General features: G+C 42.8%; 1 protein-coding gene across 1 annotated transcript; it reads left to right on the top strand.

Annotated features, from left to right (window-relative positions):
* The first annotated feature begins 27351 nt into the window (after nt 1–27351).
* LRRC38 (leucine rich repeat containing 38) lies at nt 27352–62589 on the top strand. The gene is made up of 2 exons (XM_067472859.1): nt 27352–29039; nt 62278–62589. The coding sequence occupies exons 1-2, from the start codon at nt 28406–28408 to the stop codon at nt 62526–62528; spliced, it is 885 nt and encodes a 294-aa protein (XP_067328960.1). The 5' UTR covers nt 27352–28405; the 3' UTR covers nt 62529–62589.
* Nucleotides 62590–67515: the final 4926 nt, after the last annotated feature.

The raw sequence follows: 67515 nt of genomic DNA, 5'->3' as shown, positions 1-67515 counted from the left end.
CATGGGGGTTCAGTCACCCCCAAACCCTGCCAGTATGTTCTACAACTACAACTCCCATCATGCTGGGTTAGTGCCCACAAACCTTCTCAGTATGTTCTGTATGCCATGGGGGTTCTGTGTGTCAAGTTTGGTCCAGATCCGTCATCAGTGGGATTCACAGTACACTAAGAAGGTGTGAACTACAAATCCCATCATGGGAGTACAGTCAACCCCAAACCCTGCCATTATGTTCTGTAGGCCATGGGGATTCTCTGTGCCAAGTTTGGTCCGGATCCGCCATCAGTGGGATTCACAGTACACTATGAAGTGGTGAACTACAAATCCCATCATGCTGGGTTAGTGCCCTCAAAACACCGTCAGTATGTTCTGTATGTCAAGTTTGGACCAGATCCATCATCAGTGGGATTCACAGTACACTATGAAGTGGTAAACTACAAATTCCATCATGGGGGTTCAGTCACCCCCAAACCCTCTCAGTATGTCCTACAACTACAACTCCCATCATGCTGGGTTAGTGCCCTCAAAACCCTCTCAGTATGTTCTGTGTGCCATGGTGGTTGTGTGTGTCAAGTTTAGTCCGGATCCGTCATCTGTGGGATTCATGGTACACTATGAAGTGGTGAACTACAAATCCCATCATGGGGGTTCAGTCAACCCAAAACCCTGCCAGTATGTTCTGTATGCTGTGGGGGTTCTGTGTGTCAAGTCTGGTCCAGATCCATCATCAGTGGGATTCACAGTACACTATGAAGTGGTGAACTACAAATCCCATCATGGGGGTTCAGTCACCCCCAACCCCTCTCAGTATGTTCTACAACTACAACTCCCATCATGCTGTGTTAGTGCCCTCAAAACCCTCTTAGTATGTTCTGTATGCCATGGGGGTTCTGTGTGTCAAGTTTGGTCCGGATCCGCCATCTGTGGGATTCATGGTATACTATGAAGGGGAGAACTACAATTCCCATCATGCTGGGTTAGTGCCCTCAAAACCATAAGAGTGTACTGTGAATCCCACTGATGGTCGATCTGGACCAAACTTGACACACAGAACCCCCATGGTATACAGAACATACATAGGGGAGAACTACAACTCCCATCATGCTGGGTCAATCCCCAAACGGTCCCATCTCCTGCTGAAAGCCATAGCGACGAATGTCACGCAACTGGAATAAGTAAACAAGGGCAAGCGTGCCGTTGCCGAGCTCCTCCATCGAGAAGACAAAAGCCCTACTCTTACGGTCATGAGGTTACTCAATGGTTACTCATGGCTGGTCCCAAGATGTCATGGGTAGCACGGATGATGGGAGTGTCCACAAAGTATGACCAATGGACCTGATACGGCCCTCCGTTTACTCATTTTCCCTGCCCTCATTAACCCTCGAGGTGTCATGGAGAGCATGGGTGAGATGTTCCTCAAACTACGGCCCGTGGGCCAAATACGGACCTCTGTTTACCCATACCCCGCCCTCATGTACACTCATTGATGGGTATGAGATGTTCCTCAAACTGTGGTCCGTGGGCCAAATATAGCCCTCTGTTTACCCATGCCCATCCTCATTTACCCTCATTGATAGGTATGAGATGTTCCTCAAACTACGGTCCGTGGGCTGAATACGGCCCTCTGTTTACCCATACCCCGCCCTCATTTACCCTCATTGATGGGTATGAGAAGTTCCTCAAACTACGGCCTGTGGGCCAAATACGGCCCTCTGTTTACCCATACCCCGCCCTCATTTACCCTCGTTGATGCGTATCAGATGTTCCTCAAACTACTGACCGCGGGCCAAATACGGCCCTCTGTTTACCCATACCCAGCCCTCATTTACCCTCATTGATGCGTATCAGATGTTCCTCAAACTACGGTCCGCAGGCCGAATACGGCCCTCTGTTTACCCATACCCCGCCCTAATTTACCCTCATTGATGGGTATGAGATGTTCCTCAAACTACGGCCTGCGGGCCGAATACGGCCCTCTGTTTACCCATACCCCGCCCTCATTTACCCTCGTTGATGCGTATCAGATGTTCCTCAAACTACGGACCGCGGGCCAAATACGGCCCTCTGTTTACCCATACCCAGCCCTCATTTACCCTCGATGCGTATCAGATGTTCCTCAAACTATGGCCCGCGGGCCAAATACGGCCCTCTGTTTACACATACCCAGCCCTCATTTGCCCTCGTTGATGCGTATGAGATGTTCCTCAAACTACATCCCGCGGGCTGAATACGGCCCTTTGTTTACCCATACCCCGCCCTCATTTACCCACATTGATGGGTATGAGATGTTCGTCAAACTACGGCCCACGGGCCAAATACGGCCCTCTGTTTACCCATACCCCGCCCTCATGTACACTCGTTGATGCGTATCAGATGTTCCTCAAACTACAGTCCGCGGGTCGAATACGGCCCTCTGTTTACCCATACCCCGCCCTCATTTACCCTCATTGATGGGTATGAGATGTTCCTCAAACTACGGTCCGCGGACCGAATACGGCCCTCTGTTTACCCATACCCCGTCCTCATTTGCCCTCATTGATGGCTATGGGATGTTCCTCAAACTACGGCTCGCGGGCCGAATACGGCCCTCTGTTTACCCCTACCCTGCCCTCATTTACCCTCGTTGATGCGTATCAGATGTTCCTCAAACTATGGCCCACGGGGCAAATACGGCCCTCTGTTTACCCATACCCAGCCCTCATTTACCCTCGTTGATGCGTATCAGATGTTCCTCAAACTATGGCCCGCGGGGCAAATACGGCCCTCTGTTTACCCATACCCAGCCCTCATTTACCCTCGTTGATGCGTATCAGATGTTCCTCAAACTATGGCCCGCGGGGCAAATACGGCCCTCTGTTTACCCATACCCAGCCCTCATTTACCCCCATTGATGGGTATGAGATGTTCCTCCAACTACGGCCCGCGGGCCGAATACGTCCCTCTGTTCACCCATACCCCGCCCTCATTTACCCCCATTGATGGGTATGAGATGTTCCTCAAACTACGGCCCGCAGGCCGAATACGTCCCTCTGTTTACCCATACCCTGCCCTCATTTACCCCCATTGATGGGTATGAGATGTTCCTCCAACTACGGCCCGCAGGCCGAATACGTCCCTCTGTTCACCCATACCCCGCCCTCATTTACCCCCATTGATGGGTATGAGATGTTCCTCAAACTACGGCCCGCAGGCCGAATACGTCCCTCTGTTTACCCATACCCTGCCCTCATTTACCCCCATTGATGGGTATGAGATGTTCCTCCAACTACGGCCCGCAGGCCGAATACGTCCCTCTGTTCACCCATACCCCGCCCTCATTTACCCCCATTGATGGGTATGAGATGTTCCTCAAACTACGGCCCGCAGGCCGAATACGTCCCTCTGTTTACCCATACCCTGCCCTCATTTACCCCCATTGATAGGCATGAGATGTCATGGATAGCATGGGGGAGGGGTTCCTCGAACTATGGCCGGTGGGCCAAATACGGCCCCCTGTTTACCCGACTCCTGCCCTCATTTACCCCCATTGATGGGCATGAGATGTCAAGGATAGCATGGGTGAGGGGTTCCTCGAACTATGGCCCGTGGGCCAAATACGGCCCCCTGTTTACCCATACCCTGCCCTCATTCACCCTCATCTGTGGGCATGAGATGTCACGGACATCATGGATGAGGGGTTCCTTAGACTATGACCCGTGGGCCAGATACGGCCCTCTGTTTACCCATACTCTGCCCTCATTTACCCCCATTGATAGGCATGAGATGTCATGGATAGCATGGGTGAGGGGTCCTTAGACTATGACCCGTGGGCCAGATACGGCCCTCTGTTTACCCATCCCTTGCCCTCATTTACCCTCAACGTGCCAAGCACACACTATGCGCCACGATCCTTTGGAAAATTAGGTGCCCCACACTTTGCTTGTCCTTTGCATTCCTGAGCTTCATGTGTATAATCTTTGGTAAACATTGCTTGCATTCCCGTCGTAAGAATTTTCATGACTATTTTTTGGGAATATGTTTTCAATATTATTTTTGGGAATAATTTTCCTGATTATTATTGGGAATATTTCCATGATTATTTTTGGGAATATTTTTTCATGATTATTTTAGAAATATTTTTCATGATTATTTTATGGAATATTTTATGGTTATTTTTGGGATTTTTTTTCATGATTAGTTTTGGGAATATGTTTTCATGATTATTTTTGGGAATTTTTTTAATGATGATTATTGGGAATATTTTCATGATTATTTTGGGGGATTTTTTTCATTATTAGTTTTGGGAATATTTCTTCATGATTATTTTTGGGAATACCTTTTCATTATTATTTTTGTGAATTTTTTTCATGATTGTTTTTGTGAATATTTTCATAATTATTTTTGGGACTATTTTTTTAATGATTATTATTGGGAATATTTTTTCATGATTATTTTTGGGAATAATTTTCCTGATTATTGTTGGGAATTTTTTTCATTATTAGTTTTAGGAATATTTTTTCATGATAATTTTTGGTAACATTTTCATGATTATTTTTGGGAATTTTTTCATGATGATTATTGGGAATATTTTCATGATTATTTTTGGGATTTTTTCATGATTAGTTTTGGGCATATTTTTTTCATGATTGGGAATATTTCCATGATTATTTTTGGGAATACGTTTAATGATTATTTTAGGAATATGTTTCATGATTATTTTTGGGAATATTTTTCATGATTATTTTTTGGAATACGTTTAATGATTATTTTAGGAATATGTTTCATGATTATTTTTGGGAATATTTTTCATGATTATTTTTTGGAATATGTTTAATGATTATTTTAGGAATATGTTTCATGATTATTTTTGGAAATATTCCCATGATTTTGGGGAAATATTTTCATGATTGATTTTGGGTATTTTTTTATGATTATTTTTGGGATTTTTTCATGATTATTATTGGGAATATTTTATGGTTATTTTTTGGAATGTTTTGTGATTATTTTGGGAATATTTTGTCCTGATTATTTTAGGAATATTTTCATGATTATTTTGGAGATTTTTTTTCAATTTTAGTTTTGGGAATATTTCTTCATGATAATTTTTGGGAATAATTTTCCTGATTATTTTTGGGAATATTTCCATGATTATTTTTGGGAATGTATTGTCGAAGGCTTTCATGGCTGGAATCAATAGGTTCTTGTAGGTTTTTTCGGGCTATAGGGCCATGTTCTAGAGGCATTTTCTCCTGACGTTTTGCCTGCATCTATGGCATGCATCCTCAGAGGTAGTGAGGTCTGTTGGAAAATGGGTTTATATGGGAATATATTAATGACTATCTTGGGAATATTTTATCCTGATTATTTTAGGAATATTTTATCCTGATTATTTTAGGAATATTTTTTCATGATTATGTTTGGGAATATTTCTTCATGATAATTTTTGGGAAAGTTTTCATCATTATTTTTGGGAATATTTTTTCATGATTATTTTTGTGAGTATTTTTTAATGATTTTAGTGAACATTACTTTTGGGAATATTTTATCCTGATTATTTTAGGAATATCTTTTCATGATTATTTTTGGGAATATTTTCATGATTATTTTAGGAATATTTTTTCATGATTATTTTTGGGACTATTTTTTCATGATTATTTTTGAGAATATTTTTCAGGATTATTTTTGTGAGTATTTTTAATGATTTTTGTGAATATTATTTTTGGGAATATTTCCATGATTATTTTTAGGAATATTTCTTCATGATAATTTTTGGGAAAGTTTTCATCATTATTTTTGGGAATCTTTTTTTCATGATTATTTTTGTATTTTTAATGAATTTAGTGAATATTATTTTTTGGAATATTTCGTCGTGATAATTGATTATTATTGGGATTATTTCCATGATTATTTTTGTATTTGCATGATTATTTTTGGGAATATTTTCATCGTTATTTTTGAGAATATTTCCATGATTATTTTGGGGGAAAAATTTTCACAATTATTTTTGGGAAAATTTTCATCATTATTTTTGGGAATATTTCATCGATTACTTTTGGGAATATGTTATCCTGACTATTTCAGGAATATTTTTCATGATTATTTTTGGGATTATTTTTTCATGATTATTTTAGGAATATTTTTCATGATTATTTTTGGGAATATTTCCCTGATTATTTTTGGGACTATTTTTTCATGATTATTTTTGTGAATATTTTTCCATGGTTACTGTTGGGAATTTTTATCCTGATTATTTTTGGTGAATATTATTTTGGGGATTTTTTTCATGATTATTTTTTGTGAATATTTCCATGGTTATTTTTGGGAAAACCTTTGGAACGAGTGGCATCCGATCGGCGACCCCGTTGGGACTCCAACAAAGCAGGTCAGCTATAATAATCCTTTTAGTCCTTTTAAGAACCTTTCATGTTTTCATGCGCTGTGGCGCATCACGGAAGCTCGCTGAAGCGCAGCGGCAGGCTTTGAAAGGAAGCGAAGGGCACTCGTGGTGCATCTTTCCTGTGCAAATCCGCCTATGGCTGGCTGTGCGCTTGAAGAGGACGCCAGAGGGAGCCAGCTTCTCATGCTTCATTCATGAGGCCCAAGCCGAGCTTGGCAATCACCCAAGTGGAGACGGGCGAGGATGGAAAAGAAGAAAGAGGGAAGAAGACGAGGAGGAGGAGGAGAGGAGGGAAAGGAGGAAGAGAAGATTACCAATTAGAAGAAGAAGGCAAGGAAGAAGGGAAGGAGAAGGAAGAGGAGAAGGAGGAGAAGAAAGAAAAGTTAGAGGAGGAGGAGGAAGAAAAGTGATAGAATTAAGATCAGAAGAAGAGGATGGAGGAAATGAAAAGGAGGAGGACAGAGAGATAGTATGGATGAACAGGTGTCCTCAACAGGCCAGATACGGCCCTCTGTTTACCCACCCCCATCCTCATTAACCCTCCTTGGTGGGAACGGGATGTCATAGAGAGCGTGGCTGAGTGTTGTGTCCTCAACTATGGCCTACGGGCAGGATACGGCCCTCCATTTACCTATCTGCATCCTCATCTTTGGTGGTCATGAGATGTCATAGAGAGCAGGAACGAGGGGGTGTCCTCAAACTATGGCCTACAGGCCAGATACGGCCCTCCATTTACCTATCTGCATCCTCATTAACCCTCTTTGGTGGTCATGAGATGTCATAGAGAGCATGGACGAGGGGGTGTCCTCAAACTATGGCCTACAGGCCAGATACGGCCCTCTGTTTACCTATCCGCATCCTCATTAACCCTCTTTGGTGGTCATGAGATGTCATACAGAGCATGAACGAGGGGGTGTCCTCAAACTATGGCCCACAGGCCAGATATGGCCCTCTTTCTACCCATCAACACCCTCATTTACCTTCATTGTTTACCCCTTCCTGCCCTCATTGGTGGGCATGAATTATCATAGAGAGCATGGTTGAGGTGGGTGTCCTCAAACTATGGCCCAGAGGCCGGATATGGCCCTCTGTCTACCCATCCATACCCTCATTTACCCTCATTGTTTACCCCTTCATGCCCTCATTGGTGGGCACAAGGTGTTCTAGATAGCACGGATAAATGGGTGTCCTCACACTATGGCCCGCGGGCCAGACACAGCCCTCAATTACCTATCCCTGTCCTCATTAACTCACATTGGTGGGCACAAGATGTCATAGAAAGCATGGACGAGGGGGTTGTCCTCAAACTATGGCCTGTCGGCTGGATATGGCCTTCCATCTACCCATCCCCACCCTGATTTAATCTCATTGGTGGGCACAAGATCACATAGAGACAATGGATGAGAGAAAGAGGAGGAGGAGGATGTGGCTGAGGTAGTTGCTCTTCTGAGGTGGGCTGTCGTTCCACAGCCAACATCTCATCCATGCTATCCATGACAACTCATGCCCACCAGTGAGGGTTAATGAGGGTGGGTACAGGCAAATTGAGGGCCATTTATGGCCCACGGACCATAGTTTGAGGACACCTGTTCATCCATGCCATCTAGAACATCTTGTGCCCACCAATGAGGGCAGGAAGGGGTAAACAATGATGGTAAATGAGGGTATGGATGGGTAGACAGGGGGCCATATCCGGCCTGTAGGCCATAGTTTGAGGACACCCCCTCGTCCATGCTCTCTGTGACATCTCATGACCACCAGAGATGAGGATGCAGATAGGTAAATGGAGGGCCGTATCTGGCCCATGGGCCATAGTTTGAGGACACCCCTCGTCCATGCTCTCTATGACATCTCATGACCACCAAAGAGGGTTAATGAGGATGCAGATAGGTAAATGGAGGGCCGTATCTGGCCCATGGGCCATAGTTTGAGGACACCCCTCGTCCATGCTCTCTATGACATCTCATGACCACCAAAGAGGGTTAATGAGGATGCAGATAGGTAAATGGAGGGCCATATCCAGCCCGTAGGCCATAGTTTGAGGACACCCCTTCGTCCATGCTCTCTATGACATCTCATGACCACCAAAGTGGGTTAATGAGGAAGCAGATAGATAAATGGAGGGCCGTATCCAGCCTGTAGGCCATAGTTTGAGGACAACCCCTCGTCCATGCTCTCTATGACATCTCATGACCACCAAAGATGAGGATGCGGATAGGTAAGTGGAGGGCCGTATCTGGCCCATGGGCCATAGTTTGAGGACACCCCCTCGTCTATGCTCTCTATGACATCTCATGACCACCAAAGAGGGTTAATGAGGATGCAGATAGGTAAATGGAGGGCCGTATCTGGCCCATGGGCCATAGTTTGAGGACACCCCCTCGTCTATGCTCTCAATGACATCTCATGACCACCAAAGAGGGTAAATGGAGGGCCGTATCCAGCCCGTAGGCCATAGTTTGAAGACACCCTCTCGTCCATGCTCTCTATGACATCTCATGACCACAAAGGAGGGTTACTGAGGATGCAGATAGGTAAATGGAGGGCCGTATCTGGCCCATGGGCCATAGTTTGAGGACACCCCCTCGTCTATGCTCTCTATGACATCTCATGACCACCAAAGAGGGTTAATGAGGATGCAGATAGGTAAATGGAGGGCCATATCCAGCCCGTAGGCCATAGTTTGAGGACACCCCTTCGTCCATGCTCTCTATGACATCTCATGACCACCAAAGTGGGTTAATGAGGAAGCAGATAGATAAATGGAGGGCCGTATCCAGCCTGTAGGCCATAGTTTGAGGACAACCCCTCGTCCATGCTCTCTATGACATCTCATGACCACCAAAGACGAGGATGCGGATAGGTAAGTGGAGGGCCGTATCTGGCCCATGGGCCATAGTTTGAGGACACCCCTCGTCCATGCTCTCTATGACATCTCATGACCACCAAAGAGGGTTAATGAGGATGCAGATAGGTAAATGGAGGGCCATATCCAGCCCGTAGGCCATAGTTTGAGGACACCCCTTCGTCCATGCTCTCTATGACATCTCATGACCACCAAAGTGGGTTAATGAGGAAGCAGATAGATAAATGGAGGGCCGTATCCAGCCTGTAGGCCATAGTTTGAAGACACCCTCTCGTCCATGCTCTCTATGACATCTCATGACCACAAAGGAGGGTTACTGAGGATGCAGATAGGTAAATGGAGGGCCGTATCTGGCCCATGGGCCATAGTTTGAGGACACCCCCTCGTCTATGCTCTCTATGACATCTCATGACCACCAAAGAGGGTTAATGAGGATGCAGATAGGTAAATGGAGGGCCGTATCTGGCCCATGGGCCATAGTTTGAGGACACCCCTCGTCCATGCTCTCTATGACATCTCATGACCACCAAAGAGGGTTAATGAGGATGCAGATAGGTAAATGGAGGGCCATATCCAGCCCGTAGGCCATAGTTTGAGGACACCCCTTCGTCCATGCTCTCTATGACATCTCATGACCACCAAAGTGGGTTAATGAGGAAGCAGATAGATAAATGGAGGGCCGTATCCAGCCTGTAGGCCATAGTTTGAGGACAACCCCTCGTCCATGCTCTCTATGACATCTCATGACCACCAAAGATGAGGATGCGGATAGGTAAGTGGAGGGCCGTATCTGGCCCATGGGCCATAGTTTGAGGACACCCCCTCGTCTATGCTCTCTATGACATCTCATGACCACCAAAGAGGGTTAATGAGGATGCAGATAGGTAAATGGAGGGCCGTATCTGGCCCATGGGCCATAGTTTGAGGACACCCCCTCGTCTATGCTCTCTATGACATCTCATGACCACCAAAGAGGGTTAATGAGGATGCAGATAGGTAAATGGAGGGCCGTATCTGGCCCATGGGCCATAGTTTGAGGACACCCCCTCGTCTATGCTCTCAATGACATCTCATGACCACCAAAGAGGGTAAATGGAGGGGCGTATCCAGCCCATAGGCCATAGTTTGAGGACACCCCCTCATCCATGCTCTCTATGACATCTCATGACCACCAAAGAGGGTAAATGGAGGGCCGTATCCAGCCCGTAGGCCATAGTTTGAAGACACCCTCTCGTCCATGCTCTCTATGACATCTCATGACCACAAAGGAGGGTTACTGAGGATGCAGATAGGTAAATGGAGGGCCGTATCTGGCCCATGGGCCATAGTTTGAGGACACCCCCTCGTCTATGCTCTCAATGACATCTCATGACCACCAAAGAGGGTAAATGGAGGGGCGTATCCAGCCCATAGGCCATAGTTTGAGGACACCCCCTCATCCATGCTCTCTATGACATCTCATGACCACCAAAGAGGGTAAATGGAGGGCCGTATCCAGCCCGTAGGCCATAGTTTGAAGACACCCTCTCGTCCATGCTCTCTATGACATCTCATGACCACAAAGGAGGGTTACTGAGGATGCAGATAGGTAAATGGAGGGCCGTATCTGGCCCATGGGCCATAGTTTGAGGACACCCCCTCGTCCATGCTCTCTATGACATCTCATGACCACCAAAGAGGGTAAATGGAGGGCCGTATCCAGCCCGTAGGCCATAGTTTGAAGACACCCTCTCGTCCATGCTCTCTATGACATCTCATGACCACAAAGGAGGGTTACTGAGGATGCAGATAGGTAAATGGAGGGCCGTATCTGGCCCATGGGCCATAGTTTGAGGACACCCCCTCGTCTATGCTCTCTATGACATCTCATGACCACCAAAGAGGGTTAATGAGGATGCAGATAGGTAAATGGAGGGCCGTATCTGGCCCATGGGCCATAGTTTGAGGACACCCCTCGTCCATGCTCTCTATGACATCTCATGACCACCAAAGAGGGTTAATGAGGATGCAGATAGGTAAATGGAGGGCCATATCCAGCCCGTAGGCCATAGTTTGAGGACACCCCTTCGTCCATGCTCTCTATGACATCTCATGACCACCAAAGTGGGTTAATGAGGAAGCAGATAGATAAATGGAGGGCCGTATCCAGCCTGTAGGCCATAGTTTGAGGACAACCCCTCGTCCATGCTCTCTATGACATCTCATGACCACCAAAGATGAGGATGCGGATAGGTAAGTGGAGGGCCGTATCTGGCCCATGGGCCATAGTTTGAGGACACCCCCTCGTCTATGCTCTCTATGACATCTCATGACCACCAAAGAGGGTTAATGAGGATGCAGATAGGTAAATGGAGGGCCGTATCTGGCCCATGGGCCATAGTTTGAGGACACCCCCTCGTCTATGCTCTCTATGACATCTCATGACCACCAAAGAGGGTTAATGAGGATGCAGATAGGTAAATGGAGGGCCGTATCTGGCCCATGGGCCATAGTTTGAGGACACCCCCTCGTCTATGCTCTCAATGACATCTCATGACCACCAAAGAGGGTAAATGGAGGGGCGTATCCAGCCCATAGGCCATAGTTTGAGGACACCCCCTCATCCATGCTCTCTATGACATCTCATGACCACCAAAGAGGGTAAATGGAGGGCCGTATCCAGCCCGTAGGCCATAGTTTGAAGACACCCTCTCGTCCATGCTCTCTATGACATCTCATGACCACAAAGGAGGGTTACTGAGGATGCAGATAGGTAAATGGAGGGCCGTATCTGGCCCATGGGCCATAGTTTGAGGACACCCCCTCGTCTATGCTCTCAATGACATCTCATGACCACCAAAGAGGGTAAATGGAGGGGCGTATCCAGCCCATAGGCCATAGTTTGAGGACACCCCCTCATCCATGCTCTCTATGACATCTCATGACCACCAAAGAGGGTAAATGGAGGGCCGTATCCAGCCCGTAGGCCATAGTTTGAAGACACCCTCTCGTCCATGCTCTCTATGACATCTCATGACCACAAAGGAGGGTTACTGAGGATGCAGATAGGTAAATGGAGGGCCGTATCTGGCCCATGGGCCATAGTTTGAGGACACCCCCTCGTCCATGCTCTCTATGACATCTCATGACCACCAAAGAGGGTAAATGGAGGGCCGTATCCAGCCCGTAGGCCATAGTTTGAAGACACCCTCTCGTCCATGCTCTCTATGACATCTCATGACCACAAAGGAGGGTTACTGAGGATGCAGATAGGTAAATGGAGGGCCGTATCTGGCCCATGGGCCATAGTTTGAGGACACCCCCTCGTCCATGCTCTCTATGACATCTCATGACCACCAAAGAGGGTAAATGGAGGGGCGTATCCAGCCCGTAGGCCATAGTTTGAGGACACCCCCTCATCCATGCTCTCTATGACGTCTCATGACCACCAAAGAGGGTAAATGGAGGGCCGTATCCAGCCCGTAGGCCATAGTTTGAGGACACCCCCTCATCCATGCTCTCTATGACATCTCATGACCACCAAAGAGGGTAAATGGAGGGCCGTATCCAGCCCGTAGGCCATAGTTTGAAGACACCCTCTCGTCCATGCTCTCTATGACATCTCATGACCACCAAAGTGGGTTAATGAGGATGGAGTGTGTAAACAGAGGGCCGTATCCAGCCTGTAGACCATAGTTTGAGGACACAACACTCAGCCAAGTAGAATGAAGAAATACCTAAACAACACCATCAACGAAGACCAAACGGGGTTCCTTCCATCAAGACATATGTGTGAAAACTTAAGGACAATTCTGGACATAATTGAGTACTACGCAAGTAACCCCCAAAAGGAGCTAGGCTTGTTGTTTCTCGATGCCGAGAAAGCCTTCGATCGGGTTAGCTGGGATTTCATGCTACAACTAATCAGAGAAAAAGACACGGGCTTTCATTTCACAAATGCAATCAAAACAATATATACAAGGCAGAGAGCAAAAATCAGGATCAACGGACAGGAAACAGCAAGTATCAATATTGAAAGGGGAACAAGGCAGGGCTGCCCGTTATCCCCTTTGCTCTTTGTCTTCACATTGGAAATCATGTTGGAGGAAATAAGAGGAGATAACAACCTGATGGGAACAAAAATCAGAAAGGATGAATTTAAAGTAAAGGCATACGCAGATGATGTTGTCTGCATCATAGAAAACCCCACCCATACAATCTCAAAATGGATAGATAAAATAGACCACTACGGAAAGGTCTCTGGACTAAAGATTAACAAACTCAAAACTAAAATGTTAACAAAAAATATGACCCCCGAAAAAAAGGAAGAATTACAAAACATATCACAATTTGAAATTGTCAACAAGATAAGATATTTAGGAATCCAAATCACAGCAAATAATGCGCAGCTAGTGAAAAATAATTACGAAACCACGTGGAAGGACATCACTAAGAAGATTGAAAGCTGGAAACAACTAAATCTGAGTCTACTTGGGAGAATAGCTATCATAAAAATGATCTTACTCCCCAAAATGATCTTCCTATTCAGAATGATCCCGATCTTAAGAACCAACCACTGCTTCATACAATGGAAGAAGGACATTCTAAAGTTTGTGTGGAATGGCAAAAAAGCCAGGATCAATTACAAATCGTTAACAGATGCAAAAGAGAGAGGAGGGCTAAATCTGCCAAACCTACAACTGTATTACCAAGCCTGCGCCCTGACCTGGGTGAAAGAATGGGCCTCTTTATCCAAAATAAGAATGCTCAACTTAGAAGGTTTTGATGCGAGAAGAGGCTGGCATGCCTATTTATGGCATGATAAAGCAAAAATCGAGAAAAGTTTTTCCAACCACTTTGTCAGAGCAGCCCTCCTCAAAGTTTGGAATAAATACAAGAGAAATCTCTATAGCAAAACACCCTTATGGCTTTCACCCATAGAAGCCAACCATAAGAGAGAGTTTCCAAGCAGTAGATGGCACACTTACAAAACGCTAATAGAAAAAAAGGATAGCCAGTGGAGACTAAAATCAATAGAATCGCTTAGGAGAATTGATGAGAATCTCTCATGGTTCCACTACCATCAAGTGGCAAACGCCTTTAAGGAAGACAAAAAAGCGGATTTTGCATCGCCAGACAACTTCTGGGACTCAGTCATGACAAAGGAGAAAAAACTCATCAAAATGATTTACAGCAAGCTTTTAGAATGGGACACGGAAAAGGACTTGATCAAAGAAAACATGATTGCCTGGGCCAAAGATTTCGAGCACTCTATTCTGCTGCAAGAGTGGGAGGGTATCTGGAGGAAAAAGATTAGATATGCCAGCTCGGCCGATATTACGGAAAATTGGTACAAAATGGCCTACAGGTGGCATCTCACACCACAAAAAATATCAAGATATTACAAAGGAATAAACAGCAATTGCTGGAAATGTGGATCCCAACTAGGCACATACCTACACACCTGGTGGCGTTGCAAGAAGGTAAAGAAATTCTGGGCAGAGATTCATAAACAGAGCCAGCTAATAATCCAGACAAAATTTGATTTAAAGCCTGAATATTATTTACTTCACCTAATAGATTTTGACCTAGACCTTAATAAAGACAAAATTCTCTACCACTTAACGGCAGCAGCAAGAACAGTACTAGCGAGAAAGTGGAAACAAAAAGAGACACCCTCGGTAGAAGATTGGCTGCTAAAAGTCAGAGACCTGATGGAGATGGACTCCCTTGCTAACTTAGTACACGACAAAAACAAGAAAAGAAGGACGGATTGGGAACCAATGAGGCTATATCTAAAGGAAAAGAAGAACATCTTACAAGGCTACGAGCTCTTAGGGTAATGGGAAGAAAAACAACATAGGAAGAAGAATAGAAACTACCAACTCTAGAATATCATCCGCCGACTATTTTGGAAGTCAAGCTTTTTTTAGTACCTTGCACTCCCTCTCCCTCTGACCTACCTCCCCTGTTACCTCTCACCCCCTTCTCCCAGTGACCATACCCCCCCCTCCCGCTCATCCCTCACCCTGACCCCTCATCCCAAGCCCCCCTTGTGTTGTCTACTCTATATGTATGTAATTGAAAATGCCAATAAAGAATAATTTAAAAAAAAAAACAACACTCAGCCATGCTCTCTATGACATCTCATGCCCACCAAGGAGGGTTAATGAGGAGGCAGATTGGAAAATGGAGGGCCGTATCTGGCCCATGGGCCATAGTTTGAGGACACCCATTCATCCATGCTATCTAGAACATCTTGTGCCTACCAATGAGGGCAGGAGGGGGTAAATAATTAGGGTAAATGAGGGTGTGGATGGGTAGAAAGAGGGTCAGATCCAGCCTGTTGGCCCTAGTTTGAGGACACACCCCTCGTCCATTCTATCTATGCCCACCAAGGAGGGTTAATGAGGATGGGGATAGGCAAATTGAGGGCCGTATCTGGCCCACGCACCATAGTTTGAGGACACCTGTTCATCTGTGCTATCTAGAACATATTGTGCCCACCAATGAGGGCAGGAATGGGTAAACAATGAGGGTAAATAAGGGTATGGATGGGTAGATGGAGGGCCATAACTGTCCTGTGGGCCATAGTTTGAGGACACCCCCTCGTCCATGCTCTCTATGACATCTCATGCCCACCAATGAGGGCAGGAAGGGGTAAACAATGAGGGTAAAAGAGGGTATGGATAGTTAGATGGGGGGCCATATCCAGCCTGCGGGCCATAGTTTGAGGGCATCCATCTCCTCCATGCTCTCTATGACATCTTATGCCCACCACAGAGGGTTATTGAGAATGGGGATAGGTGACTGGAGGGCCGTATTCGGCCCATCAACCATAATTTGAGGACACCCGTTCATCCATGCTATCTATAACATCTTGTGCCCACCAATGGTGGCAGGACGGGGTAAACAATGAAGGTAAATGAGGGTGTGGATGAGTAAACGGAGGGCCATATCTGGCCTGAGGACACCTCCCTCATCCATGCTCTCTATGACACCCCACCAACGAGGGTTAATGAGGATGGGGATAGGTAATTGGAGGGCCATAGTTGGAGGACACCAGTTCATCTATGCTATCTTTAACATCTTGTGATCACCAACGAGGGCAGGAGGGGGTAAACAATGAAGGTAAATGAGGGTGTGGATGGGTAGACGGAGGGCCATATCTGGCCTGAAGGTTAATGAGGGTGGGGTGGGTGGGGAAACAGAGGGCGGTATATGGTTTGAGAACTCTCATCCATGCTATCCATGACAACCCGTGCCCACCAAGGAGGGTTAATGAAGGTGGGGACAGGCATATTGTTGGCTGTATCTGGCCCACCGACCCTCTCATCCATACAATCCATCACATCTCTTCCCACAGGTGAAGGTAAATGAGTGCAGGGGATGGGTAAATGGAGGTCCGTATTTGGCCTGCGGGCCCTATTTTGAGGAACTCCCTCATCCACACCATCACATACTGTCAGACTATAGGTAGGGGCGGCTCGTCCATTACGCGAAGTAAGCGGTCGCAGAACACTTCTTTTTGCCAGGGGTGCAAATGTAAATCTCCCTCGACTGCCTCTTGTGGAGCGCCCCCTCAGCTCACAACCGCCCTCGCAGTGCGGGGGGAGCCTCGGCTTTCTTGCCTCGCTGCCGGGCGATCCTCTTCCCAAAGGGGCCGGGCCCTCGAGCCTCGCCTAGCTCCTCTCGTTCCTGCTCCACCTGGCCACCGGGTGCACGAGCAGAGACGGCGCTCAATCGTTCTCTGCGTTCGATCCCTTCCCCATGACCTGCTTCCTTTCCCGATCCCCCAGGACTCCACTCGCCTCCTCTCCTCTCCCCAATCTGCGGGTGGGCCAAAGGGCGGAGCTGCCATGCCTGGCCCGCTTCGAGTCCGGAGGCGTGTCTGAAGACCCCAGCGTGCGCACCAAAAGTCGCCTCTTCTCCTGACTTTCTCCTCAACCATTGGAACCGAGAGAGAGAGAGAGAGAGAGAGAGCCCCTCCGGCTGGAGGTATCTCCCACCTCCGCTCCCTCCTTTGTTTTTGCGCCGACCTTCAGGAAAGGTGGGCATCTCCACCTCTCTCTCTCTCTCTCTCTCTTGGTCCCAATGGCTTAGGAGAAAGTCAGGAGAAGAGGTGACTTTTGGTGCACACGCCGGGGTCTTCAGACACGCCTCCGGACCCAAAGTGGGCCAGGCAAGGGAGCAAGTGCGGCAAGTGTAGTTACTGGAATGTATAGTTCACCTACAATCAAAGAGCATTCTGAACTCCACCAATGATGGAATTGAACTCCCACGACAAACAGAATAATATATATATATATCGATGATTGGTTGCTTACTGTTGAAAATTACCTAGGGCCGCCTAGGACTGTAGGGTCTATATAGCAATATTAAATATCCACTCACAAGCCGGTTTTGCTTTGAAATGGATATATTGCTTGTTTCTCTGCAGCAAAGAAAGACACTACTGACTTTTTCCCACCACCACTTCCTTTTATACACCTTTCTTGCCCAACCCCCCCTCTTCTCAATCCAAGGGCCATAGTTCGAGAACCGCCTCATCCATGCTAGCCATGACATCTCGTACCCACAGATGAGGGTAAATGAGGGTACGTGAGGGCAAGGAAATTCAGAGATTTGTACGATTTTGATCCGAATTACGAATGTGGAGAAAAGGATTGTGCAAAGCTTCGGAATCCTTTTCGAAATTCAGAGATTTGTACTGTTTTGATCCGAATTACGAATGTGGAGAAGGAGGAGGAAGAGGAAAAAAGATGAATAGAAGGAAAAGGAGTACGAGGAAGAGGAGAAAGATGAAGAAGAGAAGGAAGAGGAAGAAGAAGAGGAAGAGAAGGAAAACAAGGAGGGTGAGGAGGAGGAAGATGAAAAGGAGAAGGAAGAGAAGAAAAAGGAGAAAATGAGAACAACGAAGAGGAAGAGGAGGAGGGGGAAGAGGAGGAGGAAAAAGATGAACAGAAGGAAAAGGAGTACGAGGAAGAGGAGAAAGAGGAAGAAGAGAAAGAGGAAGAAGAGGAAGAGGAAGAAGAGGAAGAGGAAGAGAAGGAGGAAAAGGAGGGTGAGGAAGAGGAAGATGAAAAGGAGAAGGAAGAAGAAGAAGAAGAAAAGGTGAAAGATGAAGAGGAAGAGAAGGAGGAGGATGAGGAAGAGGAAGATGAAAAGGAGAAGGAAGATGAAGAAAAAGAAGAAAAGGAGAAAGATGAAGAGGAAGAGAAGGAGGAATAGAAGGAGGAGGAAGAGGAGGAGGAAGAAGAAGAGGAAGAGAAGGAGGAAGAGGAGGATGAGGAAGAGGAAAATGAAAAGGAGAAGGAAGAAGAAGAAAAAGAAAAAAGGAGAAAGACGAAGAGGAAGAGAAGGAGGAAGACGAGGAGGAGGAAGAGGAAAAAGATGAAAAGAAGGAAAAGGAGTAGGAGGAAGAGGAAGAAGAGGAAGAGGAAGAAGAAGAGGAAGAGAAGAAAGAAGAAGAGGAAGAGAAGGTCATAGTTTGAGGACACCCCCCTCGTCTATGCCCAGCAATGAGGGTAAATGAGGGCAGGGGATGGGCAAACGTAGGGCCGGGTCTGGCCCGCGGGCCGTAATTTGAGTAGTCCTGCTCGAATCCGATAGGCTTAAGAATGCGGTTGGATAAAAAAGCAACCTCTCCGCATTCTGTGACGACTCAGGGCAGGACCGCAAGGAAGCATGGCGGCAAGTTGAGCAGAGAGAAGCTGCCAGAGGGAACTCAACCACGTCGATGTCTCTGATGCGGTCCGACAAGCCGCTAACTCATCGAGAAGAGGCCTGCCAAAAGAGGTTTCGTCAATCCCGATTCGCACCCACCATACGGTTGAGCAGAGCCCAGGACCTAAACGGTCGTTGGGGAGTAGTTCCTGCCTTTTCGGTGCGTCTACATTGCAGAATTAATGCAGTTTGGCACCTTTCGGACTGCCATGGGTCAACAATGAGGAGTCATGGGAATTATAGTGTGGGCAGAGAAGGCCTTAGATCCTGTAAAATGACAGTTCCAACAGCCTGTTCGTACCACAAAGGTCGCTGCTAGGTGAAGTGGCCCTCTGTGATGTCACTGCATTGACTGTTGCTAGGTGAAGTGGCCCTCTGTGATGTCACTGCATTGACTGTTGCTAGGTGAAGTGGCCCTCTGTGATGTCACTGCATTGACTGTTGCTAGGTGAAGTGGCCCTCTGTGATGTCACTGCATTTACTGTTGATAGGTGAAGTGGCCCTCTGTGATGTCACTGCATTGACTGTTGCTAGGTGAAGTGGCCCTCTGTGATGTCACTGCATTGACTGTTGCTAGGTGAAGTGGCCCTCTGTGATGTCACTGCATTTACTGTTGCTAGGTGAAGTGACCCTCTGTGATGTCACTGCATTGACTGTTGCTAGGTGAAGTGGCCCTCTGTGATGTCACTGCATTTACTGTTGCTAGGTGAAGTGACCCTCTGTGATGTCACTGCATTGACTGTTGCTAGGTGAAGTGGCCCTCTGTGATGTCACTGCATTTACTGTTGCTAGGTGAAGTGACCCTCTGTGATGTCACTGCATTGACAGCTGCTAGGTGAAGTGGCCCTCTGTGATGTCACAGTATTGACTATTGCTAGGTGAAGTGGCCTTCTGTGACGTCACTGCATTGACTGTTGCTAGGTGAAGTGGCCCTCTGTGATGTCACTGCATTTAATGTTGATAGGTGAAGTGGCCCTCTGTGGTGCCACTGCATTTAATGTTGATAGGTGAAGTGGCCCTCTGTGATGTCACTGCATTGACCGCTGCTAGGTGAAGTGCCCCCTGTGATGTCACTGCATTTACTGTTGATAGGTGAAGTGGCCCTCTGTGATGTCACTGCATTTGCTGTTGCTAGGTGAAGTGGCCCTCTGTGATGTCACTGCATTTAATGTTGATAGGTGAAGTGGCCCTCTGTGGTACCACTGCATTTAATGTTGATAGGTGAAGTGGCCTTCTGTGATGTCACTGCATTGACCGCTGCTAGGTGAAGTGCCCCCTGTGATGTCACTGCATTTACTGTTGATAGGTGAAGTGGCCCTCTGTGATGTCACTGCATTTGCTGTTGCTAGGTGAAGTGGCCCTCTGTGATGTCACTGCATTTAATGTTGATAGGTGAGGTGGCCCTCTGTGACGTCACTGCATTGACTGCTGCTAGGTGAAGTGATCCTCTGTGATGTCACTGCATGGACTTTTACTAGGTGAAGTGACCCTCTGTGATGTCACTGCATGGACTTTTACTAGGCGAAGTAGCTCTCTGTGATGTCACTGCATTTACTGTTGCTAGGTAAAGCGGCCCTCTGTGACGTCACTGCATTGACTGTTGCTAGGTGAAGTGATCCTCTGTGATGGCACTGCATTGACCGCTGCTAGGGGAAGTGGCCCTCTGTGATGTCACTGCATTAAATGTTGATAGGTGAAGTGGCCTTTTGTGATGTCACTGCATTTACTGTTGCTAGGTGAAGTGACCCTCTGTGACGTCACTGCATTACTGTTGCTAGGTGAAGTGGCCCTCTGTGATGTCACTGCATTTACTGTTGATAGGTGAAGTAGCCCTCTGTGATGTCACTGCATTAAATGTTGATAGGTGAAGTGGCCCTCTGTGATGTCACTGCATTTACTGTTAATAGGTGAAGTGGCCCTCTGTGATGTCACTGCATTAAATGTTGATAGGTGAAGTGGCCTTTTGTGATGTCACTGTATTGACTGTTGCTAGGTGAAGTGGCCCTCTGTGACGTCACTGCATTACTGTTGCTAGGTGAAGTGGCCCTCTGTGATGTCACTGCATTTACTGTTGATAGGTGAAGTGGCCCTCCGTGATGTCACTGCATTTACTGCTGCTAGGTGAAGTGGCCCTCTGTGACGTCACTGCATTTACTACTGCTAGGTGAACTGGCCCTCTGTGATGTCACTGCATTGACTGTTGCTAGGTGAATTCGTCCTCTGTGACGTCACTGCATTGACTGTTGCTAGGTGAAGTGACCCTCTGTGATGTCACTGTATTGACTGTTGCTAGGTGAAGTGGCCCTCTGTGATGTCACTGCATTGACTGTTGCTAGGTGACGTGGCCCTCTGTGTTGTCACTGCATTGACTGTTGCTAGGTGAAGTGGTCCTCTGTGACATCACTGCATTGACTGTTGCTAGGTGAAGTGGCCCTCTGTGGTGTCACTGCATTGACTGCTGCTAGGTGAAGTGGCCCTCCGTGACATCACTGCATTGACTGTTGCTAGGTGAAGTGGTCCTCTGTCACGTCACTGCATTGACTGCTGCTAGGTGAAGTGGCCCTCCGTGACATCACTGCATTGACTGTTGCTAGGTGAAGTGGTCCTCTGTGACATCACTGCATTGACTGTTGCTAGGTGAAGTGACCCTCTGTGATGTCACTGCATTCACTGTTGCCAGGTGATGTGGCCCTCTGTGATGTCACTGCATTCACTGTTGCCAGGTGAAGTGACCCACTGTGATGTCACTGCATTGACTGTTGCTAGGTGAAGTGGCCCTCTGTGGTGTCAGTGGGAAATCCAACCACATTATGCCTTATTATTATTATTATTATTATTATCCAATTATATTATCCAAGGTTTGATGAATGGGCCCAAAGGTGACCCGAAGGTGGAGGCAATTACCTCAAAGAGTGCCGTGGTATAATAGGAATCACGTGTCGTAATAGGATCTCATAAGTGTTCCCTGCACACAAAGTCCGGAATGTCACTGTATGGCAATGAGAGCCTCCCTTGGCACCCTTGTTGTGGGCAAGGCTCCAGCCTCCACGAATCCCTCTGGCAGTTTCCCGCCCCAGACTCGCCAGCCACACTCCACTTTCCCACCTCGCAAAGGTGTTGGAGACACAAAAGACCAGCGTGTAATGAGCTTCCTTTGTTGCAGTGACACATGGCAGTGTGTAACTCCAGATGCAGGGCTTGGGTTTCCAAGGGAACGGAAACAACGGGGACGGAGAAACGCGGAACGGGAACGGGATCCGCACTTCGCCGTCCTTCAGAGGACTACGCTATTTTATGCAAATATTTTTGTGCATATATTTTACGTGAATATTTTGTGTTATTTTTTGGGGAATAGTTTCATGATTATTTTTGTGAATATTTTTGTGATTTTTTGATGAATACTTTCATGAATATTTTCATGATTTTGTGAATATGAATATTTTTGTGAATTGTACTTTCTTGAATAGATTTGAGAATAATTTTGCAAATTTTTCATGATTATTTATGTGACTATTTTTGTGATAACTTTTGGGAATATTTCTGTGAATATTTTTTTCACAAATATTGCTGCAATTATTTTTGTGAATTTTTTTGCGAATATATTTGTGATTATTTTTGTGAATATTTTCATCAATATTTTCTTGAATATTTTCATGATTATTTTTGTGAATATTTTCATGATTTTTGTTAATGTTTTTATTATGATTGTCATGATTATTTATGTGACTATTTTTGTGATAACTTTTGGGAATATTTCTGTGAATATTTCTTCGCAAATATTGTTGCAATTATTTTTGTGAATATTTTTGCGAATATATTTGTGACTATTTTTGTGAATATTTTCATCAATATTTTCTTGAATATTTTTGTGAATATTTTCTTGAATATTTTCATGAATAGTTTTGAGAATATTTTGCAAACATTTTCATGATTATTTTGTGAATATTTTTTGCGAATATATTTGTGACTATTTTTGTGAATATTTTTGTGATTTTTGATGAATACTTTCATGAATATTTTTGTGAATATGATTTTGTGAATATTTTAATGATTATTTTCATGAATATTTTTGTGAATCGCACTTTCTTGAATAGATTTGAGAATTTGCAAATTTTTCAAGAATATTTTTGTGAATATTTTCATCAATATTTTCTTGAATATTTTCATGATTATTTTTGTGAATATTTTCATGATTTTTGTGAATGTTTTTATTATGATCGTCGTGATGATTTATGTAAATATTTTTGTGATAACTTTTGGGAATATTTTTGTGATTTTTTTTGCAAATATTGTTGCAATTATTTTTGTGAATATTTTTTGCGAATATATTTGTGACTATTTTTGTGAATATTTTTATCAATATTTTCTTGAATATTTTCATGATTATTTTTGTGAATATTTTCATGATTTATGTAAATATTTTTGTGATAACTTTTGGGAATATTTCTGTGAATATTTTTTAGCAAATATTGTTGCAGTTATTTTTGTGAATAGTTTTTGAGAATTTATTTGTGACTATTTTTGTGAATATTTTCATCAATATTTTCTTGAATGCTTTCATGAATAGTTTTGAGAATATTTTGCAAACATTTTCGTGATTATTTTTTTGAATATTGTAATGATTATTTCTGGGAATATATTTTCACAAATGTTGTAATTATTTTTGTGAATATTTTTGTGATTATTTTGTGAATATTTTTTGTGAATATATTCATGAATAGTTTTGCAAACATTTTCATGATTATTTTTGTGAATATTTTCATCAATATTTTCTTGAATATTTTCATGAATAGTTTTGAGAATATTTTGCAAACATTTTCATGATTATTTTTATGAATATTTTAATGATTATTTCTGTGAATATCTTTTCACAAATGTAATTATTTTGTGAATATTTTTGCAAATATTTTCATGATTATTTTTGTGAATATTTTCATCAATATTTTCTTGAATATTTTCATGAATTGTTTTGAGAACATTTTGCAAATATTTTCATGATTATTTTTGTGAATATTTTTGCAAATATATTTGTGACTATTTTTGTGAATATTTTGTGATTTTTTTGATGAATACTTTCATGAATATTTTTGTGAATATTTTCATGATTTTGTGATTATTTTAATGATTATTTTAATGAATATTTTTGAGAATATTTTTGTGAATTGTACTTTCTTGAATAGATTTGAGAATAATTTTGCAAATGTTTCATGATTATTTATGTGACTATTTTGTGATAATTTTTGTGAATATTTCTGTGAATATCTTTTCACAAATATTGTTCCAATTATTTTTGTGAATATTTTTGCGAATATATTCATCAATATTTTCTTGAATATTTTCAAGATTATTTCTGTGAATATTTTCATTATTTTTGTTAATGTTTTTATTATGATTGTCGTGATTATTTATGTAAATATTTTTGTGATAACTTTTGGGAATATTTCTGTGAATATTTTTTAGCAAATATTGTTGCAGTTATTTTTGTGAATATTTTTGTGAATATATTTGTGACTATTTTTGTGAATATTTCATCAATATTTTCTTGAATATTTTCATGAATAGTTTTGAGAATATTTTGCAAACATTTTCATTATTATTTTTGTGAATATTTTTAATGAGTTGTGTGAATATTTTAATGATTATTTCTAGGAATATCTTTTCACAAATATTGTAATTATTGTTGTGAATATTTTTGCAAATATATTTGTGATTATTTTCATGAATATTTTCATGAATTTTTTGAATATTTTCATGAATAATTTTGAGAATATTTTGCAAACATTTTCATGATTATTTTTGTGAATATTTTTTGTGAATTTATTTGTGACTATTTTTGTGAATATTTTCATCAATATTTTCTTGAATATTTTCATGAATAGTTTTGCAAACATTTTTATGATTATTTTTGCGAATATATTTGTGATTATTTTTGTGAATATTTTCACAAATATTTTCTTGAATATTTTCGTGAATAGTTTTGAGAATATTTTGCAAATGTTTTCATGATTATTTTTGTGAATGATGATGGGAGTTGTAGTCTACCCACATCTCAAGAACCATATGAATCCCTCCAATGATGGATCTGGACCAAACCCATATGTATTTATCATGATCCAATGTAAAAGGGTTTGAGGGAGGGGGGATGAAAGAGAATGATGGGTGTTGTAGTGCACCCATATCCAAAGAGCCATGTGAATCCCACCAACGATGGATGTGGGCCATGAATGGCCGAGAATGTTGGGAGCTGTAGTCCACTCACATCCTGAGAATCCACTTCCAGGGGTATAAATAAAGTTCATCATCATCATCATGGGAGAATGGCAGAGGATGATGGGAGCTGTAGTCCACCCACCTTCAAAGAACCACGTGAATCCCAGCAACGTGGATCTGGACCAAACCTGCACACATATCATAAAATAATAATGCAATTTGAGAGGACGACAAGGGATGATGGGAGTTGTAGTACACCTCACCTCAAGAGCACCCTGTGAATCTCACCGATGATGGATCTGCACTAAACATGACCCACACATCCATCATGATCTAACTTAAAATAATATTGCGATTTGGGGAAAGGGAAGAGGATGATGGGAGTTGTAGTCCACCTGACTCTGGAGAATCCACTTCCAGGGGTATAAATAAAGTCAATAATCATCATCATAATAATCATCATCATCTAACTTAAAATAATGTTGCGGTTTGGGGAAAGGGCAGAGGATGATGGGAGTTGTAGTCCACCTGAATCTGGAGAATCCACTTCCAGGGGTATAAATAAAGCCAGTAATAATAATAATAATAATCATCATCATCATCATCATCTAACTTAAAATAATGTTGTGGTTTGGGGAAATAGCAGAAGATGATGGGAGTTGTAGTCCACCCACCTTTGGATAATCCACTTCCAGGGTATAAAGTTGATCATCATTATTATCATCCAACTTAAAATAATGTTGAGATCTGGCAGGGGATGATGGGAGTTGTTGAGATTTGGGAGAATGACAGGGGGTGATGGGAGTTGTAGTCCACCTGCCTCTCGAGAATCCACTTCCAGGGTATAGATAAAGTCGATCATTATCATCTAACTTAAAATAATGTTGAGATTTGGGAGAATGGCAGGGGATGATGGGAGTTGTTGAGATCTGGGAGAATGGCAGGGGATGATGGGAGTTGTAGTCCACCCACCTTTTGGAAGATTTTACTTAAAGGGGTATAAATAAAGTTCATCACCATCATCCTCTAACTCAAAATTATGTTGAGATTTGGGAGAATGGTAGGGGATGATGGGAGTTGTAGTCCACCCACCTCTGGATAATCCATTTCCAAGGGTATATATAAAGTTGATCATCATAATCATCATCATCATCCAACTTAAAGTAATATTGAGATTTGGGAGAATGGCAGGGGATTATGGGAGTTGTAATCATCCACCTTTTGAAGATTTCACTTAAAGGGGTATAAATAGAGTTCATCACCATCATCATCTTCATCTAACTCAAAATAATGTTGAGATTTGGGAGAATGGCAGGGGATGATGGGAGTTGTTGAGATCTGGGAGAATGGCAGGGGATGATGGAAGTTGTTGAGATCTGGGAAAATGGTAGGGGATGATGGGAGTGGTTGAGATATGGGAGAATGGCAGAGGATGATGGGAGTTGTTGAGATCTGGGAGGATGGCAGAGGATGATGGGAGTTGTTGAGATCTGGGAGAACGGCAGGGGATGATGGGAGTTGTTGAGATCTGGGAGAACGGCAGGGGATAATGGGAGTTGTTGAGATCTGGGAGAATGGCAGGGGAAAAAAATAGGACAAGTGCAAAGAAGCCAGAATGGATATCCAAAGAACTTCTAACTGTGCTAAGACACAAAAGAGACATGCACAAGAAGTGGAAAAAGGGAGAAATCACCAAAGAAGAATTCAAACAAATAGCCAACACCTGTAGGGAAAAGGTCCGCAAGGCTAAAGCACAAAACGAGCTCAGGCTTGCCAGGGACATTAAAAACAATAAAAAGGGCTTCTTTTCTTATGTCAGTAGAAAAAGGAAGAACAAGGAGGTGGATGATGGGAGTTGTAGTCCACCCACCTTTTGGAAGAATCCACTTAAAGGGGTATAAATAAAGTTCATCACTACGAACATAATCTAACTTAAAATAATGTTGAGATTTGGGGCAACGGCAGGGGACAATGGGATCTGTAGTCCACTCAGCTCTGGAGCACCATGTGCATCTTCTACCCGGTGAGCATGTGTATTTCTAATTCCCTAAAATCCAAAAATCCACAACCAACCCACGGCTATTTGTAATCGATAGCATTAACTACACGGAGGACGATGCATTCAACAGCTGCATGCGCGAGCATCCTCGGCATCGTTTACCAACTTAGCTAGTGTGGTTTTGTATTGCTATGGATTGGAAGCAGTCCATGCGCTCGGTATGCGCGTGGGCTTCCCCGGCAAAGGCCGAAATCCCTCATTTCCTATTGCGCTGACCCCTTAAGAAGCTCAGCGATGCGCCCGTCGTCGTCGTCGTCTGTCGTTCCCCGCTGAAATCCTTTCATCCGGCAGCCGCTTTTTGCGGCGCATCTGTGCCTGTGCGCCTGTGTGCGCACATTGGGAGAGCTTTTCATTCCCCGCCTCCTCCTCTTCTTCCTCCTCCTCCTTCTCTTTCGCCTGCTGCTATCTGATCTATGATATGTGATCTCTCTCGGAATAACCACAAACTCCGGTGCCGACGACGCGTCCGGTGCCGACGACGCGTCCATGCGCCTATTCGCTATCTGAAACATGATATCTGAGCTCTACCAGAATAGCGGAAAACTCCAGTGGAGCAGACACCCTTCTCGTACGCACGGTGCCAGGTCCAAGATGGTGTTCCCGTAGCCGCTGGAGCCTCCTACCAGAATAACAGAAAACTCCGGTCGCGCAGAGACCCATTTCGTACGTACAGTGCCAGGTCTAGCATGGCGTTCCTGTAGCCGCCGGAGCCCCGTACCAGAATAACAGAAAACTCCGGTCGCGCAGACACCCGTCTCATACGCACGGTGCCGGGTCCAGGATGGCGTTCCCATAACCGCCGGAGCCCCGTACCAGAATAACAGAAAACTCCGGTCACACAGACACCTGTCTCGCACGTACAATACCGGGTCCAGGACGGCATTCCCGTAACCGCAGGAGCCCCATACCAGAATAACGGAAAACTCCGGTCGCGCAGACACCTGTCTCGTACGTACGGTGCCGGGTCCAGGACAGCGTTCTCGTAACCACCGGAGCCCCATACCAGAATAACGGAAAACTCCGGTCGCACAGATACCTGTCTCGTTCGTACGGTGCCGGGTCCAGGACAGCGTTCTCGTAACCGCCGGAGCCCCGTACCAGAATAACGGAAAACTCCGGTCGCGCAGACACCTGTCTTGTACGTACGGTGCCGGGTCCAGCATGCCGTTCCCGTAGCCGCCGGAGTCCGACGATGTGGCCATGTCTCTGCATTTGGCGCCGACTTGCGCGGCTGCTCGTTTTGGGCTTGGTCTTCCTCCTCCCCGTTGGGGAACTCTGCCCGACCGCGTGTAGCTGCCTGGACTTCCACACCATCGACTGCCGGGACCAAGGGCTGCTCCGGGTGCCCAGCCCGTTCCCGTTGGACGTCCGCAAGCTGCTGGCGGCCGGCAACCGCATCCGGGAGATCCCGCCGGACTTCTTCGTCTTCTACAACGACCTGGTCTACTTGGACTTCCGCAACAACGCCATCTCGGTCTTGGAAGGGGGCACCTTCAGCAGCTCGGCCAAGCTGGTCTACTTGGACCTCAGTTACAACAACTTGACCCAGTTGGACGCCGGGGCGTTCAAGTCGGCCGAGAAGCTCATCAAGCTGAGCTTGGGCCACAACAGCCTCTCCGCCGTGGACCGCGAGGCCTTCCAGAGCCTGGGCCAACTCCAAGTGCTGGAGCTCAACGACAACGAGCTGCGGACGCTGGACGTGGCCGCATTGGAGGCCTTGCCCAACCTGCGGACAATCCGCTTGGAAGGCAACCCCTGGCTGTGCGACTGCGACTTCGCCGGGCTCTTCAGCTGGTTGGAAGGCAACCCCAACAAGCTCCAGAAAGGTAGGCTGAGATGCCACCTTGCTCCCTATCTATCTATCTATCTATCTATCTCAATGTCAACAAGCTCCAGAAAGGTAGGCTTAGATGCCACCTTGCTCCATCCCCCACCTATCTCCCTCTCTGTCTCAATGCCAACAAGTTCTGGAAAGGTAGGATGAGATGCCACCTTGCTCCTTATCTATCTCTGCGTCTCAATATCAACAAACTCCAGAAAGGTAGGCTGAGATAGCACCTTACTCCCTTCCTCCCTCTCCCTCCCTCCCTCTCTGTCCCAACTCCACCAAGCTCTAGAAAGGTAGACTGAGATGCCACCTTGCTCCCTATCTATCTATCTATCTATCTATCTATCTATCTATCTATCTCAATGTCAACAAGCTCCAGAAAGGTAGGCTGAGATGCCACCTTGCTCTCTATCTATCTATCTATCTATCTATCTATCATCTATCTATCTCTCTATCTCAATGTCAACAAGCTCCAGAAAGGTAGGCTGATATGCCACCTTGCTCTCTCTCTCTCTCTTTCTCTCTCTCTCTCTCTCTCTCTCTCTCTATCTCAATGTCAACAAGCTCCAGAAAGGTAGACTGAGAGGCCACCTTGCTATCTATCTATCTATCTATCTATCTATCTATCTATCTATCTATCTATCTATCTATCACTGTCCCAACTCCACCAAGCTCCAGAAAGGTAGGCTGAGATGCCACCTTGCTATCTATCTCTCTATCTCTCTATCTCAATGTCAACAAACTCCAGAAAGGTAGACTGAGATGCCACCTTGCTATCTATCATCTATCTATCTATCTGTCTATTTATCTATCACTCTGTCTCAATGTCAACAAGTTCCAGAAAGGTAGACTGAGATGCCACCTTGCTCCCTATCTGTGTCTATCTCCTCTGTCTCAATGCCATAAGCTCCAGAAAAGTAGGTTGAGATGCCACCATGCTCCCTATCTTATCTATCTATCTATCTATCTATCTATCTATCTATCTATCTATCTCAATGTCAACAAGCTCCAGAAAGGTAGACTGAGATGCCACCTTGCTCCCTATCTGTGTCTATCTCCTCTGTCTCAATGCCATAAGCTCCAAAAAAAGTAGGTTGAGATGCCACCATGCTCTCTATCTATGTGTCTCTCTGTCTCAACACCAACTAGCTCCAGAAAGGTAGGCTGAGATGCCACCTTGCTTCCTGTCTACCTACCTACCTATCTATCTCTCCATCTCTGTCTCAATGCCAACAAGCTCCTGAAAGTTAGGCTGAGATGCCACTTTGCTCCTTATCTATGTGTCTCACTTCTCTGTCTCAACGCCAACCAGGTCCAGAAAGGTAGGCTGAGATGCCACCTTGCTCCGTATCTATGTGTCTCTCTTCTCTGTCTCAATGCCAACAAGCTCCTGAAAGTTAAGCTGAGATGCCACCTTGCTCCCTATCTATCTATCATCTATCTATCTATCTATCTATCTATCTATCTCAATGTCAACAAGCTCCAGAAAAGTAGGCTGAGATGCTACCTTGCTCCCTATCTGTGTCTATCTTCTCTGTCTCAATGCCATAAGCTCCAGAAAAGTAGGCTAAGATGCCACCTTGCTCTCTATCTATAATCTATCTATCTATCTATCTATCCATCCATCCATCCATCCATCTATCTCTATCTCAATACCACCAAGCTCCAGAAATGTAGGCTGAGATGCCACCTTGCTCCTTATCTCTATCTATCTATCTATCTATCTATCTATCTATCTATCTATCTATCTATCTATCCATCCATCCATCTATCTCTATCTCAACACCACCAAGCTCCAGAAAGGTAGGCTGAGATGCCACCTTGATCTATCTATCTATCTATCTATCTATCTATCTCTATCTCAACACCACCAAGCTCCACAAAGGTAGACTGAGATGCCACCTTGCTATCTCTATCTATCTATCTATCTATCTATCTATCTATCTATCCATCCATCCATCCATCCATCTATCTCAACACCACCAAGCTCCAGAAAGGTAGGCTGAGATGCCACCTTGCTCCTTATCTCTATCTATCTATCTATCTATCTATCTATCTATCTATCTATCTATCCATCCATCCATCCATCCATCTATCTCTATCTCAACACCACCAAGCTCCAGAAAGGTAGGCTGAGATGCCACCTTGCTCCTTATCTCTATCTATCTATCTATCTATCTATCTATCTATCTATCTATCCATCCATCCATCCATCTATCTCTATCTCAACACCACCAAGCTCCAGAAAGGTAGGCTGAGATGCCACCTTGATCTATCTATCTATCTATCTATCTATCTATCTATCTATCTATCTATCTATCTCTATCTCAACACCACCAAACTCCAGAAAGGTAGGCTGAGATGCCACCTTGCTCCTTTATCTATCTATCTATCTATCTATCTATCCATCCATCTATCTCTATCTCAACACCACCAAGCTCCAGAAAGGTAGGCTGAGATGCCACCTTGATCTATCTATCTATCTATCTATCTATCTATCTATCTATCTATCCATCCATCCATCTATCTATCTCGATCTCAACACCACCAAGCTCCAGAAAAGTAGGCTGAGATGCCACCTTGCTATCTATCTATCTATCTATCTATCTATCTATCTATCTATCCATCCATCCATCCATCCATCCATCCATCTATCTATCTCGATCTCAACACCACCAAGCTCCAGAAAGGTACGCTGAGATGCCACCTTGCTGGCTCTATCCATCCATCCATCCATCCATCCATCCATCCATCCATCTATCTATCTCAACACCACCAAGCTCCAGAAAGGTAGGCTGAGATGCCATCTTGCTCTATCTATCTATCTATCTATCTATCTATCTATCTATCTATCTATCTATCATCTATCTATCTATCTCTATCTCAACACCACCAAGCTCCAGGAAGGTAGGCTGAGATGCCACCTTGCTATCTGTCTGTCTGTCTGTCCGTCCGTCCGTCCATCCATCCATCCATCCATCCATCTATCTATCTATCTATCTATCTATCTATCTATCTATCTATCTATCATCTATCTATCTATCTATCTATCATCTATCTATCATCTATCTATCTATCTATCTATCTATCTATCTATCTATCTCTATCTCAACACCACCAAGCTCCAGAAAGGTAGGCTGAGATGCCAGCTTCCTCTCTGTCTATCTGTCTGTCTGTCTGTCTGTCCGCCCATCCGTCTGTCCGCCCATCCATCCATCCATCCATCCATCCATCCATCCATCCATCTATCTCTATCTCAACACCACCAAGCTCCAGAAAGGTAGGTTGAGATGCCACCTTGCTATCTCTATCTATCTATCTATCTATCTATCTATCTATCTATCTATCATCTATCTATCTATCTATCTATCTATCTATCTATCTATCTATCTATCTCTATCTCAACACCACCAAGTTCCAGAAAGGTAGGCTGAGATGCCAGCTTCCTCTCTGTCTATCTGTCTGTCTGTCTGTCTGTCCGCCCATCCGTCTGTCCACCCATCCATCCATCCATCCATCCATCCATCTATCTCTATCTCAACACCACCAAGCTCCAGAAAGGTAGGTTGAGATGCCACCTTGCTATCTCTATCTATCTATCTATCTATCTATCTATCCATCCATCCATCCATCCATCTATCTCTATCTCAACACCACCAAGCTCCAGAAAGTTAGGCTGAGATGCCAGCTTGCTATCTCCCGATCTCTCTCTCTCTGTCTCTGGCTGCATGCCGTGCTTCCTGGGCAGATGGTGCCTTCGCCTGGCGGAGCGGATGAGCGGAGGCTGTTGGGTCCCAGCAGAACTGTCATGTCTTTGGAGATATGCCTTCGACCTTATGGCCAAACTCTCCACTGTTTATTTCGCCGCTTTTCATATGAGCTCCTGCCGTTAGCCCCAGCTTGTGCTAACCAAGCAGTTCGAAAACATGGAAACGTGAGTAGATCAATTGGTATCGCTCGGTCCATACGGTCATGCTACTGGCCACATGACCTTGGAGGCGTCTACGCACAACGCCGGCTCATCAGCTTAGAAATGGAGATGAGCACCAACCTCCAGAGTTGGTCAAGACTGGACCTAGTGTCAGGGGAAAACCTGTATGATTATGTTTATGTTTATTTATACCACACCTTCCTCTTCAAAAGTTTGATACCACGTTAACTACCAGGGATTCTTGGACTAAGCCAGTTGTCTTGGTCCTTCACAGTCTGGTTTTAGACCTGGTCACGCAACGGAGACATCTTTGGTCACCTTGGTGGATGACCTCAGCAGAGAACTAGTTGAGGTTGGACTAGAGGGTTCCTTCCTCAAGAAGTCTAATAATAATAATAATAATAATAATAATAATGTCTTAGAATAAGAGTTTGAGGTGAGGTTGGACTAGATGGTCTCTAGGGAGTCCCAACTCAAAAAGTCTAATAATAATAATAATAATAATAATAATAATAATAATAGTAATGTCTTAGAATAGGAGTTTGAGCTGAGGTTGGACTATATGGTCTCTAGGGGTCCCTCCCACTTCTATGAGAAGTCTAATAATAATAATAATAATGTCTAAGAATAGGAGTTTGAGCTGAGGCTGGACTAGATGGTGTCTAGGGGTCCCACTTCTATGAGAAGTCCAATAATAACAATAATGTCTAATAATAATAATAATAATAATAATAATAATAATAATAATGTCTAATAATAATATCTAATAATAATAATAACAATAATGTCTAATAATAATAATAATGTCTAATAATAATAATAATAATAATAATAATAATAATAAAGTCTTCAAATAGGAGTTTGAGCTGAGGTTGGACTAGATGGCCTCTAGGGGGTTCCTCCCACTTCCTAGAGAAGTCTAATAATAATAATAATAATGTCTTAGAATAGGTTTTTTGAGCTGAGGTTGGAATAGATGGACTCTAGGGGGTCTCTCCCACTTCCTCAAAAAGTCTAATAGCTATAGTAACAATAATAATAATGTCTAATAATAATTATTATTATAATAATGTCTTAGAATAGGAGTCTTGAGCTGAGGTTGGACTAGATGGTCTCTAGGGGTCCCTTCCACTTCCTCGATAATGTCTAATAATAATAATAATGTCTAATAATAATAATAATAGACAATAATGTCTAATAATAATAATAATAATGTCTAATAATAATAATAATAATAATAATGTCTTAGAATAGGCGTTTGAGCTGAGGTTGGACTAGATGGTCTCTAGGGGGTCTCTTCCACTTCCTCGATAATGTCTAATAATAATAATAATGTCTAATAATAATAATAATAGACAATAATGTCTAATAATAATAATAATAATGTCTAATAATAATAATAATAATAATAATGTCTTAGAATAGGTTTTTTGAGCTGAGGTTGGAATAGATGGACCCTAGGGGGTCTCTCCCACTTCCTCAAAAAGTCTAATAGTAATAGTAATAATAATAATAATGTCTAATAATTATTATTATTATAATAATGTCTTAGAATAGGAGTCTTGAGCTGAGGTTGGACTAGATGGTCTCTAGGGGTCCCTTCCACTTCCTCGATAATGTCTAATAATAATAATAATGTCTAATAATAATAATAATAGACAATAATGTCTAATAATAATAATAATAATGTCTAATAATAATAATAATAATAATAATGTCTTAGAATAGGCGTTTGAGCTGAGGTTGGACTAGATCGTCTCTAGGGGGTCTCTTCCACTTCCTCAAAAAGTCTAATAGTAATAGTAATAATAATAATAATAATAATAATATTGTCTTAGAATAGGAGTTTGAGCTGAGGTTGGACTAGATGGTCTCTAGGGGATCCCTCCCACTTCCTTGAGAAGTCTAATAATAATAATAATAATAATAATAATAATAATGATAATAATAATAATAACAATAACAATAATGTCTTAGAATAGGAGTTTGAGCTGAGGTTGGACTAGATGGTCTCTAGGGGGTCCCAACTCAAAAAGTCTAATGATAATAATAATAATAATAATAATAATAATAATAACAATAATGTCTTAGAATGGGAGTTTGAGCTGAGGTTGGACTAGATGATCTCTAGGGGTCCCTTCCACTTCCTCGAGAAGTCTAATAATAATAATTTCTAATAATAATAATAATAATAATAATAATAATAATGTCTTAGGAGTTTGAACTGAGGTTGGACTAGATGGTCTCTAGGGGTCCCTTCCACTTTCTCTAGAAGTCTAATTATTATTATTATTATTATTATTATTATTATAATCATGTCTTAGAATAGGAATTTGAGCTGAAGTTGGACTAGATGGTCTCTAGGGGGTCCCTTCCACTTCCTTGAGAATAATAATAATAATAATAATATCTAATAATAATAATAATGTCTAATAATAATAATAATAATAATGTCTTAAAATAGAAATTTGAGCTCAGGTTGGACTAGATGGTCTCTAGGGGGTCCCTCCCACTTCCTCGAGAAGTCTAATAATAATAATAATAATAATAATAATAATAATAATAATAATATCTTAGAATAGGAGTTTGAGCTGAGGTTGGACTAGATGGTCTCTAGGGGTCCCTTCCACTTCTATGAGAAGTCTAATAATAACAATAATGTCTAATAATAATAATAATAATAATAATAATAATAATAATGTCTAATAATAATAATAATAATAATAATAACAATAATGTCTTAGAATAGGCGTTTGAGCTGAGGTTGGACTAGATGGTCTCTAGGGGTCTCTTCCACTTCCTCAAGAAGTCTAATAATAATATAATAATAATACTTTCTAATAATAATAATAATAATAATGTCTTAGAATAGGAGTTTGAGCTGAAGTTTGACTAGATGGTCTCTAGGGGTCACTCCCACTTCCTCGAGAAGTCTAATAATAATAATAATAATAATAATAATAATAATAATAATAATAATAATAATGTATTAGAATAGAAGTTTGAGCTGAGGTTGGACTAGATGGTCTCTAGGGGGTCCCTCCCACTTCCTCAAAAAGTCTAATAATAATAATAATAATAATAATAATAATAATAATAATATCTTAGAATAGGATTTTGAGCTGAGGTTGGACTAGATGGTCTCTAGGGGTCCCTTCCACTTCTATGAGAAGTCTAATAATAATAATAATAATAATAATAATAATAATAATAATAATGTCTTAGAATAGGAGTTTGAGCTGAGGTTGGACTAGATGGTCTCTAAGGGGTCCCTCCCACTTCTATGAGAAGTCTAATAATAACAATAATGTCTAATAATAATAATAATAATGTCTTAGAATAGGAGTTTGAGCTGAGGTTGGACTAGATGGACTCTAGGGGGTCCCTTCCACTTCCTCGAGAATAATAATAATAATAATAATAATAATAATAATAATGTCTAATAATAATAATAATAATGTCTTAGAATAGGAGTTTGAGCTGAGGTTGGACTAGATGGACTCTAGGGGGTCCCTTCCACTTCCTCGAGAAGTCTAATAATAATAATAATGTCTAATAATAATAATAATAATAATAATAATGTCTAATAATAATAATAGTAATGTCTTGGAGTTTAAGCTTAGGTTGGACTACTAGATGGTCTCTAGAGGTTCCTCCCACCTCAAAAAGTCTAATAATAATAATAATAAGAATAATAATAATAATAATAATAATAATGTCTTAAAATAGAAATTTGAGCTCAGGTTGGACTAGATGGTCTCTAGGGGGTCCCTCCCACTTTCTTGAGAAGTCTAATAATGATTAATAATAATAATAATAATAATAATAATAATAATGTCTAATAATAATAATGTCTTAAAATAGAAATTTGAGCTCAGGTTGGACTAGATGGTCTCTAGGGGGTCCCTCCCACTTCCTCGAGAAGTCTAATAATAATAATAATAATAATAATATCTTAGAATAGGAGTTTGAGCTGAGGTTGGACTAGATGGTCTCTAGGGGTCCCTTCCACTTCCTCTAGAAGTCTAATAATAACAATAATGTCTAATAATAATAATAATAATAATAATAATGTCTTAGAATAGGAGTTTGAGCTGAGGTTGGACTAGATGGTCTCTAAGAGGTCCCTCCCACTTCCTCAATAAGTCGAATAATAATAATAATAATGTCTAATAATAATAATAATGTCTAATACTACTACTACTAATAATGTCTTAGAATAGGAGTTTGAGCTGAGGTTGGACTAGATGGTCTCTAAGGGATCCCTCCCACTTCTATGAGAAGTCTAATAACAATAACAACAATAATAATAATAATAATGTCTAATACTACTACTACTACTACTACTAATAATAATAATGTCTTAGAATAGGAGTTTGAGCTGAGGTTGGACTAGATGGTCTCTAAGGGGTCCCTCCCACTTCTATGAGAAGTCTAATAACAATAATAATAATAATGTCTAATACTAATAATAATAATAATAATAATAATAATAATAATGTCTTAGAATAGGAGTTTGAGCTGAGGTTGGACTAGATGGTCTCTAAGGGGTCCCTCCCACTTCTATGAGAAGTCTAATAACAATAATAATAATAATAATGTCTAATACTAATAATAATAATAATAATAATAATAATAATAATGTCTTAGAATAGGAGTTTGAGCTGAGGTTGGACTAGATGGTCTCTAAGGGGTCCCTCCCACTTCTATGAGAAGTCTAATAATAATAATAATAATAATGACTTAGGAGTTTGAGCTGAGGTTGGACTAGATGGTCTCTAAGGGGTCCCTCCCACTTCTATGAGAAGTCTAATAACAATAATAATAATAATAATAATGTCTAATACTAATAATAATAATAATAATAATAATAATGTCTTAGAATAGGAGTTTGAGCTGAGGTTGGACTAGATGGTCTCTAAGGGGTCCCTCCCACTTCTATGAGAAGTCTAATAACAATAATAATAATAATAATGTCTAATACTAATAATAATAATAATAATAATAATAATGTCTTAGAATAGGAGTTTGAGCTGAGGTTGGACTAGATGGTCTCTAAGGGGTCCCTCCCACTTCTATGAGAAGTCTAATAATAATAATAATAATAATGACTTAGGAGTTTGAGCTGAGGTTGGACTAGATGGTCTCTAAGGGGTCCCTCCCACTTCTATGAGAAGTCTAATAACAATAATAATAATAATAATAATAATAATAATAATAATAATAATGTCTAATAATAATAATAATAATAATAATAATGTCTTAGAATAGGAGTTTGAGCTGAGGTTGGACTAGATGGTCTCTAAGGGGTCCCTCCCACTTCTATGAGAAGTCTAATAACAATAATAATAATAATAATAATAATAATAATAATGTCTAATAATAATAATAATAATAATAATAATAATGTCTTAGAATAGGAGTTTGAGCTGAGGTTGGACTAGATGGACTCCCAGGGGTCCCTTCCACTTCCTCAAAAAGTCCAATAATAATAATAATAATAATAATAATAATAATAATAATAATAATGTCTTTATGGGTTAGCCATCTCCTCTCGGGCTCAAAGACTTTGCTTGGTGCTATTTCTGAAACCGGGGGGCCTTGTGCGCCGTGCCCGGCCCGCACAACAAAGATCTAATTGCAGCCGCGGAGAGTCGGGCTAACATGATAAGTGCATTTGCCGAGTCAAAAATATGCTCTGCTAATCCGGCCTCGTAAATCGCCGAAGGGCTCGGGATGATGTACTCTTGAGAGACAAAAGTCGGAAAGGCAGGACTGGACTGTATCTGAGAGAAGGGACGAGGGAAGGGGATGTAGGCCTTGGAGTCTTAGTGGACCATGAACAGAATAATCATCATCATCATCATCATCATCATCATTATCATTGAGCCAAGAGTGAGATGCTGCGGCGAAAAAGGCCAATGCGATCCTAGGCTGGATCCATAGGAATATAGTATCCAGGGAACTCAATATATTCAAAGGGATCTAGGAGTCTTAGAGGGCCATGAATAGAGTAATAATAATGACAATAATAATAATAATAATAATAATAATAATAATAATAATAATCATCATCATGAGCCAAGACTGTGATGCTGCGGCGAGAAAGACCAATACGATCCTAGGCTGGATCCATAGGAATAGAGTGTCAAAGGAAGTCATTGTATGGACCATAGTGGACCATGAATAGAGTAATAATAATGACAATAATAATAATAATCGTCATCATGATTGAGCCAAGAGTGTGATGCTGCAGCGAGAAAGACCAATACGATCCTAGGCTGGATCCATAGGAATAGAGTGTCTAAGGAAGTCATTGTATGGACCATAATGGACCATGAATAGAGTAATAATAATAATAATAATAATAATAATAATAATAATAGTCATCATCATGAGCCAAGACTGTGATGCTGCGGCGAGAAAGGCCAATGCGATCCTAGGCTGCATCCATAGGAATAGAGTGTCTAAGAAAGTCATTGTATGGACCATAGTAACCATGAATAGAGTAATAATAATGACAATAATAATAATAATCGTCATCATCATCGAGCCAAGAGTGTGATTTTGCGACGAGAAAGGCCAATGCGATCCTAGGCTGCATCCATAGGAATATAGTATCCAGGGAAGTTATTATATTCAAAGGGATCTAGAAGTCTTAGTGGACCATGAATAGAGTAATAATAATAATAATAATCGTCACCATCATCGAGCCAAGAGTCTGATGCTGCGGCGAGAAAGGCCAATACGATCCCAGGCTACATCCATAAGAATATAGTATCCAGGGATGTTATTATATTCAAAGGGATACCGTTGACCTCAAGGATGCCTACTTTCACATTTCTTTGGCTGTGTCTTTGGTTTGCTACCATTGACCTCAAGGATGCCTACTTTCACATTTCTTTGGCTGTGTCTTTGGTTTGCTACAGTTGACCTCAAGGATGCCTACTTTCACATTTCTTTGGCTGTGTCTTTGGTTTGCTACCGTTGACCTCAAGGATGCCTACTTTCACATTTCTTTGGCTGTGTCTTTGGTTTGCTACCGTTGACCTCAAGGATGCCTACTTTCCCATTTCTTTGGCTGTGTCTTTGGTTTGCTACCGTTGACCTCAAGGATGCCTACTTTCACATATCTTTGGCTGTGTCTTTGGTTTGCTACCGTTGACCTCAAGGATGCCTACTTTCACATTTCTTTGGCTGTGTCTTTGGTTTGCTACCGTTGACCTCAAGGATGCCTACTTTCACATTTCTTTGGCTGTGTCTTTGGTTTGCTACCGTTGACCTCAAGGATGCCTACTTTCACATTTCTTTGGCTGTGTCTTTGGTTTGCTACCGTTGACCTCAAGGATGCCTACTTTCACATTTCTTTGGCTGTGTCTTTGGTTTGCTAGGTTTGACCTCAAGGATGCCTACTTTCACATATCTTTGGCTGTGTCTTTGGTTTGCTACCGTTGACCTCAAGGATGCCTACCCTCACATTTCCTTGGCTGTGTCTTTGGTTTGCTACCATTGACCTCAAGGATGCCTACCCTCACATTTCTTTGGCTGTGTCTTTGGTTTGCTACCATTGACCTCAAGGATGCCTACTTTCCCATTTCTTTGGCTGTGTCTTTGGTTTGCTACCATTGACCTCAAGGATGCCTACTTTCACATTTCCTTGGCTGTGTCTTTGGTTTGCTACCGTTGACCTCAAGGATGCCTACTTTCACATTTCTTTGGCTGTGTCTTTGGTTTGCTACCGTTGACCTCAAGGATGCCTACTCTCACATTTCTTTGGCTGTGTCTTTGGTTTGCTACCGTTGACCTCAAGGAAGCCTACTTTCACATTTCTATGGCTGTGTCTTTGGTTTGCTACCGTTGACCTCAAGGATGCCTACTTTCACATTTCTTTGGCTGTGTCTTTGGTTTGCTACCGTTGACCTCAAGGATGCCTACTCTCACATTTCTTTGGCTGTGTCTTTGGTTTGCTACCGTTGACCTCAAGGATGCCTACTTTCACATTTCTTTGGCTATGTCTTTGGTTTGCTACCGTTGACCTCAAGGATGCCTACTTTCAGATATCTTTGGCTGTGTCTTTTGTTTGCTACCGTTGACCTCAAGGATGCCTACTTTCACATTTCTTTGGCTGTGTCTTTGGTTTGCTACCGTCGACCTCAAGGATGCCTACTTTCACATTTCTTTGGCTTTGTCTTCCTGGGTGACCAACCGGATGGCTCTATATGGTTCTATGATTCCAAGGCTAGGACTTGACGACCTAAGGCCTAAGCATCTCTCCTTCTTCCGAGCCATGCTTTCCCTGCAATGCTCTCCCCATGGGCGTGCGCCACTCGCTCTTACGCAATGCTCATCCACTCTGCAGAATTTTTAAACAGTGTTAAGCCCCACCAAACCTGACCTCCAAATCAACTCTTCTTTCGCAAGGTGCCATATGTTCCTATCCACAGACATTTCCGCGGGTGGTGTCCTTGCTCTCTACATTGTATTATTATTATTATTATTATTATTATTATTATTATTAATAATAATAATAATAATAATAATAAATTTACTATACATTATTATTATATCATTGTTATTATATCAATATTACTTTATTATTTTATCATTATTATTATAGTATTAGTGTACTATATACTTATTATTATACTATTATTATATCATTATTACTATATTATTATACTATTATTATACATTTATTATTATACCATTATTACTTATTTTATCATCATCATTTTTATAATACTATTATTAATATTACACCATTATTATATTATATTATATTATTATTATTATATTATTATACTACTATTATTATACCAATATTACTATATTATTTTTATTATTACCATTATTATTCTACCATGATTACTAAATTATTTTATCATTATCATTATTATAATACTATTATTATTATTAATATTATACCATTATATTATTATACTATTATTATATATTTATTATTATATAGTTATTGTTATACCAATATTACTATATTATTTTAATCATTACCATTATTATAATACTAATAATAATATCCATGTGGTTATTAATATTATACCATTATATTATTATACTACTCTTATATATTTATTATTATTATACTGTTATTATTATACCAATTTTACTATATTATTTTTATCATTACCATTATTATAATACTATTATTACTATATTATTATTATACCATTTTTATTATATTAGTATTATATTATTATTATTATTCTTATTCTACCATTACTACTATATTATTATTAAAAACAAAGTAATTGCAATTGAGTGAACTTCTTCCATGAACCATAAAGGAAATGACATTGATAACATTGTGTTACATAGTGTTGTTGTTGTTGTTGTTGCCTTGCAATCGGCCTTCTGCCTCGTTTGGAAGCTTTCAAGCAGAGGCTGGGTGGCCCTCTGCTGGGAAGGCTTTAATGGTGTCTTCCTGCACAGCAGGATGGGCCCTCGGGGTCTCTTCCGACTCAAGGATTTTCTTTGTGTTTTGCTTAAAAAAAACACAACAAAGCAGAGAGCCAGATGTCTGGCAGGACAAGCCAAATGCCAGCAATCTGCTTCGCGCTGGTTACTTCAATCCGGGATTTCCGGCCCCTGGCAACACATATGCCTTCATTTAGAATTCTTTTGCAAAATCCCAGTGAATTTGGTCTTCGGGTTGAGTTAATGTTGTTCGACACCACTTGAAATGCTGCGGCCCCACATATGGCCCCTCGGGACGTTTTCTCAGGCCCTCCTCTCTCTCACCATCCTATCCTTCGTTCCTTCGTTCCTTCCTTCCTTCCTTCCTTCCTTCCTTCTCTCTTTCCTTTATTCCCTTCCTTTCTTCCACCCTTATCTTCCTCCCTCCCTTCTTCCCTTCCTACTTTCCTTCACGCTTTCCTCCCCCCTTTCCTCCTCCAACTTCTTCTTTGTTTCTTCCCTTTCACCCTTCCTTCCTTCTATTTTTCCTTCTTGCTTACCTTCCACCCTTACGTCCCTCTTTTTCCTTCCTTCCCTTCCACATTTTTCTCCTTCCCTTCCTTACTTCCTCCTTACCTCCCTTACCTGCCTCTTTCTCCTTCCTTCCCTTCCACCCTTTTCTCCTTCCTTCTTTCCTTCCTTCCTTCTTTCCTTCCTTCCTTCTCTCTTTCATTCCTCCCTCCTTCCTTATCTTTCTCCTTCCCTTCCAACCACTTCTCCCTTCCTTCCTTCCTTCCTTCCTTCCTTCCCTCCTTCCTTCATTCTCTCCCTCTTTATCCTTCTTTCCATCCTCCCTCCCTCCCTCCCTCCCTTCCTTCCTTCCTTCCTTCCTTCCTTCCTTCTCTCTTTCCTTCTACCCTACCCTCCCTTTAGCCTTTCCTTCCATCTTTCTTTCCTCCGTTCTTCCCTCTCTCCCTCTTTCTCCTTCCTTCCTTCCTTCCTTCCTTCCTTCCTTCCTTCCTTCCTTCCTTCCGTCTCTTTTTCCTTTTACCCTACCCTCCCTTTAGTCTTTCTTTCTTTCTTTTCTCCATCCTTCCTTCTCTCCCTCTTTCTCCTTCGTTCCTTCCCTCTGATCCTTCCTTCTTTCTCTCTTTCCTTCCACCCTACCCTCCCTTTAGTCTTTCCTTCCTTCTCTCTTTCCTTCGTCCTTCCCTCTCTCCCTCTTTCTCCTTCCTTCCCTTTGTCTTTCCTTCCTTCTCTTTTTCCTTCCAACCTACCCTCCCTTTAGCCTTTCCTTCCTTCTCTGTTTCCTCCGTCCTTCTCTCTCTCCCGCTTTCTCCTTCCTTCCTTCCTTCCTTCCTTCCTTCTTTTTCTCTTCCCTTCCACCCTACCCTCCCTTTAGCCTTTCCTTCCTTCTCTGTTTCCTCCATCCTTCCCTCTCTCCCTCTTTCTCCTTCCTTCCTTCCTTCCTTCCTTCTCTCTTCCCTTCCACCCTACCCTCCCTTTAGTCTTTCCTTCCTTTTTTCTTTCCTCTGTCCTTCCCTCTCTCCCTCTTTCTTTTTCCTTCCTTCCTTCCTTCCCTCTCATCCTTCCTTTCTTCTCTCTTTTCTTCCACCCTATCCTCCCTTTAGCCTTTAATTCCTTCTCTCTTTCCTCCATCCTTCGTTCTCTCCCTCTTTCTCCTTCCTTCCTTCCTTCTTCTCTCTTTCCTTCCACCCTACCCTCCCTTTAGCCTTTCCTTCCTTCTCTTTTCCTCCGCCCTTCCTTCTCTCCCTCTTTCTCCTTCCTTCCTTCCTTCCCTTCCTTCCTTCCTTCCTTCCTTCCTTCCTTCTCTCTTTCCTTCCACCATACCCTCCCTTTAGTCTTTCCTTCCTTCTTTCTTTCCTCCCACCTTCCCAACCACAGACCACTTACTACAACGCAACCCGAGCCCTGCCACGTGCACAACGGAAGGCCTTCTCCCAGCGACACCAGGGCACTCTCCACGTGGTCAAAGGAAACCTCGTGTCATGCCAAGTCTTGAACTCTCTTTGTGGCTTTTAATACTTGATGGCTGTATTCTCAATTCGCTTCTGATGTGATAAATAAATTAGTGGTGGACCTTGAGGCCGGCCACATTTCTTTACACGTTTCGAACCTTTGATGGGCATGTCTTAAGGAGCTCGTTAAGGGTGACCTTGTTCACGAAGGGCTAATGCATTTTTAACATTGCGATTAATTAGCGTTTTAAGTCGGTCCTGCGAGTGTGACGGCGGTGTCCCCTTTCTCTCCTCCTTGACCTCTTCTCACCCATTCCTTCTTTCTTGAAGGTGTCTCCAGAGGGTTCTTTCTTGTCAGTAGAGAGCCAACCAAAATAAGTTCATCAAATTCAGTTTCCTTCAATTTTGAATGTAAATATTGAATAAATTTAGACTTTGGTCCGTTCGGTACGTAAATATTACATATTAAAATTTTTGAGTCACCCATTGAAATTTTTACTGCAACACATCTTCCCTCTGAATCCTTGAATGCCAATTCTGAAGATAAGTTTTTTTCCACATGTGTTACTACTCCTCTTTTCTTTTTCTCAAAAGAGGAGTAGTAAATTTTTCCCAAATTTTTGTTTGATAAGTAAGCTGCATGTTTGTGACAAATATGGGTTTCTTGTAGAGTGATTATGTCGTAATTAGACCTTCGTAATTTATTAAATATCCTTCTACGTTTCTGTGGTGAATTAAAACCATTTATGTTGTTTGAAAAACATTTTATTTATTATACATTTATTATTATTATTATATCATTATTATATCATTATTATCTTATTATTTTTATCATTATTATTATAGTAACATTATTATATTTTTATTATTATACTATTATAACATTATTATTATACCATTATTACTATAAAATTATTATACTATTATTTTAATACATTTAATATTATTATTATACCATTATTACTATATCATTATACATTTATTATATTATTATTAAGATTTTACCATTATTATAATATTATTACTATATTATTTTAATACTATTATTATATATTTATTATTATACAATTATTATCATACCATTATATTATTATTATTTTACTATAATAGCATTATTTTATACCATTATTACTATAAAATTATTATACTATTATTTTAATACATTTAATATTATTATTATACCATTATTACTATATCATTATACATTTATTATATTATTATTAATATTATGCCATTATTATAATATTATTATTACCATATTATTATTATACTACTACTATTATATATTTATTATTATACGATTATTATTATTATACCATTTTTACTATATTATTTTTATCATTACCATTATACATAATAATATTAATATTATTATTATACCATTATATTATTATTATTATATTATTATATTATTATTTTACTATTATTAATAATATCATACAATTATTATTGTTGTTGTTATACCATTATTATAATATTTTTATTAGGTAAAGGTAAAGATTTTCCCCTGACATTAAGTCTAGTTGTGTCTGGCTTTGGGTTGTGGTGCTCATCTCCATTTCTAAGCCGAAGAGCTGGCTTTGTCTGTTGACATCTCCAAGGTCATGTGACTTACCTGAAAAGGCAAAAGGATAATTTGGAACACAAACAATGGGGTACACAGTGTCCTGCGGGCAACAGTGCCATTTCCTGGGTGGAGAGTAGGATTGTGCAAAGCTTCGCAATCCGTTTTGAAATTCGGAAACTTCAGAAACTTCAGAAACGTCAGAAATGTCAGAAACGTCGGAAACTTCGGAAACTTCGGAAACTTCGGAAACTTCGGAAACTTCGGAAACTTCGGAAACTTCGGAAACGGGATTCACTCCGAAGCATTACGAAACCAAACAGAATTCATTTTGTTTGGGAACCTTGATTTCCCAGAGATCAAAATTCAGCGTACTTCGCACATGCCTGGCATCACCATGCTCGTTTTTTTGGGGGGGGGGTTCCATTTCTTTTTCCGACTGAAGGAATTCCATTCCTCAAGGGGAACAGAACGGAGCTTCAGATCTTTGCCGCGTCTCGTTGGCACCAGCGAGTGAGTCGGCGCCCTCCGGGTTTTCCAAAGCGCTGGGCTTTTTGTCGGCACTGAAACTGAACCCATAAACGAAGGAACAAGTGCGAGAGTCCCACGCCCATCTCGCTTCTGTTATTCCGGTTGAGGAGGGGTCACACGTTATCTAATGACTCCAGCTGTCCGTAGGACAAAATCACATGTTGTTGGGCCTCTTGTTGTGCTCCACGCTTGGAGCCTGAAGCATTAATGGCGGATGTAGAATCAACCTCAAAGGGAGACGTAGAACCGGTCACATTGACATTGGAGCACCCAACATTATTTTATCAGATGCTCAACCCATTTGGAGAGGTTGGAAGGACTTTTGAGGTTGAAGGTGGAGGAAGATTTAAGAGCTTCACATCAGTATCTAAGGCTTGCATAAAGCCTACAGATCACGCTTTGGCCAATCCTTTTTAGAGCTGGAGAATGTAGGCCTTCTCAAAGATGGACCAAGGGCAAGATGGAATCATAGAATCATAGAATCATAGAATCAAAGAGTTGGAAGAGACCTCCTGGGCCATCCAGTCCAACCCCATTCTGCCAAGAAGCAGGAATATTGCATTCAAATCACCCCTGACAGATGGCCATCCAGCCTCTGCTTAAAAGCTTCCAAAGAAGGAGCCTCCACCACACTCCGGGGCAGAGAGTTCCACTGCTGAACGGCTCTCACAGTCAGGAAGTTCTTCCTCGTGTTCAGATGGAATTTCCTCTCTTGTAGTTTGAAGCCATTGTTCCGCGTCCTAGTCTCCAAGGAAGCAGAAAACAAGCTTGCTCCCTCCTCCCTGTGGCTTCCCCTCACATCTTTATACATGGCTATCATATCTCCTCTCAGCCTTCTCTTCTTGGCATCCTTGAAGTGACTGGATTGACCTTGAAGGAGCTGGGGGTGGTGACGGTCGACACATCATGAGAAGAAAGGAAAGCTCAGAGAAGACAATGATGCTGGGGAGAATGGAAGGAAAAAGAAAGAGGGGCCGACCAAGGGCAAGGTGGATGGATGGGATTCTTGAAGTGGCTGGATTGACCTTGAAGGAGCTGGGGGTGGTGATGGTTGACACATCATGAATCATAGAATCATAGAATCAAAGAGTTGGAAGAGACCTCAAGGGCCATCCAGTCCAACCCCATTCTGCCAAGAAGCAGGAATATTGCATTCAAATCACCCCTGACAAATGGCCATCCAGCCTCTGCTTAAAAGCTTCCAAAGAAGGAGCCTCCACCACACTCCGGGGCAGAGAGTTCCACTGCTGAACGGCTCTCACAGTCAGGAAGTTCTTCCTAATGTTCAGATGGAATCTCCTCTCTTGTAGTTTGAAGCCATTGTTCCACGTCCTAGTCTCCAAGGAAGCAGAAAACAAGCTTGCTCCCTCCTCCTCCTCCCTGTGGCTTCCTCTCACATATTTATACATGGCTATCATATCTCCTCTCAGCCTTCTCTTCTTCAGGCTAAACATGCCCAGTTCCCTAAGCCGCTCCTCATAGGGCTTGTTCTCCAGACCCTGGATCATTTTAGTCGCCCTCCTCTGGACACATTCCAGCTTGTCAATATCTCTCTTGAATTGTGGTGCCCAGAATTGGACACAATATTCCAGATGTGGTCTAACCAAAACAGAATAGAGGGGTAGCATTACTTCCTTAGATCTAGACACTATGCTCCTCTTGATGCAGGCCAACATCCCATTGGCTTTTTTTGCCGCCACATCACATTCCTGGCTCATGTTTAACTTGTTGTCCATGAGGACTCCAAGATCTTTTTCACACGCACTGCTCTCGAGCCAGGCATTGTCCCCCATTCTGTATCTTTGCATTTCATTTTTTCTGCCAAAGTGGAGTATCTTGCATTTGTCCCTGTTGAACTTCATTTTGTTAGTTTTGGCCCATCTCTCTAATCTGTCAAGATCGTTGTGAATTCTGCTCCTGTCCTCTGGAGTCTTGGCTATCCCTCCCAATTTGGTGTCGTCTGCAAACTTGATGATCATGCCTTCTAACCCTTCATCTAAGTCATTAATAAAGATGTTGAACAGGACCGGGCCCAGGACGGAACCCTGCGGCACTCCACTTGTCACTTCTTTCCAAGATGAAGAGGAAGCATTAGTGAGCACTCTCTGTGTTCGTCCACTTAACCAATTACAGATCCACCTCACCGTAGTTCTGCCTAGCCCACATTGGACTAGTTTCCTTGCCAGAAGGTCATGGGGGACCTTGTCGAAGGCTTTACTGAAATCCAGGTACGCTACATCCACGGCATTCCCCGCGTGCATCTACCCAGCTTGTAGCTCTATCGAAAAAAGAGACCAGATGAGTCTGGCATGACTTGTTTTTGATAAATCCATGTTGACTATTAGCGATGACCGCATTTGTTTCTAAGTGTTTGCAGACCACTTCCTTAACAATCTTTTCCAGAATCTTGCCCGGTATCGACGTGAGGCTGACCGGTCGGTAGTTGTTTGGGTCATCCTTTTTTCCCTTCTTGAAGATTGGGACCACATTGGCCCTCCTCCAATCTGCTGGAACTTCTCCCGTTCTCCAAGAACTCTCAAAGATGGTTGCCAATGGTTCCGAAATGACTTCCGCTCGTTCCTTCAATACTCTGGGGTGTAGTTGATCTGGCCCTGAAAGGGGACTGGAACTCATTAAGAGCGGCCAGGTATTCCTGGACGACTTCTTTCCCAATTTGGGGTTGGATGTCCTCCAATCCCTCATCCACTCCATCTTGCTGAGGTTGAAGACTCTCTTTTTGTGAGAAGACCGAGGCAAAGAAGGCATTAAGTAGTTCTGCCTTTTCCCTATCATCCCCTGTCAGCATTGCCCCATCTTCTCCGCGAAGAGGTCCTATCGCCTCCTTGTTTTTCCTTTTTCTACTGACATAAGAATAGAAGCCCTTTTTATTGTTTTTAATGTCCCTGGCAAGTCTGAGCTCGTTTTGTGCTTTAGCCTTGCGGACCTTTTCCCTACAGGTGTTGGCTATTTGTTTGAAGAAAAGGAAAGCCTAGAGAAGAGAATGATGCTGGGAAAAATGGAAGGAAAAAGGAGGAGGTGCCGACCAAGAGCAAGGTGGATGGATGGCATCCTTGAAGTGACTGGATTGACCTTGAAGGAGCTGGGGGTGGTGACGGTTGACACATCATGAGAAGAAAGGAAAGCCTAGAGAAGAGAATGATGCTGGGGAGAATGGAAGGAAAAAGGAAGAGGGGCCGACCAAGGGCAAGGTGGATGGATGGCATCCTTGAAGTGACTGGATTGACCTTGAAGGAGCTGGGGGTGGTGATGGTTGACACATCATGAGAAGAAAGGAAAGCCTAGAGAAGAGAATGATGCTGGGGAAAATGGAAGGAGCAAGATGGATGGATGGCATCCTTGAAGTGACTGGACTGACCTTGACGGAGCTGGCGCTGGTGACTGCTGACAGGGAGCTCTGGCGTGGGCTGGTCCATGAAGTCACGACGAGTCGGAAACGACTGAACGAATGAACAACAACAAATGATGATAAAGTGACGCAGTGAATGATGTCAATGTGTGTAGAAGCATGTTTCTTTGTTTGCCTGCATTTGGAGGGTATAAAAGGCACAGTCAACGCCTTTAACGTTCCTCTCGTTGCTTTTGGACACAGCTCCACTCCAGGGTCCCAGCTGGAAATAAAGCCATACTTTTCTTTCTCCAGTAGGGATCTCTGGATATTCTCTCTCCTATTTGCTGCTCCCCGAGGCAGCCCTAGGTAATTTTCAACGGTAAGCAAATAGTATTTTGGCGCCCCACACCAACCAATCATCGATATATAGATTTTCTGTTCGTCGTGGGAGTTCTGTGTGCCATATTTGGTTCAATTCCATCATTGGTGGAGTTCAAAATGCTCTTTGATTGTAGGTGAACTATACATCCTAGTAACTACACTTGCCGCACTTGCTCCCTTGCCTGGCCCGCTTTGGGTCCGGAGTCGTGCCTGAAGACCCCGGCATGTGCACCAAAAGTCACCTCTTCTCCTGAGAGAGAGAGAGAGAGAGACGTGGACATGCCCACCTTTCCTGAAGGTAGGCACAAAAACAAAGGAGGGAGCGGAGGTGGGAGATACCTCCAGCCGGAGGGGCTCTCTCTCTCTCTCTCCTCTCTCTCTTGGTCCCAATGGCTGAAGAGAAAGTCAGGAGAAGAGGTGACTTTTGGTGCGCACGCTGGGGTCTTCAGATACGCCTCTGGACCCGAAGCGGGCCAGGCGTGGCGGCTCCACCCCTTGGCCCACCTGCGGATTGGGGAGAGTAGAGGAGGCGGGTGGAGCGCTGGGGGATCAGGAAAGGGAGCCGGTCATGGGGAAGGGATCAAACGTGGAGAACGATTGAGCGCCGGCTCTGCTCGCGCACCCGGTGGCCGGGTGGAGCAGGAATGAGAGGGGCTAGGCGGGGCTCAAGGGCCCGGCCCCTTTGGAAAGAGGATCGTCCGGTAGCGAGGCAAGAAAACCGAGGCTCCCCCCGGACTGCTAGGGCTGTTGTGAGCTGAGGGGGCGCTCCTCAAGTGGCGGTCGAGGGGCATTTACAGAGGCGCCTCTGCACCCCTGGCAAAAAAGTGTTCTGCGAGTGCTTACTTCGCGTAATGGACGAGCCACCCCTGGCTGCTCCAGAAGGAGCCACAGGATGTTCACAAATGTGTTAGGGCACCCGATTTTTCGGAGGATGGTCGAGAGAGCGCTGCGATTCACTGTCTCGAATGCTGTTGTCGCACAGTTGGGTTGGGAAGACCTGACGTCAAGTCCCTACCGATGGACCTCGCGTTGGCCTTGCGTTGCCTCTCCATTCGACGGCATTTCCTCACCATGAGGTTGCTTTTGCAAGTGGAAGTTGAGCTGAGGAACAACAAAGCAGAGCAGATGGTGCACGGCATCCGAAAAGAAGGAGGAGGAGGAGAACAGGACATGGGCAGGCTTCCCTGGGGTTGACGTTCCATTAGACCTTTTCCTCCTCCTCCTTGTCTTCACGTCAACCTATGGTGGGACCAAAATCCTATTTCTTGGGGTTCCTTGGCCTTCCAAACCAAGATGTTATGGACCACTTGAGGACGAAGAAGCCACACATTTATTTGGGTGGAAACAACAGCAATGGAAATCCACTACTTGATATATGGACCTTTGGTGCTTCTTCATGAGATGGGATTTATAGTTCATCTTCAAGCAATGGGAACTCAGAAGCCTTTCATTCAGGGACAATTCCATCCTAGATTTCATGCGTTTCCTCCACCACAGGCATCTCAACAGTTTCCTACACCACAGGCATCCCAGTGTTCCTTACTCTCTCCATTGACACCATGAACATGTCCAAGAGCCCTGCCAATATCCTCCCCAAACACCACACTACCCACCACCAAGGAAGCCTTTCATTAGGAGAAAATTCCATCCTAGATTTCATGCGTTTCCTCCACCACAGACATCCCAGTGTTCCTCACTCTCGCCATTGGCACCATGAACATGTCCAAGAGCCCTGCCAACATCCTCCCCAAACACCACACTGTCCACCAGCCAAGGAAGCCTTTCATTCAGAGACAATTCCATCCTATATTTCATGCGTTTCCTCCACCACAGGCATCCCAGTGTTCCTTACTCTCTCCATTGACATCATGAACATGACCAAGAGCCCTGCCAATGTCCTCCCCAAACACCACACTGCCCACCACCCAAGGGAAGCCTTTCATTCGGAGACAATTCCATCCTAGATTTCATGTGTTTCCTCCACCACAGACATCCCAGTGTCTAAGATGGAATTGTCCCTGAATGAAATCCTTCCCTTGGATGGTGTTTGTGGAGGACACTGGCAGGCCTCTTGGACATGTTCATGGTCCCAATGGAGAGAGTAAGGAACACTGGGATGTCTGTGATGGAGGAAACGCATGAAATCTAAGATGGAATTGTCCTTGGATGAAAGCCTTCCCTTGGGTGGTGGGCTGTGTGGTGCTTGTGGAGGATGTTGGCAGGACTCTTGGACATCTTCATGGTTCCAATGGAGAGAGAAAAGAACACTGGGATGTCTGTGATGGAGGAAACGCATGTAATCTAGGATGGAATTGTCCCTGAATGAAAAGCTTCCCTTGGGTGGTGGGCAGTGTGGTGTTTGGGGAGGGCTCTTGGACATGTTCATGGTGCCAATGGAGAGAGTGAGGAACACTGGGATGTCTGTGGTGAAGGAAACACATGAAATCTAGGATGGAATTGTCCCCGTATGAAAGGCTTCCCTTGGGTGGTGGGCAGTGTAGTGTTTGGGGAGAATGTTGGCAGGGCTCTTGGACATGTTCATGGTACCCATGGAGAGAGTGAGGAACACTGGGATGTCTGTGGTGAAGGAAACACATGAAATCTAGGATGGAATTGTCTCTGAATGGAAGGCTTCCCTTGGTTGGTGGGCAGTGTGGTGTTTGGGGAGGACGTTAGCAGGACTCTTGGACATGTTCATGGTGCTCACCATAACCTTTAATGTCATTGGAGAAGGACCAAAGGACCTTCCTCTTGCGTGTCTTCTATGGTTTGGGGGAATGGCAACTCGAAATGCCTCCAAACCAGACCTAAGCACCCAATGGCCTTGCCGGTGGCCGTGTCCTCTCCTCTCGCAAGGGCGGCCACAGGGATCCGGCCCAACATATGGCAGATGCTTCCTTGTCGGCTTAGTCGCCGGCTTGCAGACAGATGTTTGGGACTCCGCTGGGATTATCTAATCCAGATTGGCACTTTGCCTTCCGCCGAACTGTTACTTTTGGGTTCGTTGACACGGTTTGACCCCGCCGAGCCTGGGAATGCTAGGTTTAGTCTTCTCAGCCCAAGAACTACAACTCCCAGGGATTGAAACTCTCTGGATGGTGCTTTGACTGTGTTTCCTCCACCACAGGCATCCCAGTGTTCCTCACTCTCTCCATTGACACCATGAGCATGTCCAAGAGTCCTCCTCAAACACCACACTGCCCACCACCCAAGGGAAGCTTTTCATTCAGAGACAACTCCATCCTGGATTTCATGTTTTTCCTCCACCACAGGCATCCCAGTGTTCCTTACTCTCTCCATGGGCACCATGAACATGTCCAACATCCTCCCCAAACACCACACTGCCCACCACCCAAAAGAAGCTTTTTCATTCGGGGACAATTCCATCCTAGATTTCATGCATTTCCTCCATCACAGACATCCCAGTGTTCCTTACTCTCTCCATGGGCACCATGAACATGTCCAACATCCTCCCCAAACACCACACTGCCCACCACCCAAGGGAAGCCTTTCATTCGGGGACAATTCCATCCTAGATTTCATGCGTTTCCTCCATCACAGGCATCCCAATGTTCCTCACTCTCTCCATGGGTACCATGAACATGTCCAAGAGTCCTCCCCAAACACCACACTGCCCACCACCCAAGGGAAGCTTTTCATTCGGAGACAATTCCATCCTAGATTTTATGCGTTTCCTCCACCACAGGCATCCCAGTGTTCCTCACTCTCTCCATTGGCACCATGAACATGCCCAAGACCCCTGCCAATGTCCTGGAGGGTGCTTTGACTGTGTTTGTTCCAACGACTAGATGGTTTTGGGAGCCCCTTCCAGGGGAGTCTTTTGAACTGTAGCTGGATGGCCATCTGTCGGGAGGGATTTGACGGTGTCTCCCTGCCTGAGTCAAAGGGGGATGGACTAGATGCCCTTTGGGGGTCCCTTCCAAGGGAGTCATCTAGTCCGTCCCCCTTCGGCCAGGCAGGAAGACACAGTCAAATCCCTCTCAACGGATGGCCATCCAGCTACAGTTCAAAAGAGAAGGAGACTCTCCTGGAAGGGGACCCCAAAGGCCATCTAGTCCATCCCCCTTCGGCCAGGCAGGAAGACACAGTCAAAGTCCTCCCGACAGATGGCCATCCAGCCTCAGTTCAAAAGAGAATTATTATTATTTTCATTATTATTATTATTATTATTATTATTATTATTATCATCATCATTGTTATTATTAATGTTATTATTGTTAATATTATTATTAACTTTAATGTTGATATAATCATCATTATTAATATTGTTATCTATATTATTGTTATTATTATATTTATTTGTCATCATTATTAATATCATTTTAATATTATTGTCATCAATATTATTATTAATAATAATAATAATGTTAATATTATTATTAATATTAATATTGATATAATCATTATTATTAATATTTTATTAATATTATTTACAACAATATTAATATTATAAATAATGATAACAACATTAATATTATTATTACTACTACTAATAATATTGTTATTAATGTTACTAATATTAATGACAATACTATTATTAATAATATTAATATGATTACAAATAAACATAATATTAGCAATATTATTAATAAAAATATTAATATTATTAATAATGATATCAACATTAATATTATTATTATTACTACTACTATTATTAATAATAATATTACTAATATTAATGACAATAATATTATTAATAATATTAATATGATTACAAATAAACAGAATAATAACAATATTATTAATAACAATATTAATATTATGAATAATGATATTAACATTACTATTATTGTTATTGATAATTTAATATTATTAATATTACTAATATTAATGACAAAATATTATTAATGATATTAATATGATTACAAATAAACATAACAACAATATTATTAGTAACAATATTAATATTATTAATAATGATATCAACATTAATATTATTATTACTAATAATGATATTAATATTATCATTAATATTACTAATATTAATGAGAATAATATTAATAATATTAATATGATTACAAATAAACATAATAATAGCAATATTATTAATAACAATATTAATATTATTAATAATGATATTAACATTAATATTATTGTTATTGATAATTTAGTATTGTTAATATTACTAATATTAATGACAATAATATTATTAATAATATTTTTATTATGTTTATTTATCATCATTATTAATATCATTACTAATATTACCGACATTAATATTAATACTAATATTATTATTTCATTATTTCTGAATGTATATTTTCTGATTATATATGAGATTGTGTCAAATAATTCATAAAAAACAGAAAATAATAATATAATAATAATATTAATGTTGGTATTATCGTTATTATATTAATATTGTTGTTACTAAAGTATTATTGTCATTATTATGTTTATTTGTCATCATATTAATATTATTATTAATATTATTATCATTAATACTAATATTTTATTATTATTATTAATACTAATATTTTATTAATAATATTATTATCATTAATATTAATATTAATATTTTATTATTAATAATATTATTAATGTTATTAATATTATTGTTATTATTTTGTTTATTTATACCCTGCTTTTTCTGTCTCACTCCCACTTAAATGCGATCCTGGGTGTTGTATCTTCACACGTAGAATCATAGAATCCTAGAATCCAAGAGTTGGAAGAGACCTCCTGGGCCATTATCTAGTCCAACCCCATTCTGCCAAGAAGCAGGAATATTGCATTCAAAGCACCCCTGACAAATGGCCATCCAGCCCCTGTTTCAAAGCCTCCAAAGAAGGAGCCTCCACCACACTCCGGGGCAGAGAGTTCCACTGCTGAACGGCTCTCACAGTCAGGAAGTTCTTCCTCATGTTCAGATGGAATCCCCTCTCTTGGAGTTTGAAGCCATTGTTCCTTGTCCTAATCGTTTTGTGCTTTAGCCTTGCGGACCTTTTCACTACAGGTGTTGGCTATTTGTTTGATTTCTTCTTTGGTGATTTCGCCCCTTTTCCACTTCTTGTGCATGTCTTCTCCTCTGAACGGCTGAATGGCTCTCACAGTCAGGAAGTTCTTCCTCATGTTCAGATGGAATCCCCTCTCTTGTAGTTTGAAGCCATTGCTCCGCATCCTAGTCTCCAAGGAAGCAGAAAACAAGCTTGCTCCCTCCTCCTCCCTGTGGCTTCCTCTCACATATTTATACATGGCTCTCATCATATCTCCTCTCAGCCTTCTCTTCTTCAGGCTAAACATGCCCAGTTCCCTAAGCCGCTCCTCATAGGGCTTGTTCTCCAGACCCTTGATCATTTCAGTCGCCCTCCTCTGGACACATTCCAGCTTAGAGTCAACATCTCTCTTCAATTGTGGTGCCCAGAATTGGACACAATATTCCAGATGTGGTCTAACCAAAGCAGAATAGAGCATGGGGAGCAGGACTTCCCTAGATCTAGACACTATGCTCCTATTGATGCAGGCCAAAATCCCATTGGCTTTTTTTGCCGCCACATCACATTCCTGGCTCATGTTTAACTTCCTGTCCACGAGGACTCCAAGATCTTTTTCACACGTCCTGATCTCGAGCCAGGCATTGTCCCCCGTTCTGTATCTTTGCATTTCGTTTTTTCTGCCAAAGTGGAGTATCTTGCATTTGTCACTGTTGAACTTCATTTTGTTAGTTTTGGCCCATCATCTCTCTAATCTGTCAAGATCGTTTTGAATCCTGCTCCTGTCCTCTGGACTATTGGCTCTCCCTCCCAATTTGGTGTCGTCTGCAAACTTGATGATCCTTCCTTCTCGCCCTTCATCTAAGTCGTTAATGAAGATGTTGAACAGGACCGGGCCCAGGACGTTATAGCAAAAGAGCCGGTACTTCCCAGGACCACATGGCCATTAAAGTGGTATCAAACTGCATCCGTTCTGCAGTGCGGATGCCGTCGCGAGCGAGGTCAAGCCAAGGACGGGGCTTTCCCAATGACAGATGCTCAGCATCACCGAAGCAGTCGGAGCGTGCGTAATCGCATTCTGTTCCTTTTCCCAGGACAATCGAGGGAAACATGCTTGCATGACTGGTGTGGGCCCATAACCCTCGTCACGCCAAAGAGAGGCATGCATTTGATGGGTCCCCGGTTCACATGCGAGGCCGTTACGGCAAAGAAGACAAATACATTATAGCAGTGAACTATACCAGTGTCTCTCAACTTGGGGGTCACGACCCCTAAGGGGGTCGTGGGGGGGTGTCAAAGGGGTCGTCAAAGACCATCAGAAAACATAGTATTTTCTGTTGTCATTGCGATTCTGTGTGGGAAGTTTAACCCAATTATATTGTTGGTCGAGTTCGGAAAGCTCTTTGACTGTAGGTGAACTATAAATCCCAACAAGTACAACTCCCAAATGTCAAGATTCTATTTTCCCTAGACTCTACCAGTGTTCACATTTGGGCATACTGAGTATTCGTGCCAAGTTTGGTCCAGATCCATCATTGCATGGATCCACAGTGCTCCTCTGGATATAGGTGAACTACAACTCCCAAACTCAAGGTCAATGCCCACCAAACCCTTCCAGTGTTTTCTGTTGGTCATGGGAGTTCTTTCTGCCAAGTTCGGGTTAAATCCATCGCTGGTGGAGTTCAGAATGCTCTTTGATTATAGGTGAACTATAAATCCCAGCAACTACAACTCCCAAATGACAAAATCAATCCTCCCCCCCCAACCCCACTAGCATTCACATCCTCCCCAAATGCCACACTGCCCATCAGCCAAGGGAACAATTCCATCCTAGATTTCATGTGTTTCCTCCACCACAGGCATCCCAATGTTCCTCACTCTCTCCATGGGCACCATGAACATGTCCAAGAGTCCTCCCCAAACACCACACTGCCCAACACCCAAGGGAAGGCTTTCATTCAGGGACAATACCATCCTAGATTTCATGCGTTTCCTCCACCACAGACACCCCAGTGTTCCTCACTCTCTCCATGGGCACTATGAACATGTCCAAGAGTCCTCCCCAAACACCACACTGCCCACCACCCAAGGGAAGACTTTCATACGGGGACAATTCCATCCTAGATTTCATGTGTTTCCTCCACCACAGACACCCCAGTGTTCCTCACTCTCTCCATGGGCACTATGAACATGTCCAAGAGTCCTCCCCAAACACCACACTGCCCACCACCCAAGGGAAGACTTTCATACGGGGACAATTCCATCCTAGATTTCATGTGTTTCCTCCACCACAGACACCCCAGTGTTCCTCACTCTCTCCATTGGCACCATGAACATGTCCAAGAGTCCTCCCCAAACACCACACTGCCCAACACCCAAGGGAAGGCTTTCATTCAGGGACAATACCATCCTAGATTTCATGCGTTTCCTCCACCACAGACACCCCAGTGTTCCTCACTCTCTCCATGGGCACCATGAACATGTCCAAGAGCCCTGCCAACGTCCCCCCAAACACCACACTGCCCTCCACCCAAGGGAACAATTCCATCCTAGATATCATGCGTTTCCTCCACCTCGGGCATCCCAGTGTTCCTTACTCTCTCCATTGGCACCATGAATATGTCCCAGAGCCCTGCCAATTTCATCCCCAAACACCACACTGCCCACCACCCAAGAGAACAATTCCATCCTAGATATCAAGCGTTTCCTCCACCACAGACATCCCAGTGTTCCTCACTCTCTCCATTGGCACCATGAACATGTCCAAGAGCCCTGCCAATGTCCTCCCCAAACACCACACTGCCCACCACCCAAGGGAACAATTCCATCCTAGATTTCATTCGTTTCCTCTGCCACAGACATCCCAGTGTTCCTTACTCTCTCCATGGGCACCATGAACATGTCCAAGAGCCCTGCCAATGTCTTCCCCAAACATGACACTGCCCACCACTCAAGGGAACAATTCCATCCTAGATTTCATGCATTTCCTCCATCTCAGACATCCCAGTGTTCCTTACTCTCTCCATGGGCGCCATGAACATGTTCAAGAGCCCAGCCAACGTCATCCCCAAACACCACACTGCCCACCACCCAAGGGAACAATTCCATCCTAGATTTCATGCGTTTCCTCCGTCTCAGACATCCCAGTGTTCCTTACTCTCTCCATTGGCACCCGCCAACCTCCTCCCCAAACACCACATTATATCTCTCTCTCTCTCTCTCATGTCCTATTTCCTTCCATGGTGCTGGACCATTTCCAAGGCTCTGTCTCACTCCCGGAGCGCACTGTTCTCCCACTGCTAATCTCCGCGCGATCCGTTATTCCCTCCAAGCTTCCTGATCGTTTTAATCTGCAATATGTTGCAATGTGATTCACTTCTGGCTTGCCTCTAATTACACCCTCCGCTCCGTCCGCTTCCACTTCCGCCGTCTTTCGAACGCAAGAGCTCGCTTTGCGGACATCGGTCCCGAAAGGTCGCTTTGGACGGCAATCGAGGGCGGATTGTATTTACCAAATTGAGAATACAATTATAATTTACGTATTTATTTACTATATTTGTATGCCGCCTTTCTCAGCCTTTCGGGGACTCAAGGCGGTTTACAGGCAACAAGTAATATACATAATATCAAAATGTACGTAAAAACATTCAATCTATATATATAAAAATGCTCATGTCGTAATGAGTGGCTTATAAACAAAAGCACCACTAGGCCAATACCCACCAAATTTGGCAACGAAACTCCTCACCACACAAGGTGTGACCAACAACAACAACAACAACAACAACAACAACAACAATAATCTATATATATAAATTTCCTACTGGCGTCCAACGGGGAAGCAAAACTCTAAAACCCCTCCAGAAAACTCTACAAAAATTGCCATGCCCCAAGGACAACCCACTAGGTACAAACTAATCCACTCAGAAATCAAAATCATACAACAACAACCACAAAAAACGGGAAAGCAACTGAGCATGCGCACTGGCGCAAACTCCCCGACGCGTGCGCACATATGGCCCCTCCCCCTCCCCCCGGTGGAGCACACACACACACGCGCACGCGCACGCGCACGCCCCCTCACCACCCCGGCGCGGCACACACACACACACCCGCATGCGCGTGCCCCCTCACCCCCCCGGGGCGGCACACACACACGCGCGCGCGCCCCCTCACCCCCCCGGCGCGGCACACACACACACGCATGCGCACGCCCCCCTCACCCCCCCTGCGTGGCACACACGCCCCCCTCACCCCCCCGGCGCGGCACACACAAACGCGCGCATGCGCACGCCCCCCTCACCCCCCCGCACGGCACATACACACACACACGGGCGCGCCTCCCTCACCCCCCCGGCGCGGCACACACACACGCGCGCGCGCCCCCTCACCCCCCCAGCGCGGCACACACACACACGCATGCGCACGCCCCCCTCACCCCCCCTGCGTGGCACACACACACACACACGCCCCCCTCACCCCCCCGGCGCGGCACACACAAACGCACGCATGCGCACGCCCCCCTCACCCCCCCGCACGGCACATACACACACACACGCGCGCGCCTCCCTCACCCCCCCGGCACGGCACACACACAGGCGCGCGCGCGCCCTAACCCCCCCGCGCGGCACCTCTTCTAAACCCATCCCCCCTCCCCTCCTCCCTCTTACCCCTCACGTTACCTCCAAGCCCCGCCCCCTTCTAATCTGTCAAGGAAGAAGGGAGAGAAAGAGGGAGGGAAAGAAAGAAGGAAGGAAGGAATGAGGTAGAAAAGGAAGAAAGGAGAGAAAGAGGAAGGGAAAGAAAAAGGGGAGAGGAAGGAAAGTTAGAGAAGGAAGAAGAGAAGGAAAGAAAAAAGGGAAAGAAGGAAGGAAAGAAGGAGCGAAGGAAGGGGGGAAGATGTAGAGACAGAGGGAGGAAAGGAAAGATGGAAAGAGAGAAGGAAGAAAAGAGAGACAGCAGAAGAGAAAGAAAAAGGGGGAAGGAAGGAAAGCGATAGAGAAGGAAGGAAGGAGAGAAGGAAAGACGGGAAGGAAGGAAGGAAAGAAACAGGGAGTGAAGGAAGGAGGGAAAGAAGGGGAGATAGGGGGAAGGTTGGCCACAGCAACTCGTGGCGGGTACAGCTAGTAATAATAATAATAGAACTTACAAATCCTAAAAAAGGAGAAGATACCACTGGGCCTGGGGGTGGGTGCAGTGCATGCTCGCTCGCACACACAGGAGAGCTCCACGTGGTGGAGCTTGTGCCGGCAACGACCTGGAGTCAGCCTTGGCTCTCTCCGTCCTCCTTCACTCCCTTCCTTCTCTCTTCCCCCATTTTCTCCCTTCATGCCTTCCCTGCCTCCTCTCCTCCCTCCCTCTTTCCCTCATCCTTCCCCTCTTTCCTTCTCTCTTTCCTTTCCTCCCTCCCTTCTATCATTCCTTTCTTCCTCCGTCTTCAGCTCTCCCCTTGGGTGCCGCCATCAAGGGGCTCCAGTAAGCCCCGTCCCTAATAGAGCAGAGTGTGCTGGGGACGAAGGAAGGAAGGGGTGACCCCAGTTCAGTTCCAGGTGAGCTGGGCATCCAAGCAGCTCCCAAGGTCACATTTCCCCCAATTTCCACCAGAATTCACCTTTGGGCATATTGAGGATTCCTCCCAAGTTTGGTCCCGATCCATCTTTGTTTGGGTTCACAGTGCTCTCCGGATGAACAATTTCTCCTCCTCCTCCTCCTCATTATGTTACATCCAAGCTTTTAGTCTATGTTATCTTGACATCCTTTTGTTTAAACTACTAAAGTTTTTGAAAAGTCAATGCTTCCTCTATATAAAAGAGGGATCTGTTGTACTTTAAACCTAATATCATCTCTTCTTGTGTTAGGTCTCCATCCTTTTAGTTATCTCTTTCTTCCTTTATCTTCTTTACATTCCTCTTAGTTTTGCTTGTTGGGTTACTTCTTTTCATTGCCAAACTAGTCTTAGGAAAATATTTTCTAAATCTGCTGTTAGTACGTTATTATTGTATATACTTGATCAACCAAGTCTTTTGTGTCGATTTTTTGATAATGACTTGTGATATTGTGATGCAGGAGCGTTGCATAAACCGAAGGGCATAACGTCTAACCTATATCCCCTCTCCCTTTGTCCGGATCCTTGCAGGCCTTGATGAAATCCAGTGCACCGTCCCCGTGGAGGACATCACCATCTTCCTCAGCGAATTGACACAGGCGAGCTTCAGGGACTGTAAATTTAGTTTGTCGCTCACGGACCTGCTCATTATCATTTTCTCTGGCGTCGCCGTCTCCATCGCCGCCATCGTCTCCAGCTTCGTTTTGGCCCTGATTGTGAACTGCTTCCAAAAATGCGCTCCCAGCAAAGACGACGACGAAGAGGATGATGACGATGACTGAAGAAGGCCTCCTTGGTCTAAATCTTGGTTGGCTTGGCGGCCCAAATCAGAAAGGCAAGAAACAGCAAAGAAGAGTTTGTTGCAACTCATCTCAAAGAAGCTTTAAGGGCTGAATATCCCTTCCAAAGGTCACCAATATCTATGGACTTCTCCTGGTTACATCTCTTGGTCAAATCTCATGGTCAAACTGTCACAAAATCGAAGCTGCTATGGAGAGAAAAACCAAGATGTCCACTTGCATGACTGAGATCCACATTTTGATGTCTGCTTTCTAGTTTTTTAGTGCTTTTAAAAAAAATCACATATTATTAACCGAAGAGTTCACTACCTTTTTACTTTGACAGTTGAAAAGAGTTCACTACCTTTTTGCTACAACAATTGGTTTTGGAAGAAAGATATGGGACAGTCAACTTATGATGCACTTCCTTAGATCTTCCAGGTGTTGATAAACATGGTCTACTTGAGTTTCAGAAGAAATATGTGGGATGGTCAACCCATGATGCACTTCTTTAGACCTTCCAAATGTTGATAATTATTGTTTTCTTTGGTTTTGAAAGAAAGATATTGGATGGTCAACCCATAACTCACTTCTTTAGATTGTCCAAATGTTGATAAATATCAACATCTTTGGTTCTGGAAGAAAGATATGGGATGGTCAACCCATGATGCACTTAATAGATCTTCCAGATGTTGATATATATATGGCCTTCTTCACTTTCAGAAGAAAGATATTGATCAACCCATGATGCACTTCTTTAGATCTTCCAGATGTTGATAAATATGGCCTACTTTGGTTTTGGAAGAAAGATATGGGATGGTCAACTTATGATGCACTTCCTTAGACCTTCCAGATGTTGATAAACATGGTCTACTTGGGTTTCAGAAGAACGATATGGGATGGTCAACCCATGATGTACTTCTTCAGATCTTCCAGATGTTGATAAATATCAACATCTTTGATTCTGGAAGAAAGATATGGGATGGTCAACCCATGAAGCACTTCAATAGATCTTCCAGATGTTGATATATATATGGCCTTCTTCACTTTCAGAAGAAAGATATTGAATGATCAACCCATGACACGCTTCTTTAGGTCTTCCAGATGTTGATAAATATGGCCTACTTTGGTTTTGGAAGAAAGATATGGGATGGTCAATCCATGAAGCACTTTTTTTAGCATTTCCAGATGTTGATAAACATGGCCTAATTTGGTTTTCAGAAGAAAGATATGGGATGGTCAACCCATAATGCCCTTCATTAAATCTTCCAGATGTTGATAAATATCGCCTACTTCAGTTTCCAAAGAAAGATATGGGATGATCAACCCATGACACACTTCTCTAGCTCTTCCAGGTGTTGATAAATATGTTTTCAGAAGAAAGATATGGGATGGTCAACCCATGATGCACTTCATTAGATCTTCCAAATCTTAATAAATATGGCCTTTTTAAATTCTGGATGAATGATATGGGATCATCAACCCATGACACACTTCTTTAGATCTTCCAGGTATTTATAAGTATGGAGTTTTGAAGAAAGATATGGGATGGTCAACCCATGATGCACTTCATTAGATCTTCCAAATGTTGATAAATATGGCCTACGTTGGTTTGAGAAGAATGATATGGGATGGTCAACCCATGATGAACTTCATTAGATCTTCCAAATGTTGATAAATATGGCCTATGTTGGTTTCAGAAGAATAATATGGAATGGTCAACCCATGACATACTTCTTTAGATCTTCCAGATGTTGATAAGTATGGAGTTTTGAAGAAAGATATGGAATGGTCAACCCATGATGCACTTCTGTAGATGATCCAAATGTTGATAAATATGGCCTACGCTTGTTTCAGAAGAATGATATGGGATGGTCAACCCATGACGTACTTCTTCAGATCTTCCAGATGTTGATAAGTATGGAGTTTTGAAGAAAGATATGGGATGGTCAACCCATGACGTACTTCTTTAGATCTTCCAAATGTTGATAAATATGGCCCGTGTTGGTTTCAGAAGAATGATATGGGATGGTCAACCCATGATGCACTTCATTAGATCTTCCAAATGTTGATAAATATGGCCTACGTTGGTTTCAGAAGAATGATATGGGATGGTCAACCCATGATGCACTTCATTAGATCTTCCAAATGTTGATAAATATGGCCTACGTTGGTTTCAGAAGAATGATATGGGATGGTCAACCCATGATGCACTTCATTAGATCTTCCAAATCTTAATAAATATGGAGTTTTGAAGAAAGATATGGGATGGTCAACCCATGACACACTTCTTTAGATCTTCCAGAAGTTTATAACTATGGATTTTAGAAGAAAGATATGGGATAGTCAACCCATGATGCACTTCATTAGATCTCCCAAATGTTGATAAATATGGCCTACGTTGGTTTCAGAAGAATAATATGGGATGGTCAACCCATGATGCACTTCTTTAGATCTTCCAGATGTTGATAACTATGGAGTTTTGAAGAAATATATGGGATGGTCAACCCATGATGCACTTCATTAGACCTTCCAAATCTTAATAAGTATGGCCTTTTTTGATTCTGAAAGAATGATATGGGATGGTCAACCCATGACACACTTCTTTAGATCTTCCAGATGTTGATAACTATGGATTTTAGAAGAAAGATATGGGATGGTCAACCCATGATGCACTTCATTAGATCTTCCAAATGTTGATAAATATGGCCTACGTTGGTTTCAGAAGAATGATATGGGATGGTCAACCCATGATGTACTTCATTAGATCTTCCAAATGTTGATAAATATGGCCTGCGTTGGTTTCAGAAGAATGATATGGGATGGTCAACCCATGATGTACTTCTTCAGATCTTCCAGATGTTGATAAGTATGGAGTTTTGAAGAAAGATATGGGATGGTCAACCCATGATGCACTTCTGTAGATGATCCAAATGTTGATAAAGATGGCGTTCTTTGGTTCTGGAAGAAAGGTATGGGATGGTCAACCCATGATGAACTTCATTAGATCTTCCAAATCTTGATAAATGTGGCCTACGTTGGTTTCAGAAGAATGATATGGGATGTTCAACCCATGACGTACTTCATTAGATCTTCCAAATGTTTATAACTATGGAGTTTTGAAGAAAGATATGGGATGGTCAACCCATGATGCACTTCATTAGATCTTCCAAATGTTGATAAATATGTCCTACGTTGGTTTCAGAAGAATTATATGGGATGTTCAACCCATGACGTACTTCTTTAGATCTTCCAGATGTTGATAAGTATGGAGTTTTGAAGAAAGATATGGGATGGTCAACCCATGATGCACTTCATTAGATCTTCCAAATGTTGATAAATATGTCCTACGTTGGTTTCAGAAGAATTATATGGGATGGTCAACCCATGACGTACTTCTTTAGATCTTCCAGAAGTTTATAACTATGGATTTTAGAAGAAAGATATGGGATAGTCAACCCATGATGCACTTCATTAGATCTTCCAAATGTTGATAAATGTGGACTACGTTGGTTTCAGAAGAACGATATGGGATGGTCAACCCATGACGTACTTCTTTAGATCTTCCAGATTTTGATAAGTATGGAGTTTTGAAGAATGATATGGAATGGTCAACCCATGATGAACTTCATTAGATCTTCCAAATGTTGATAAATATGGCCTACGTTGGTTTCAGAAGAACGATATGGGATGGTCAACCCATGATGTACTTCTTTAGATCTTCCAGATTTTAATAACTATGGAGTTTAGAAGAAAGATATGGGATGGTCAAACCATGATGCACTTCTGTAGATGATCCAAATGTTGATAAAGATGGCGTTCTTTGGTTCTGGAAGAAAGTTATGGGATAGTCAACCCATGATGAACTTCATTAGATCTTCCAAATGTTGATAAATGTAGCCTACTAATCCAAAATTCGTGCCTTTTGAGGATCTCAAATACCAAAAGGGCTTCTACCGTTTCCAAGGTTTCCTCCCTAAAGACCACATCAGAATCACGGAGAGCACATCTACATAATGGAATTAACTCAGTTTGATACCCCTCGAACTGCCACGGCTTGTGGGAGCTGTAGTTTGCGTCCTTGGCCCGGGAAAGCTCCAAAGCTTGCCAAACTACAACTCCCGCCATGCCGTCCAAAGAAATGCATGTTTTGACTCATATTCAACGCTATTGTTTTGTTTATTCAGCCAAATAATATTATATTATGTAACTATTCCATCTCCGGATGGGATTTGTAGTTCAGACGGACGTTTTGCACAATGTAGTGCCATGATCACAGAGTATAATAGTAATAATAATAATAAAAATAATAAAACATATATTTCTAATTATTTCGACAAAGCTGTTTGGTGTCATGTTTCAGAGTGCAACCGATTGCAGGATGTGAGAGTGCAGATACACCCAGAAGGGGGCAAAAGACCTTGTAAAACTACAACTTCCATGTTTCCGTAACATGACCTTGTAAAACTACAACTCCCATGTTTCCGGAGCATTAAGCCATGGTAGTTAATGGTGTCAATGTGAATTCATTCTATAATATAAGATACACCCAGGGAAGGCAAAAGACCTTGTGAAACTATAACTCCCATGTTTCCGTAACATGACCTTGTAAAACTACAACTCCCATGTTCCCGTAGCATAAAGCCATAGCAGTGAATGGTGTCCAAGCCCACTCCTTGTATAATATAAGGTGTGCCCAGAGGAGGTGAAAGACCTAATAAAACTACAACTCCCATATTTCCATAACATGACCTTGTAAAACTACAACTCCCATGTTTCTGGAGCATTAAGCCATGGTAGTTAATGGTGTCAATATGAATTCATTCTATAATATAAGATGCTCCTAGAGAAGGCAGAAGACCTTGTAAAACGACAACTCCCATATTTCCGTAACTTGACCTTGTAAAACTACAACTCCCATGTTTCTGGAGCATTGCACCATGGTAGTTAATGGTGTCAACATGAATTCAGTCTATATTATAAGATACAC

Source organism: Anolis sagrei, chromosome 13 (assembly GCF_037176765.1).
Source record: "Anolis sagrei isolate rAnoSag1 chromosome 13, rAnoSag1.mat, whole genome shotgun sequence".
Lineage (NCBI taxonomy): Eukaryota > Metazoa > Chordata > Lepidosauria > Squamata > Dactyloidae > Anolis > Anolis sagrei.
Note: the sequence above shows the minus strand (reverse complement) of the source record. Positions and strands in the feature narration are given on the sequence as shown.

What these genes read in the sequence shown, in the direction of transcription:
- LRRC38 (XM_067472859.1), top strand. Translation starts at nt 28,406, where the DNA reads ATGTGGCCATGTCTCTGCATTTGGCGCCGACTTGCGCGGCTGCTCGTT. An exon ending in CCCCAACAAGCTCCAGAAAG is followed by an intron (nt 29,040 to 62,277) that starts GTAGGCTGAGAT and finishes GGATCCTTGCAG; the next exon opens with GCCTTGATGAAATCCAGTGC.